Here is a 72,089-nt window from a genome sequence, read left to right as displayed (position 1 = left end):
TGGGTCTTGCTGCTGCTTTATTTTGACACATGTAAGGCTGCAAATCAAATCTAATGTGTCTACTTCTTGATAAGGATCTAAAACAAACGGGTTCTGAGACACTTGAAAGGAAACAGAGTGGGATTTCAGGAATATATCTCTGAAAAAACCTAATTGTTCAATTAAAATTCACTCTTAAAAATGACTTAAAAAGAAGGCTCTTTAGCATTTGACACATTCAAATATAATTGCAAACACTGTATTTTTCTTCCCCTCCCTCTCATTTTCCAAAGTGCTACTCAATATAGCAATTTAATGAAAATTAAATTTGAGTATTCCTTGTGCCAATCTAAAGAATGCAGATTAAAATCTATCCAACAGCTATCTGGATGACTGATTATTTTTACACAAATGCAATGACAGGGAAGCTGTTATTAACAGAAGATGTTACACGGTGAAAGGTGGTTCATATTTCCATTTAAGACATTACACAAAAAAAGAGAACATAGCAAGAATGTATCACAAAAAAAGAAAATAGCAAGAACTACACAAAACCAGTAACTATCAAATAAAGAAAGAACCGAGCATCCACCTTTTAAAAAATTAAGTCATATAATCTCTTTACCATAATTCCTAGATTAATTTTCATGTATCACTGAATCAGGCCCCCAGATATATACATAAATTAAGACCTTGATTTTTGAAGGCATTTAAGATAAAACCTGTATGTCAGTTCTTTGAAGAATCAAGGCCTAGAAACTGAAGTAAAACTTCAGGAAAAATTTGAGTAAGCTTCTTCAAATGAAAGAACTAGCATTTTAAGAAGTTGAAATGAATGATCCAGAATTAAACAGTTGCTTCAGATTGTTTGCTTTGGATTTGGCAATTGTCAAGACTAACTGATAAGAGTTGTAAATCTGTATGAGACTGTATGTGACCAGACAAACTGAAAGTGGTGTATAATGAAGGGACAGGTGGCTGAGGCATATCTAATTATTATAATTTGGACTGAGTCATTGCAAAATCTTATGGGAACATGGTGATGTTAGGTCATAGGCCGGACTTGATGATCTCAGAAGTCTTTTCCAGCCTCAATAATTCTGTAAACATTAAAACCAGCTTGGGTCCAAGTGTTAGAATTCCATTATGAAGCGAAACAGCTCAAGATCAAGGTGGTTGTTTTCAGAACATCTCTTTGTATGTGTTGTTCCTGGCTATTCCTGCTTCTACAGTGACAGACACTGGTTCATGTGGAAGTGACAGATTAAGTTCTATAGGTGATGACCATCGCTAATGCTTTACCATGCAGGCATAAAAAACCACCTCTGCCACATGCAGGGGTGCATAACTAAACTAAGCCACCAAGGCTTAACTGGGCATGCCTTTTGGAGCAGGCTGGGGGGAAGAGGCTACGACACAGGTTCTGGGTTCCTAAAGAAACCCCTGACCACTCTTCCCTAAACTGAAAACCCGTCAGCAGCAGGACCTTTACCAACTGCAACAGTCAAATATGGGACTGACATTCATCTCCTGAATTCACATCAGGTTCATTGCCAAGAAGCAAAAATAGTGGCTGCTTTGTTTAATCTGAGTTCAACCTTAGTCAGCATCTTCTGGAAGGCAAAGTCTTACTTGGTGGATAAGAAACACTTCCACAATGAATTCAAGATCCATTTTCCACTTTCAGTCAAACCTCATCAGTATCCTGACTGAAGCAGTTTATGACATCACAAATGGCTATTAAAAAAGAGACAGCTGGAGGAGGTTATCTTTAAATTACAGCCACTGATACTGTGCAGATAGGAACAAATTCAGACTGTTTTGAATCCTGCACCCCAAAGTGGTCCCTTTCCTACTCTCCCTTTCTCTTCCTGCCCAAATTCACTCTGTGAGTGGCAAAACACACCACTTGCTTCCTATGGCAGCAGGCATGCTGCCCTCTCTGAGGTAGTATGATTGCTACCTGCTTTGCATCATCACAGTACAATCAATGTGAAGGTGCCTGATTTGTTGCTACACATTTAAAATATGTTTACAGAACCTGGTTGATGAAGTTTCTCACTTTGCATGACCAAAGAATCATTGCATGATTCTTGTCAACACTAGAATAATTAGAAGGCTGTTTTCTAAGCTAACCCTTTTCATAAGCACACACAATTACATTTTAAGCAGTTGGGCAAAAGAAATACCAAGTGTAGATTAGTTTCTCACATTACTACTCATCCTTATCTTCCACCCTTGAGATGCTTCATAAACATTAATGAATGCCTGTCAAACTGTAACTTCTACAAATGTGATGATTTAATAGGACTGAAGGCAGATTACAATCAATGTTATTGCAAGCACTTGATGTGATAGAAAGATGGACAGCAGAATGTTTCTGAACAAGTTTTGCAGTACATCAGTGCACTCATGTTACACTATGATTTATCAAAATACCTTAAATAGCTTGTTTTCCTTTCTAGGACCCAAGCTAGAGACTCCTAGAATAGGAAGGAAAATGGCTTGTCTTCAAAGTGGTACTTTTTCTGAGGGCAAGACTATAGGAAGCTAATGGTTATTTAGCTTTTCTTAAAGATATATATATATAAAATAAGTAAATAAATAGATAGATTTGAGGCAGGTTCAGTTAAGTATAGAGGCCTGAAAAGCTGCTGAGTTTAGCCAACTTTAGCTCTGGGCCTACAACTCATTGTGCAATTGTTTCTGTCCACCTTCCCCAAGTTGGTCTGTGATGAAGAGCAAAGCAGGCACTCAAGCCACATCAGACAGATCCTTGTGTGCAAACCACTTGCCTGGACACTGCTTCCAAAGATAGCAGAAGGAAAAACAGAAGCTTCACTCTCTACCAAAACTATGGTGGCAGGGAATTTTTCAGGGAAATTTTGGGAGTGCCTGAGAGCAGCAGCATCACAGTACACCATGAATAGGAATGCACCTGGAAAGCTCTAGGTTGTCAGTTTTTTCCCCTCTACCATGTAAGAAAAAGGTCTCTATAATCACATCCACAATTTGCAGAAAACTAGCTCTGCTGTCAGCACCTGTCCCTTTCCCCCCCACCTTACTTACTGTCACTACTTCCAGTAAATACACTGTGCTGCACCAGAAGAGCAGTTCTAAAAAGGAATTTAAAGATTTTAAATTTTAATGAAATTCTGTTGGTTTCAGCTTCATAAAAAAACATTAAGCAACAGCTTAATGAGGGTGTGCAAGATTGCAGGTACTGCTTTATCAGCAGGAAGAGAAACACTCCTCTAGCTCCCATGCTGCGCAGCATTGCACTGCTAAAGACCTTGGGTAGGAAAAACTGCCACTAATTATCGTGGTTTGCAAATCACTTTTTTCAGTAATTACTTTGGAATTTAAGAAATTCTGTGTGTCCTCATTTTGATCTTTGGTAGAACTAACACAAGCAAAAGCAGCACAGCTCAAGGATAACACTGATTTGGGGCAATTTTGGTCATGTCTTTTAAGTTCTGTGACCCCCAAAAAACAGATTTATAAACAGTTGCTCAGAGTATACACATCTCAATAAAGTTTTCCCTTGAATTAGCTCTAATTTGGTCCCTCAGACAGCAAGGTATCAGTGGTTGAAGTGTATCAGGAGCACTTCTGAAGTTTGAGTTTCATCCAAAAGGAATTCAATGAGGTGTTCAGAGCACTCTGCAATAAAAACTAAAGGAAGGCAAGTGGGGATGATGGAGACTTCTGCTTCAAAAGTGACCTGATCCAAACTAACTGACTTGGATGCATTTACTTTGTCAGCTTAAAAAATAAACATCTGCACCTGGACTCCTCAGGAGACAAGACAGTTCAACTCTTCTGGCTTTATCAGCCCAGAAACAGCACATGGTGATGCAAAGATGAGCGTTATGCACCATGTGGAGCTCTAACAGGAGCTGGATGGAGGATCTTTGTTGTTTCTCCCAGTGCCAGTCTCAGGGTGTCACATTTTTTCCAGTGACCAAAGACACAGGGAAAACTAAATTGCCTTTGCTGTGTCATCTCTTTTGGTTAGTGGGATACTAAAATGTAGATAGGGACTAAGATAGTAAAGATACAAGAAAATAGCCAACTTCAGGTTTTTTGGCCTTTTGTTTATTTATTTATTTTAAGCTGTGCAGAGTAATGAATTGCACTGTTGCAACAAGGTGAAAAAATTGGATCCAAATGTGCTAGTTTTCTAGTTTGATGAGAGCAATTCATGTAATATTTTTAGAACAATACATAATTCAGGTTTGTAATTGTTTATACGTTTAGCAAGGAAGCCAAACAAACAAAACCTCAGAAAAGAGGTTAAAGAAAAAGAACATTCCGTTGATTGAAAATATCTGTGCAACAAAATGGCAAAAGATTGTAGACATGTAACGAAAGAAATTGGTCTTTTACAGCTCAAGTACTGCAAGCCAGAAGCCAACTTGACAAGACTCCTTTTTAAAAGCAAGTTCATTAAGCCTGGGAAGAACACAAAACGGGACAGGGGCACACTATGGGAAAAACTGTTTGAATTGTATTATAGTTTGCTGGAAAACAAGAAAAATTGATCACAAGTTTGAGAAACTGGGCATAGATATTTTCAGAAAAATTTAATTATTCTGAAAGTAGATGCCTCAGTACAGTAATTTCTAAACAAGTTAGACCTAAGTAAAAGCAGACTTGTGCTTTACATAGCATCTGTGCTGATACCCTCATTATTTCTTTTAAATCATGATGATCCGACAAGGCTGATTTGTAGTTTACTTAGATTTAACAACAGTAGTAGCAAACTGATAAAGCTTAAGAGTAAAGTAGCTTATTAGCACTGGCAGCTTAGCTGGCAAACATCATAAAAAGGATTTAAACCAGAAACTGAATCCCCACCTCTTTCTTTTTAGCTGGTAACAGTGGACAATACAGGATACCAACGAATCATAGAATCCTAGGGGTTGGAAGGGACCTCGAAAGATCATCTAGTCCAACCCCCCTGCCAGAGCAGGATCACCCAGAGCACATCACACAGGAACGTGTCCAGGCGGGTTTTGAATGAAAGGAGACTCCACAACCTCTCTGGGCAGCCTGTCCCAGTGCTCTGTCACTCTCACAGTAAAGAAGTTTTTTTCTGAAGCAATCGCATCAGTCATCAACTCTGCTAAAACTGACAAGAAGCAAGAGTAGTACAGACTTAACATCTGTCAATTCTGCCATCTGTATCACCTTTTAGTTGAGGTCACACATTTTGTAGGTAAGAGAGAGCTCAGTATCAAACTTGAAAAGCTGAACATACACCACTTCTCATGACAGAGTTTACTAAGCATCTGATGCCTCAACAACTGCCATACTCTTCCCCAAACTATTTAAAGAAGGGTGCAAATCAAAGAACAGCAAGCTGAAAAGAATAACCCTCTCCCTGGAGAGGAAGTGGGACACCCGATGTACCTGCATTTTGTCCCTCAGAGATGATGCTAAGGAGAAAACCACACACTGCAGAGGGTGAGGAACATTCCTTCTTGGCAGAGAGCAAATGGGAGGGGCACGACCGAGTTTTCAGAAAAGCTTCTCATGTCACAGGGTTGGCTGGCAACCTTTGTGCCTCAGCAGCTTGAGCTTTAGCGATTCCTTGATTTCTTCCACATCCACCTGCCCAAAGGATCCGCTGCAATTCTCTAACACAGTGTTCTGTCCCATGCTTTATTCATCATTACAGTTGTGCCCGAAGGCACTTCAGCGTGAAACCACCAGACATTCCTTAAAGGCAAAGGTGATATTATATTAATATTAAATGCATTAATAAGATACTGCTTTTGCCATCCTGAACATGAGAGGTCATTTGTTCAGAAACAACCTTTATTCTAGCACCTGAAGAACACTGAGTAGTTGGGCTTTTTTCAAAAAAACGTTAGGTAGAGTGTGCTATGTGCTTACCAAATAAGCTAAACATGGTACAGGGAGTTTGATCTTTGATTTTGTACAGGAAAAGCAGCTGAGCGAGGTGGAGAGCAGCTGCATTTCAAAGTGAAACTCTGAGCTAGCCTCCCTACAGGAACAAAGGCAGGCAACCTGAGCTCAAGCTTGCTAATATGAAGCAACTGCAAGATGAAAGACAAAGCCCTTGTTGCATGTGAAAAAGGTGGTGCATATTTTATCTTTCATATATCAATTGCATTAAATGGAGGCATCAAACAGTGGATTCTCAAATGCTCACGTGGAAGCAGCTTTAAAAAGAACAATTAAACATTAAAATAGGAATTTAAATCAGTTTAACAACGAAATCTGACCTTCACATGGCAGCAACAGGTTGCAGACTAAATGCTACAACATACTAATAAAGCTCATACACCGTTAAAAGGGATGCAGTGTAAGCCCAGACTAGAAGTATCTCATCACCCTAGCATGAAAGTTCAAATTCCAACAGGGCTGACTCAGTCCTTCCGCCTTCCAAAGTACATAAATCTAATTCCATGCAGTTTTACTGTGAAAGGAATTCTTAAAAGCAGGGGTCCTCCTCCCTGCTGTGCTGAGGCCGAGGGTCCCCTGCATGATGATACTTGCCGTTGTTTCCTGCCATTCTCCGCTGGAGAAGGGACTGGCAGGCTCTGTCAGCTCCAGCGATTGCTCGGTTACTTCTTGATAATAAACATGTATGTTCCTTTGAGAGTCCAATATTAAGTTACAGAAATACAAATGACTTGCAGCAATTTACAGTTAGTGCAATATAGTTTCAAATACCGGTCACACAAAAATCCCTGAACTGCATTTTAAGATACTTCACCTAAAACATCTTAAGAGTGGCCTCAAATCTAAAATTAAAAGCTATTGTTTGCTTGCTTACAAATAATTTATTAAGTATTCTAGTCTGCTAGCAATCTTCAGGACACACCAAATTTGCAGGCAATTTACTGTCTGAGTTGTTTGGTTGATGACATTCACTTTGAATACTTACTGTAACTGTTCTGCCTTCAGCGGGTGTGGGGAAAGCCAATCATCTTCATTAACATCACTAAAAGCAAGGCAACATCACAAGAAAAACCCCACCTAGCCCAGCAGAAGATACTTATGTTAAATTATTTCATTATTCTTTTCCCATTGCTGAATTCTTAATTACAATGAACGCACTGATGCAACTGTTAGCTCACATTGAGCAGATCCAGTTCTCCTTACGTCCTTTGCAGAGTTTTTGTCTCCAGCAAGGAAGGGAGTCCGTGGATTTAGAGGGATGATCATTTCAGAGCCAGAAACAGAAGTAGAGATAATTACAATCTCAGTTGAAGCATTCCAGCCTGTGAAGAGAGAGAGAAAAAAAAGTGTATCTGGTACAAAATAAACAGGCATAAGTGTTTCTTAGAGAAGAGCCTGTGATGATAAAGAAATGAGTCATCATCCATCACAATGAATATACTCTGAAGTGAAATCATTTGATGTGGTAACTTAAAACCACATTCAGTTTTAGATTCTATTCTAAATCTACATCAAAAGAGGAGGAACTTCCAATAACTCTCATTAAGCACCACAGAGTTACACAGGTGCTCCAGTACCTACTCTCGGAATTTTTCTCAGTAGTTCAGGAGAGCTTTGTGAAGTAGCTCAACAAAAAAGGAAAGAGGTGATGGTATGACTTTGGGGAAAGACACATACAGGGCACAATAACCCCCCTGAGATTACCCAGCAGGCCACATCACAAATGGACAACCAAAAAGCTTTTTAAAAGCCCTGCCAAACACTGTAAATCAGACCACACCACTTAATTAGGTACCATTATTAAAGCAATGCAAACAATAACAACTGCAAAGTAAAGACCTGTGCAGCACTACAATGAAATAATGTATTTATTGACTTAAATGGTGTATAGGCACAAAAATTTCCATACCAGTTCAGATTGACTAGTGGTGTTTTTATACTACTATTCAGCCTTCAAAACCAAAATGCTTCGGGGGAAGGTGCAAGAAATTCCAAGGGAAAAGTCTGTTTCTAGTATGAATATACATATGGCTTGAGATTAAAAGTTTTTCTCCTGCGAGTGTACATGCTCCTTTCCACATCTTCCAGGCAGTACAAACCACCATTTCAGGAGGAATCCAGGGCAGAGTAATAACATCCACCAGAAAGAGTTACTGACAGCTTCTTTGTGAACATTATATACTCGTATCTTCCTGCTTCTAGAAAGTGAGTAGATCCACTGAAGTTGTAAGCATTCGATGTATGAGAGTAAAGATAACTTTGAGATTACAACTCCAATAGTTTTGAAAAAGTATAATTAATCATGGCAATGGTAATTTTTGCATTTTAAAAGTCGACATGAATGAATGAAATTAACTAGGACTGTGCCTCTACTGCATGAATGTGGGAAGTAAATGCATTGAGGTGGCATAATCACTTACATGCTCAAAAAACCCATCACTTGATTTGAAAATTTGGGCTGTGCCTCAGCTTAGGTTTGGTATCTTTTAAAGAATTAACCCTGTAAGGATTTTCAAGTTGAAGGCCTAGAAAGAGGTTGACTGCTTAAAGGTCTAATGTTAGGTTTCTCCTTTAAAGGTCAGCATTGCAAGAGTTAAGGGCTTTACAGCAACATCAGCTCAACCATGCTGAAAAGATAAGCATCCTTTCCTGTCCTTGATGAACGCGGTTAGACTTCAGGTCCATTAAAAAGCTGCTAGTGACCATTTCATTCAGCAGTGGCTTTTTTCTGCAACTGCTTGCTGTGCCAATGCCAATTCTTATCTAATTAAGATTAAATTTGCTGAATTTTAACAAACGTTTTTCTTCTCCAGCTGTTCCTTTCTAGCTACAAAGTTAATGCTACTCTGTGGAATCTAAAACCCTTTCCCTAACATACTTAGACAAAACATAGAACACAATATTTTACATAAATTTAACATGAAAAACATCACATTCCTCTTTGGCACTTAACTAACAAGCTGAAAATATATTAAAGACTTGAAAGCATTCTCTGAGAAACACCAGATACATTTTCAAGTAATGTGTATGTTTGTTCAATGGCCTACAAACTTATTTTCTAGACCTTCCACAAACCAGAGCTATTGTTCACCCACAATACAAGTTTCTTACATGCTTTACCCTAGGTATCAGATAGAAAGCTGTGCAGAGCTGGCTAACAGGAAAAGCTGATCAGAGGCCTCAGTCTTCAGAAACTTCTAGTATCCACAACAATACATACAAGCAGACCTGCCTAACCAGGGTATGGGATTTAGTATTTTCTATACAAAAATCTTGATGTTTTCAAATCCTTGAAACTACTGACAAAGGGCTGATTTTTAATGGAAGGAACCCACTTGTGCATAACCTACCAAAAGTAACACTTGTGTAGGAAAACAGAAGACAATTGATCAGTTCACACACCCAGCATTAATACAGTCACAGAGCTTCATGAGAAACCCAGGAAAAAGCACTTCTTCCAAGCACCTCAGGTTGGTTGCACTGGAGAGAGGGAACACAACACAAGGGTTTTGGGCACATGCAGTGCAACTGCATTTCTGAGAGGATCCAATCCTTCTGGTACACACTAGACTGTGTCCTGAGATCTGCTCAATGTTGTGCTTATGTTTGTCTCAAGCCCAGTTTTAGGTATACACATCTTATCTGGTATGCTGGTTTTTGCAAACTAGTTATCTTAAAATTGATCCGCCTTATTACATGTGAATTTTAAAATACCACCTTAAAATAAGTTCTATTTTTTTCTGTTACAAAATTATGTCATTTGCAGCAAGAGATTGTATGTTAACACTTATCTGTGTTACCTGAAGAAATCTCTTGTCTACTTGTGGAGGGTGAGTAGGCAGGGCACAGATAAAAATTGATAGAAAGAAATAGTTACTTCTTTTTAATTTATTTGCAGTATGGTAACTTGAAAATTGGTGCACATAGTATTAGAATTCTTCAAATTATGTTTACATTCCAATATTATTGAGGAGTTTCTTATGTTTGTATTCTGAAATGCTAATCCAAATCAATTCAGATACACAAAACATTATGTGTAACTTATTTTAAACATTTGCTTCAAATTGCAATAATGTTAAATACAAAGTACTTAATATTTTTTTCCAGTTTAAGTCACAGGATTGCTCTAATATATTTTTATCTTCTTCACATAAAGTATTTTTAAAACCCATAGTGAACAATATGTGGGATCTTCAACATCTCAAAGGGTTCAGCTAAGTAATGTCTGCATCTCTGGATTACAAACCTGTTTTTTCTTTGTTACAAAAGACTTTTTTTTTATCAGGTTTGCTAAAGGATAATAGAAGAAAAACACTTTATTTTTATCCACTATGTCATTATTTAACCTTTACCATACTGCTTTGTGAAACACATTAATGAGCTGTTAAAACATATAAAAGGCAAATCTCAGTCCTACTTATTTATCAAATAAAAACTGGGTTAACATTACATAGTGAAGAGGGATGGTAAAAGAAGGTATACAGTAAAATATATACAGAAAACTATTCAGTGGTACTACCTCAGCAGAACCTGAACCATATTCTGTAGATACCAAATAAACTCAAAACCAGGCTTCTTGCATAACATCTTCATCAGAAGGTTGTCACCAAATTGTGCTAAACAGAAATACAGTGAATTGTCCAAAACATTCATAGAATCATAGAATGGTTTGGGTTGGAAGGGACCTTAAAGATCACGTAGATCTGCATAGGCAGGGACACCTCCCACTAGACCAAGTTGCTCAAAGCTCCATCCAACCTGCCCTTGAACACTTCCAGGGAGGGGGCATCATCAGCCTCCCTGAACAACCTGTTCCAGTGTTTCACCACCCTCACGCTAATGAATTTCTTCCTAATGTCTAACCTCAATCTCCCCTCTTCCAGCTTAAAACCATTACCCCTTGTCCTATCACTACACACCCTGGTAAAAAGCCCCTCCCCAGCTTCCCTGTAGCCCCTTCAGTTACTAGAAGGCTGCTATGAGGTCTCCTTGGAGCCTTCTCTTTTCCAGGCTGAAAAACCCCAACTCTCTCAGCCTGTCTCCATACCAGGGGTGCTCCAGCCCTCAGATCATCTTAGTGGCCCTCCTCAGGACTTGCTCCGAGAGCTCTATGTCCTTCCTATGCTGAGGACTCCAGAACTGGACACAGTTCTCCAGGTGAGGAAAAAAAAGTGGAATTAAAGTAGCAAACCAGAGAAACCGTAACAACTCAAATACAAAACCTTTTTTTTAAATCATATTACATTCAGCATTTTTCTTCTTTCTTCACAAAAAGTTTTTCAGGCTGGTGACACTGTCAATTACCTTGCTTTAATTTATCTTAGGAGCTTCCAAAGCCATTTAAATACAACAAAGTACAAAGAAACAGGCAACAAGGTACAGTTCTTGCAAAGTGCATTCTGCATCAGTGTGAAGTCAGCAGACTGCAGAAATATGTCTAAATAGCGGGGAGACTGAGTGGCAAGAACAGGAGGGGCCAGGTGAAACAAAACTTAAAGCAAGCATACCACAGAGACTGGCCTCATTAAAGAAAATCCTATTAAAAGCATTACCAACTTAAAGCTAGGCAAAGAAAACATCTTCTGCTAACAGCATTACTGCCGTGACCCACTATTAGATGCCTGCCACATGCCGGTGTCCTGGCCCCAAAGTTTTCCTCACCTGGTAACACTCTTTTCAGAAGGAAGAAGGGCAGGTAGTAAAAGTAACACCTGAGAACTATGCATTTGCAAAGTATTTGTGTCTCAAAAAGTAACCGTGATACTACGGGGACCTGTAATTTCAACTTAGGGCACATCATTATGTTGACAACCAAGTATTACTTCTGGCTTTCAAAAATTGATTTTACTTCAGAAAATGATTTTGCTACAAGATTTGTTTGCAAACTGAACTATGAGTTTTCTACACAGTTGGAAAAAAAAAGGGCAATTTTTCCTGCCAGATGCATCTGACATGTATTTGGGAATGCTTGCTATTGCACTGTAAGAACACTGGTGGTGGAAAACTGCATTTTACATTGCCTTTCTTATATCACATCTTCTTCAACAGGGACTTCTAACCGAAGTGAACTTAGTCATTAATTTGCTTTTTGTCCTGCATGAAAGTTCCCTGTCAGGAAGTGCTCTCTGTGTTTATTTCCATAAGATAACTGCCACTGTTTGAAGAGACCAGAAGGCAAAAAAAAACCCACAGAAAGGTGGAATCCTAACATTAGAATTCTGTGTTTGTCTGTTTTTGTAATATACGTGATTCATTTCCTGAAACTACTCCAGTGGCATTACCCAAACAAACAAATCTCAGACATTTAGTTTGAGAAATATTTCATCAGAAGATAAAATGAAAGATTGGGTATCTTTATAGGATGAGGACAGTTCAAGGGCATTAGTCTTTCTCCTAAAAAGGAAAACACAAACAAACAAACCCCAACAAACCTCAACCCCTAACCAGAAAAAAGGAGCTTCACAGCTATGTTCCTACAGCATAGCTCCAGCATTTCTTCCAAAGAAAATTTATAGTGCAAACAGAGATCTCCTCCTACTTTTTATAATAGTAAAAAAACTTGTGCTGTTTCTTTTAGGGTAATTCTTAGGAAATTTATTAATTTAGAGCTCCCAAACCAAAGTAATATATTTAAAATAACTTCTGAATAAACAGCTCAGAAAATCCAGACTACAGACAGCATCCAAACAAATTATTTTGGTTCTCCAACACAGGAACAGTGGATCTCCATTAAACTATTTCACAACTTTTACTAAAGAGCTAGTATCACCTTTCAGCAGTCATCTTCTTCCTCCAATGCTCCCAAGGGCAATTACATGCAACTTCTAAAAGCAAGCAGTTCAATATTGCCAAGGAAGTGATGATTGTCACAATGCAAATGAATACTAAGGCCAGTGAGTAATAACTGAGTATTTATAAATAACACTAATTTCTATTAAAGCCTGCTTTTCCAAATAAAATCAGAACAAAAGCACAACAATTCTGTAGTGTACCAAGTGTATATTTCAATTTACTGTATGCAGTCTAACAACAAATTTGGTCATAATTTACCAGATATACATAAATGATTTAAGTAGTAAAAGAAGATTCAGTTCCAAAAGAGTAAGTTCATAATTTGAGAAAAAAAACAACAACAAAAAAACAAACAAACAAAAAAATAAAATAAAAGAAAAATACATTAAAAATGTGGAGCCAGGTCCAGTTTCTAAGCATTAAGTGAGCAGTATTCTAATAAAGCAGATTTAGGTGAATTTCAGATATATATATATTTATATATATAGACAGATCTACCAATTGTAAACTATGGTTTTAAAGGGGATAAATGGGATGGAGAACTTTATGCTATACTTACATATTCACAAAGCAGAACATTACTTTAACGTTTAAAATACTTTTTCATTCATATCATCTTTGCCCAACTAATTTCTACTTTGGACCCCACCAGAATTACACATTACTCATTTCAGTCTAGAACAATAAGATGTATTCTTCAGCGTAAAATAAAATAAAAAAAAGGCGCCCCACCCTCCCCACCCGCCCCAAAAAAACTAAGTCTGTCAGGTTTACAATGATGTGGAAACTACCAATGAAACAAGTGGATGATAAAAAAAGCATTTTAATTCCCATATAACTGTAGTTCAAACTTTTCTCAGCTTCCAACAGCAAAAACAATGTCTTAACATTATGTTACTGTTCTACTGATGTAAAGGACAACAGTAAAGCTTGTCTCTTTAAATACATACCAACTTTGATCAGATGGAGCACCATTAAGATTCTGTTCGTCAAAGCATAGTTTAAAGTTACCCACACAACTAGCATAATTTAGTTACCTGATATAAAATAGGAAAAAATATACTCATTTTAAAATTAAACAAAGCTGAAAAATATGGTGACCCCCACTTGTTTTTTTATACAGTACTGTCACACTGGCCTAGCTATGTGTCATGATAAATGCTCTGCATATTTACTTGAGACATAATAGTACATTAGATGTATTGTTCCAATAATTGCCTGAATTCATCTGTCTTAGGCTAGACAACACAGCAGAGTTTAAGATGAAGGTGTAATGCCCTCCCCTCCCTATGCAAGAGGCCTGAAATCATTGGTACAATATTACAAGCTTAGGAAAAAATCCACATGGCTACAAGAATTCAAGTTTCAATGCCTCCTAGAAAATTTTAAATAGAGAGTGCAGGGAGCATATAATCCTGAAAAGTAGACAACTCAAAGAGCATTATTTTGCTTTGGACTTTTTCTTTAAAAAAAAAAATAATCCAGCAAATTAAGTCAACAAGACAAATGTAATTGGTTTGTAATAAACACTAGAAACAAGCCATTAAGTACAAAAGAATACAAAATAGTCTGTGTTCATTTTAATGACGAACGATGGGCGCAACAGCCTAGTGTCCAATTCACATCACATTAACTAGCCAAAACCTCATATGACACTTTCTCCATTCCTTGTATTTTTATTCTGTGGGACTGAGGTATGCACCAGGGAAGTAAAAATGTTTGAGAGGAGAGGGGCCTTAAAGGAGGAAGGAAACATCAGATACTTTTTAGCGTGACTATCTCTTTTGACTAAGTGATCAGTCTGTTGTTTTCATTATTGGTCATTTCTTCAGCAAGATCATTTTGGAACTAATGAATCAATAACAACCGTATTGAGAATTCAAAACTGTGAAGAAACAGACACTAAATTAATGCCATTATTAACTTCTCCAGAGCTTATCACTTATTCCACCTGCCAGCACAGAGCCAGAAGTTTTAAAATCACATTTCAATATGGTGTTGTCATTATCTGTGATGCATATTTAAATGATTGGCTTTCACCTATCAGAGTACGGGAAAGGTAAGATTTCCTTGGCAAAGACATGCTTGTGGAAATAAGAACCATTGGCCCAAATTAGCTTCACTGGTTCACTGACAAAATACAAGTGGATTTGGGAAAGCTCTCTTTGTATTTCCATACTAAGTTTCAATCTTCTTCATTCATGTTAACAGATACATGAATGTGTAACATAAGTACAGTTACTACTATGTCTGAATAGGACCCAAGTAGCTATATCCTATAAATAATAAAAAATACATTTTTCTTTTGATAACTGACTGTAGATGTGAGGACTCTGTATAATTCAACCAAATGGTTGTATGCTGTACAGTCCTGTGCAAATATAATAAAAAATTAATAATCCTTTTTTGCTATAAGGCTTTGACCCTACACTTTTCACAGCAACGTAACTACCATCCAGCCTGTACCATATTTCTCAAGCCTTCAGTCCAAAAACTCCAAGAGTCAATCTGTGCAGTGTCCACTTGTGGCACCCTGAAGTCTATGCTCTTCAGTCATCTAAAGGCATACAAACTTCCCCAGATTCATCCCATCGAGACTGGTCATTCTGTTCTTCTACATCGTCACCAAGCTCCTCATCACCTTCTCCCACTTCATTCTCCTCGTATTCTTCATCCCTAGGGAAATCTGTGTCCTGCACCTGGTCTGCTCCCTCTTGCCCTCCAGGCTGAGATTTATCTGCACAGTCTACACAAACTCCATAGCGTCGTGATCCATGTCTTATTCCAACGCTGGCTGCTAGCATGAAAATCTTCTTACACACCATACATTTATACTTTTTATCCTTTTTATGCACCTATGGAAAAGAAATATTAACAGCTGAAAAGATCAGACCGCATTTGCATACAGTACTAAAAGACTATTATAATTGCTAGTACAAAAAATAATTTTTGAACACTTCCAAAACACTGTTCAGAGAAAGAGAAGTACTACTAGAGATGAATTTTGACTGCATAAGATATTGCCCATAATGAAACTACCTGCTTACTGTTCAGCAGGTACCAGAGTAGTTGCCTGTTCTGTAAGTGGGTGAGTGTTTTTTCCCCAGCCTCTAGACTTATTACAGTACTTCACAGAAAGCAGATGTTTATGGGGTTTGTTAAATGGAGGGGGGGAAAAAAAAAAAAAAAAAAAAGGAAAAAAGATCCATCAGGGAGAATATACTCCGGTTAAAGCACAGAGCTGGGCTGAGCTCACTCTATAGCTATTTACACCCTGTCTGACTTTATCTCCTTTCCTGGGGTGGGGGTAAATCTTCAGCTACAAGACCTGCTCAGATGCTGCAGGGCTGAAACCTGATGTGCCACTCTATTCTTCCTGGTAGACTGCCCACTGCTGCTATCTTTTCTGGTGAGCCACAGAGGAAGAAGTAGAGCAGCTGCTGGGACATGTTACACAGTACCACCACCAATAAGGTGGTAAAGATCTAACCTCCTCTGCACAGTCACAGAGGTTCCCCATGCCACCACCACCTCTGCCACTGCAGTCACCTATACAATATAGAACAAGATGTCCTTCAGACTCAGCAACATCATAGGTACTCCTGTCCCTCCAGGCATCTAAGCCCTCACCAGGTGGTATGGAAGAAAGGCAGCAGTAGCAGGGTGGAAAGATGTGTATGTAAGATAAGTCCAGTGGAATGTAAGAAAGATGCTGGCTCTAAAATCTACATAGGAGCTACTAACATATACTTTTACTACCTGTAGACCAGTTTAAAGAATACTTAAAATTACTACAATGGTCTTATAAATATCTTTGAGAATTATATCCTGATATGACCCAGGTTATTAGTTCTTTTTAATAATATGTCTGGCTAATGGGAAGTCCATTTCCTGATAGAACAAGCTAGAAAAGAAAGTTATGAAAACTTACACCAAGAGCTTTTTTTCTTGCGTCCACATTAAAACTTGGAATCTCATAACCACTTTTTCTACTCCCCGAGGAACAAAAAGACAACTGTGAGTATGCATGAGGGAGCAAGGTGGTCCACTGGTTTGGAGAAGTGCAATTTACTCCATTCCCTGTACTAACCTATTCTGAATATCTGCAAAACATGCTGCAAAATGAGTTTTTGAAAATCACAGCTTGGAGAAATGTTACTACCTTCTCACCACTACTTATGTTCTTTCTTTTATTACTCCCCTAAAACACACCTTTGATTTTATACAGTAAACATAAGGAAGTCTCAATTTCCCTACAGACTAAATACAAAGTACCTGCAAAAATACTCAAGACAGATAATACTCTCTCTGGATCCTCAGATAAACAGTACTCAAGACAAATCCTGAGTTACGCAACATGCACAGGGCAGGGGAAGCTCAACTGCTGATTATGGTATTGGTATAACTTAAGTCAGAAGGACACTTACTTTCTCCATCTTGGATATCTGTCATTCTTTCCTAAATCTTAAAGCAGATACTATACTACAACTTTCCCTAGTTGTGAAATATTTCAGAACTACTCCCAGACATTGTGCCATTGCTGATTAACAGGGTGACATCAGAAAAAATGGTGATGCAGCATTATAGAACAAACAGATGTGCTATTCCATTGCATTAACACTAAGCCAAAATACCCTTTAATTATCTACAGAATATTTACATATACTGCACCTCTTTATCACATCACTTAAAATAATCTTGAAATTATCAGTGTTTTTTCCAATTACCAAAACATCTGAAAAAAAGCATAAAAACCCACTAGCATATGTGCATACATATTCACACACACACTTACGGTTACCTACCAAGGAATGTCTCTTTACATGCTCTCTTCGAGTAAACAGCTTCCCACAAATGTCACAACTGAAAGATCTCACGCCTGTGTGAATGAGCAAGTGTCTCTTTAGTGTTCTTCTGTATTTGGCTACATAATTACAGTGTGGACACTTCAGCTTGTTCATGATTAAAGCAGAAGAATCGCCTACAAGAAAATAAGCCATCAGGAGAAAATACGATGAAACAAACAAACGAACAAAACCAAAACACCAACCTATTTCAATATATTCTGCTTGGTGCACAAAAATAAACTGGTGCAACAACAATAAGGCACTCAAGTTGATTTTCATCAGGCAAATCAGGACAATGCCTGCTTGCAAAACCTACAAATACTGGTATGTTATGCAGGTAAGATCTTGCTTGAAAAATACCTACTTGTAACAAAGGAATTTTTACTACAGAAGTACAAATCAATTATTTGAAGTCTTAGTTCATGAATCAGGATAAGTTAGCTACAAGTTAGCAGGATTCCATTTTCTAGATGTCACTTATACTAGAAAACAGACTATTCCAGAATAGAAGCCTCTAGCTCTGTGGTATGCATTTACAATCTTCTCTCCCAGTATTTTATTTAAAATTGTGTGCAGGAACTGCCTGACAAGTTCTACAAATAAATAAAAAAAAGGAAGTTTAACTAAACAAGAACGAATATTGACAAAAGGAGTAGGATAGTAAGAGGTGGCATAATTCTGAAATAGCTAAGAAGGAAAGTTATCGGTTCAGAACTTAACTGTTCTCTACTCAAGTTCTGTTTTGGTCCAACAGTAGAAAAAATAGATAAAGCAGGAAAAAAGCCTGGAAGTAGGAATATCCCACTTCTTCCTTATGATGGAAGAAAACTTTACATATCCTTGGACCAAGGATAACATAGCTTGTTCAAAGGCTATGTACAAAAGAGGTTTACTACAGCTGGCTATTACTGCATGAAACAGATTGCTGGCAGGAAGAAAGCAAAAGTAACTCTGCCTGCACACCTCTAAGATGCCAGCTTCAAAATCCATCATAACCTTGGAGCTAAACTTCACTAATATTCAAAAGTCTATCAGAGAAAGCTGCATGTCAACATAAGGTTGCATAATGGCTTATATGAACAAAAATAAATTAAAAAACCCCCGCATTTTAAATTGCAGTCTCATATCCATCAATAGGGGTATGACAGACAGGCACACATCAGGGCTGTAAAATCATGGAATAGTTTGAGTTGGAAGAGACCTTAAAGATCATACAGTTCCAGCTCCCCTGCATGGGCAGGGACACCTCCTACTAGATCAAGTTGCTCAGAGCCCCATCCAACCTAGCCTTGAATGCTTCCAAGGATGGGGCTTCCACAACTTCCCTGGGCAACCTGTGCCAGTGTCTCATCACCCTCACACTACAGAATTTCTTCCAAATGTCTAACCTAATTCTGTCCTCTTCCAGTTTTGATCCATTATCTCTTGTCCTCTCACTACAAGCCCTTGTAAAAAGTCCCTCCCCAGTTTTCCTGCAGACCCCCCTCAGGTACTGAGAGAACACTGTAAGATCCTCCCAGAGCTCTCTCTTCTCCAGGCTGAACAGCCCAAACTCTCTCAGCCTGTCCGCATAGCAGAGGTGCTCCAGCCCTTTGATCATCTTTGTGGCCCTTCTCTGGACTTTCTCCAGGAGCTCCATGTCCTTCTCATACTGGGGGCTCCAGAATTGGACACAGGTGGGCTGTCATGAGAGCCGAGTAAGATATATGGAAATTTACTGGCTTAAGAACAGGCAGATCTCCTAAAACCCTAGTTGTAATACCTCGTCTGCTAGTGAATTTCACCTTCTGATGACTCAATTTCTTCCACTGTAAAACCCAAAATATTTAAAGTAACTATAAACCACATCCCAGTAATAGCTCAAAGTATTACAGGGAACAGGTAGGCATTACTATCACCCAGTTCTTAAGATCCTCTTTTTTCTGAAGACTTTATGTATTTTAAGAGTCTACAAAGAATTATTTTAGATGTGGTGGCTTTTTTGGTATATTTTCAGTCTGAAAAATAATTACAGATAATTGCTTGCCTGAACTATTAAGAAAGCCACATAAGCTGTGAAAGGGTAGGCTATATAACACAGGTTTGACTGAAGAGGCCTTTAGTTGTGGCTGCACTGAATTCAAACCCATTACTGCAATGAAGGTTTTGTTTTTAACAGTGAGAATTATACTCCGAGGTCCACTTTTAGAATTATATTTAACTCTGTTATCTTCATCATCCAAGTATTCAATTTCAAAGTCCACTTATCTTTAGTTAGTTTACTAAAGGAAGAAAAAAAAGCAATTAGATCACTAAAGACCTCCAGTATCTTCATATTCAGGCACTATACAAGCGCTGACACAATTTTCCACTTTTTCTTTTCCATACATTTGAATTCCTTCTTCTCCCTCCAAGAAAGTGGTCCCATTTGCATTACCCAGAAAGGCAAATTATCTGGAAAAAAATTATGCGAGCACCTAACCTTATTAATCTGTAGACAAATTGATCAAATTGATCATCAGTGACACAGAAGATAAAAAACTGCTATCAGAGGCAAAAAAAACAACCTCCTTTTCCATCAGATATACTTGCCATTTTCCCAAGCTTCCTTTGGCCAAGATTCTGGCAGCAGCCCGTACTTGAAGTCATTTGAAGTGCCCGGCAGCAGTCCATACTTGAAGTCACTTGAAGCACCCGGCAGCAGTCCATATTTGAAGTCACTTGAAGTACCCGGCAGCAGTCCATATTTGAAGTCACTTGAAGTACCTATTACAGACACAGTCTAACTTTAGCTTCCTGGGTTCTAATCAGTCATGTTCTTTAGCAAAATATTGTTTTTAAAACTGTGACAAAAGAAGTTTCAAATCTTAGTATTTTTTCAGTACTGAAATGAAGAACTAACTGCATTCCTAATTTTAATGAAATTAAGACCTTTGAACTAATCTCCATGGCACAGTTTCTTTTCACCATCCTGAGAAAAATTCAAAGCCTTTTTCATTCTACAATAACTTCTATTGTAAGGATATTTATTCCCTCACTATCATTATGACAGGGCTAAAAAGTTTTCCACCGGACTCTCTTTACAACTGCCTTCTGCAGTGACTTCATCTGGTCTACCACAGGCAATCTAGTTGGTACAAAAGTAAACATTTTCTACTGGAGGTGTAATTTTCTTTATTGACTTAAAATATCTCAGTGGTATATAAAGTGCTTTAAATACCTTTATTTATATAAAGTATCCTACAGCTATGTCTAAATCCTTTTTTGAATAATCACCTCCATTACTCTATAACCACATCAATTCAAGATACCATAATTACTTGGAATATTACTTGGAATATACCAGCTTAGGAGACTAGTTGGCATATTTACACTTGGTCTCTGGACAAGCTCTTCAGGCAGTTGGCGTGTTCTTTGTAGCTTTTTTCCTCTTTAAAAGAACAAATTCAAAATTGCACAGTGCCTTAAAAATAAAAAGATCCTTGCCTGTTTAATTCTGTATTTTTTATCAAGTAAGAATTGCATGAGTGAACTGCACGTTATTACACAGTACAAAGAACTATAAACAGTACACCAGAAAGCTGCACTAGGCATTTGACAAAATCACACTTGTGGGGCAAACACTATTCTGGCAAGAGTGCAACTCCATCTTCCCCCCCAAACCTCAAGGCAGGAGTCTGTTGGAAAACAAAAAGTCATAAATCCATTACTTTCCTCACAGGCACACAGTTGTTGAATAAACAAACTGCATGCAGTGGAAACTGGCAGATTTCCTTTTATTTGTCTGGATGTTGTTCAGGTCTTCACACTGAATTCCTTATGTCACTGTTACAAAAAGTCTGAGAAGGGCTTCATAGCAAATAGACATTTTTAATTTCAAGTCTGAGACTACACATTTTAATAGTCTAAAGACTCTGTTCCTGTAGTGCTCATTCTAAGGACTTTTCCAGGAAAGAAAATTCTCTTAATGTAAACTAGAATTTCATTGAACTAGTGGTAAGCTGCATACTGAAACACTCATAACCTACAGTTTTACTGGAGAAAAAGTATAGACTACAAATCCTCACAGCATTAGACATACACAGTAGCTTCATTTACAGCTCAGGCAGTATTACAGTTGGCAGCAATAGTTTCACCTGTAAATAAGACAATGGTTTGTAAGGAAATTAATTAACCACCAGGAAGCTTATAATTCTATCCTATCAATTAGACAATGGCAAATGAAAAGCAAACCTGGATCATTGCTGCCAAACTAGGTATTCCATCGGAGCTTTTAAAAAAGCAGAGCTTGAGTGGATGAAGGAAGAGAAAACGCAGTGTTTTAGCCCATCCACCTAGCTATTTTGGTATAGAAAGAAGGAGGAAGAGAGGGAATAAATCTCCCACTCCTTTAAGAAACAAGGTAGCGAGGAAAATAGTTTTTCTTTAATTTTTTTTTTTTTAATTCCTGACTCTAATAGCTGTTGTTACCTCCAAAAGAGGCCAGAACTCCTTATACTAATTTGGAGCTATGGACTCCAGCAATGGCATCTCACAACAGCTCAAGGAATAGAACACAGATACTCTATAGACATGCCAGCTACACATTCTTTTGAGGTGAGGAGTAAAACTTTCTTCTGCAATAGACAAGAAAGGATTAGTAAGGAAGCAATGTTGTACAGTTCTGGGCAACAGCAAAGATGACTTGACCTCAAGTCTAAGAGGCTCCAAATTAAAGTAGGCTTCAGAATCTAGAGGAAAAAACAAAACAACTTTTATAATCTAAAATATTACAAGTTTTTATTTATAGTTTTTTCCCCTCTAGTAGAACTGTCCTATCTCCAGTTGACCATTGGAAGATCAGTGATCAAAGTATTTTAATAAACTTTTCCCCTCTTTTGGGAGAAACATGTGTAAGATGAACAGAACAAGCCTATACTGCTCACAGACCTAATGTACATGCTGTGTATAGGCAGTATTACATAGCTTCCTTCAAAGTAAGCACACATCAAAGACTGTACCGTGCTGAGCACATTTATAACCCTGTCACTTTGACAGTTCTTATGCATCTAAGAGAACACAAACTGAATTTCATTAGGAACAGTGATGCTCGCAGCTGGTATTGAAGTTTGAGGGACGTCAGGAGCTCAAATGCCTGTATAGGTCTAGATCCTAGCATAAGACTTGGCACAGAGCCAAACACACTTAAAAGCTGTAGTCTAGTATAAATAATAGCTACTAAATCTTTCCACCTCCAATCTGAAGACCTGCTATAACATGAAAGAACACTGACACGGATACCACAGGAGATGAAGAGTGTGCTACAGACACTTCAGTCTGTGCACAGTACAGGACTAAGTAAATCACAATTAAACCTAATGCTTACTCTTAGACTAATCTGTTGACCTAGAAAATCTGTTTTCTAGATTAAGTACAGATAAAATGTGTTCAATACAAGAAAAAAGCATATTTTTTATGTCTAATGGCTCCCCCACACAGGAAAGACACCAACTACATACAGACTTGGAACTGGAAGTATACCTAGCCCCTGCTAGTTTCCCCAGGTGGACATCTAGCCTGCAGTCAGATAGGCTTCTGACTCTAACTGAGCCAAGTGTAAGATGTTACAGACCTCTGTGGCTTCTAATGTCTTCTCCCAATTCCTCCTCTCACCCAGGCTACTGCCCCTGAAACCTGCTTGCAAAACCACAAATACAGTCATCATCTAACCTGTTCCTGTCAACTTAAACCCAGATGATTTTGACCAGAAACTGAAAGCAACTACATATGCAGTTGTACTGCTAGACAGGGGTGGAGTGCAAAGGGGTAAATACAGACTGTAGTGGGAAAGATATAAAAAAGAGAAAGGGGGGGGGAAGAAAAAGAGTGCAACTAGAAGCAGTAATGTTCTGTATCTCCAGAACAGGCCATCTGACCCCTAGCTTTCCTCTGATCGAAGGACATATTTTTGCAGTTTAGTTGATTCCTACAAGAGGCATAAGTTACTAATTCAAATGTCAATTAGCCTCCAACATCTACCCATTCTTCTACCCTGCATGGAAAAGTTTTCTATCGGTAAACTATTTTTTTTTTTCCAGACAAAACAAACCCAAGATAATAAAACAGACCACAATTAAACCGATTAACTATCAGCACTAAAATTCTCAAGAAGTCAATTTGAAAAGAGATAAAGACAGTCCAAAATACAATGAAATGGTCGTGTAGGCTTTTACACAACTAACAAAAACTTCATGAAAGGATTTTATGTTCTGCTGTGTTTGTTCTCAGGAAAAAAGGATAACCAGAAGTCAGACACACTGATTTTTTCAGTTTTGAAGGCAAGAGCTACAGGTGTATCACCAGAAAGAGAGCAGAAATATCCCTAGCATAACAAGTTTTGCTCCTTTTCTGTAACCAGATACAAGCTGTTATTTTTGGAAAAAAAAGGAGACTTTACAGAGTAGGAGATGATCAAGGAGATTAATGAGAAGATCAACGACAGAAACCACTGAAACAGGTCATTATAGAAAGGGATATGGAAGTAGGGTGCACAAGGGGAGAAGATACTAAACTTTGCAGTAGATACAGTTGTCTGTAATGAACTTGTTTTCTTTATGCATATTACTACTAAAAACAGTGCCAAAAAGAGGAGAAACAGGAATACTATTTTTCAACCAACACTGGCTGTTCATTTAAATACATTTTAAAATGACAGAAACGAGACAGGATAAGCAACTTGTCTGTAGCTTTCAAGGATTGTAAAAAGAATGGTGGTAGTCTACTGATACAATCTGGATTGCTATTGGGAGCTGTATTTTTTGCTTATGTTTGGTAATGACAGAAAAAAAAAGTACCACCAAGACTGACATACTAGGTAGGGAGGGGAAAGAAAAGATACTGTACTCCGTTTGTTTCCAGAGTATTACATCTTTCACCTTGCTTCTGAAAAGGGGTCAAAGCATATTCCTTCTCATCCGCCTCTTACAACAGAAGGCTCAAACTTAAGATATTTTGCCAATGCAATCTTACTTATGCTCTATGTACTGCTCCCAATTAATGTTACTGTTTTGCATTCATGAAAAAATGGTTTATTGCCTTGACTATGGAGTCAGATCTATCACCAACTAACCCTGCCAGACAACCATCAATTAATGCCAAATATATAATCCACTTGCTTTTCAACTGGCTTATCATATATTCCCTGAAAAACTCCTCCCAGATAAAGGGGTGCCATTCACATTAGAAAGCTATTTTTATGATCTGTGTCCAAAAAGGCTACCTCAGTGAAATATGAGATAGTAAGCGCTTTTCTCATCCAGATCATTTATTTGTGGGGGAGCTGTTATTCTCAGGGACTATAATAGACTCAAACAAAAATGTAGGTCTGAAGGGACCTCTGAAGGTCACCTAGTTGAATCTCCTGCTAACTTCAAAGCTGGACTGTACACTGTGTTGAACCTTGCAAAGTTTTAAGTATCTACAAGCATGAGAGCTTCCATAAACCCTCTAAACAATCTGTTCGACATAACCACTCCCATGGTCAACAGCTTTCTTCATTTACAACTGGAATTCCCTCAGCTGCAACTTGTGACAACTAACTCTTGCCCTTACACTGTGCACCTCTGAAGAACATCTGCGTTCATTTTCTCTATAATCCCTTTAATGTGATCAGAGATGGCAGGTAGATCCCACAGCCTTTGCCATACTAAATAAATTCAGTTTCTCAGCCTCTCCTTTATCAACATGCTCTCCAACCCCCTAATCACCTTAGTGCCTCCTCCAGTGAACTCTCTCTAGCTTGCTGGCATCTTTCTTGTCCTGGGCTGTCCTAAACTGGGCACAGTATTTCTACAGGGGTATTCTCATCACTTCCCTCAGCCTGCTGGCTGTATTCTTACTAAAAACACCATGATGAGGCTAGCCTTCATTGCTCCCAAGATGCACTACTGACTTATGTTCAGCTTGCTGTCCACAAGGATGCCAAGTATCCAATTAAAAAAAAAAGGGAAAATTAAGTTTATTCCCATCCTAGCCCTAATACAAGAGTAAACACAGTAAAGCCATAAGGTTCTTTCTGTATCAACACCAGAGACCTGCTATTGCTACTGTTTTATCAGTTCCATATTGTATGTAGCCTGTAAACATATTTTCTTAAAGGAAGAATTAAATGCCAGCTTCAGGGACAGGAAATAGAAGAATCACCATACTTCATGATCAAAGACCACTTGATGTCACTGTAGTAGATAAAAACACACCAAGAACTGGTATATATACATAAGAATATATACATAAGACATAAGCATAGATACCATTGCTTTGTAAAGACTGTTTTGGGTCTGAACAACTTCTTATGCTACAACAGTTGAAAGGAAATACTAAGGAGATCTCCATGTTAGATTGTCTAACTGCTGACAGTTTTAGAAGACGGAAACACTTGTTGTTGAAATGGTACCTCAGTATCATCCATTCCAGACTTATTTTTTCCAAAGCCTAACCTGGTTCAGAAAGTTACTGAGGAATTTTGTCTTTACACTGGGCTTTGAAGAAAAGTACGGTATGAGACAGAGACACAAATCTGTAAAAATAAAAATGTTAAAACAAAGAAAAAGAAAGAAAAAGAAAACCCAACCAAGTTCAGATACTTCCTTGAGAACTCTGCATAACTAGATCTGGGAGTTCATGACAAACTAAGCTTTCCAAATCAGGGTGATGCTCTCCTTAAAAAGTAACATGCAACACTACACTCTAAAAAAGGGAATCAACTCAAGTCACAAGGAAGCAAATGTGTAAAAAATTGGGACTTTTACGTAGCTCATACTCTTCACATGCATGACCTGACCACGAAAGACAACTGCTGCTTAACAAAGCAGGATTTTTTCCAGCTTTAAAGATCATGTCCCCTCAAACAGCTCCCAGCCTTGGCAATACCAGAAGTGAATACATTTCTGCAATTGTGGCTACATTTATACAGTAAAAATGGCAGCTCTGATCATGCTAAGTCCCCTCTGCATTGTTCCCAGTATGACAGGATGAAGTTTATAACTAACAAAGCTGTACCAATGAAGGCTAGGGGTGAAAGTGAAGTTGTCAGCTAAAGCTCTACTCCTACCAATGCATGTCTACTGCAGGTATTAGAATGAGCTTTAGGCTACAAGTTGTATAAACTTTCTACACTGGGAACACATTTCTGCTTGGATCTATTTATTGATACCTGCCTGAAACTGGCACAACTATGAAATGCTGCCTGCCTCTCTTTTCCACCCCAAAAAGCGACTTCAAGTTCTGCACACAAGAATTCCAGAATGTACACAGAGAAGAAATGGTTGGGCATCAAGCAGAACAACTCAGCACAGGAGAACTTGGAAAAGAGAAGGTGAAGAAATTATCTTCTAATCAAGTTACGTGTCACCTAAAACCTATCTCACTTGGCTACCAACACTGAGGATGACCTATCACTTCCCTCAAATTTAAAAAACCAAAAACATCCCAAAACCACACAATACATGAAGAACTGCAAGCTCAGGGTAACTGAACAGCAATAGATCAATTTATACTTTGATAAACTCTTACATGACAAAGTCCCTCCAGCATAACAGTGGCCTCAGAGGGAGTTAAGGTGGTATAACTGAACTGAATAAGCCTGCCAACAGAAAATCCACAGGTTAAACAAGAAAACACTGGTTTTCTGTTCTCCATGTCAGTGTTGGCATAAAGGGTATGTAAAAAAAAATAATAATCTTTCAGTGGTCTTTTAATTTCAGAAATAGAATATGGGAATGGATATGAATGTGAAGGCAAGCATGTGGGAGATAAGGGATCTGCGTTTATAAACAAGATTTTCCAGAGTAATTACTACCTGGAAAAAAAGCTTTTTAAAGAAAGTTGCATTCTAATCTTCATGATAGTTTAAAAAAAAACCCCACACCACTCTGAAAACCAGATACAATCCAAATGAATCTGAAACATCTAGAGTAAAAAGACTTTCACTGCTCAGCATGTCATAAAATTAATTAGGCTTGACTTACTGAGCTACATCTTTAAGATGCAGGAGGGCACCTAGCTGACGAAACAGCATAGCTAACATCTGTGGCTGGAGTTATGCCCCCTCAAAGGAAGATACTTCATTTGTGTATCAAGAAGATACACACCTCCTGGTTTTATTTATTTAAGGAGTTGGTGCCATTATCTTTAGTATCTAAAAAGAGGCAGCAGAAAAATCAGCAATTCAGATTTGTAATTTTTTAAAACTGAATGTATTGCTTTAAACAAAAGCTTTTCAGGCAGAAAGATCTATAGATATCACATAACCTTCCTACTCAACACATCAGGGTTTTTTGTTTGTTGTTGTGTTTTTTTTTTTACACACTAATACACAGAACCTTACTTAAAAGTTGTGAAGTCAGTGGCTGATCATACCATGATAACATGAGGATATACTTGTCTTTAGAATCATGCCCAGGAGAGGTAAATTTAACAAATGGGTAAGAGTCCAATCCCCAGATGTTGTACTCTCTTTAGATTACTTCTACCAAAAAAAATATAAAAATCTATGGGGCCTTCAATATCAGATTACACATTACAATGGAACAGCAGAAAAAACCTTAATTTTCTTAAACTAATTTTTTCTCTTTGTAACTCAGTCAAGTGGGGTTTATCCCTACAAAAAATATATACATGTCCAAGCAAGTTCAGCAATCTCAACTTCTTCAAATACAAAGTTGCCTGTCTTTACAATTAAGTCCAGAATCAACACAGTCAGCTCTGGAAAGCATAAGCAATACTTCACAGTTCTGTTCTGTCACTTGTAGTCCAAAAAAACAGGCCCAAATGAAAAACAAATTCAGGAAATTATTAAAAAAATATTAAAAACTATGAACAGACAATAATATTATTAGTCACTGAGCTTTGATGAACTTGAAACTAAGAGATGTTGACTGACTGCACTGTTATTTTCACAATGGTTAAAGGGTTAATTAGCATGCACAACAGTTTTAAACAGTAAAGACATTTTTAGCAGATTATCAACTAGAAGGGAAAATAGTGAGACAGTAACATTCAGTGTGAAGAAACACAACTGTTTTAATTAATATAGCTAAAACTGGAGAAGGCTTGAAAGCTTCAGTAAGAGTAGATAAATGCAGTAAGATGGTACATGCAATTTAAAATCCATCTCAACTTCGAAAAGTTTTTTTGAAGCACAATGAAGTGCTACTTTTACAGAAAAAGTCTTAAATACAAACTCACTGGCAATGTGGGATAAGAGGAAGGAGAAGCTGACATATCCTTATGGAAATATGTGGAAAAACTCACATTGAGCAAGGACCGGTTTAACATGTTTTCTTTGCTAGAACATGAGGGGTAGCAGATAGTTCAGAAAGCTTTAAATGTTGATTATCTAATACTTGGCCAGCAGTACCCAACTGCAAAGCCCACGGAATTCAAGGTAGTGGGGCTCTTGGGGTAAATCTTTGTAGTCAGTGTTCTTAAGTAGGCTTCCTCTCCATCTTATCTATGGCATTTTTTTGCCTCACAAAAACATCAGACAACCAAAAACCATAGTCAAAGACACAGCAACTCACTTTGCATATAACTGGACACCTCATAACCACAGGTGGTGATGGTGGTTATCCCCATCAGCACATGACAAAGTGTAACACTAAAAGCTCATTCTTTCCCTTTGAGCAATAAAAGAGACAGAGCACTCCTTAGCTTTCATCGTAAGAATTCACTATTATTTTTCTTCTCACAGCATTGTCATATATCTATTCCTATAGACATTTTCTAATGTATTTTTAACTCCCAGTGCCTATTACTTTTTGTAGGTTTTCATCTCCAGAAGAAACTTAATCCACAACTAAAAAGTTACCATATAACCTGCAGGTTACTCTACAACTCATTCTTGTCATTCTTCCAATTCCCCACTCCACCCTCTTCCAGCTTTTCTTGGCCACAGAGGGAGCAATCGAAATAAGAGAGTTTAAGAGTGGAATCTACCTGCAGAGCAAAGAAAAAGCTAGCCAGCAGTAGAGGAGAAAGAACACAGAATGCTAAAGCACAGACAATGGGTGAAAGTAAGCTATATCAAGCCCTACTTAAAGAGTATATCTTCTTGTTTCAAACAAGGTGCATGCATGTAAGAACTTTGTAACAGTAAAGGTCATCTTATAAAAATATTAGTTATAGCTTCCAAAATAGTTTTAACACTGACAGAAAAATGTAATTATTTACTTGGCGCCACTTATGTTGTGCTCTGAAAGTACTAAGGAGATTAGCTGACACTATTTTACTGTTCAATAAAATAAACTTCCCACTGCAATCACAGAACTTTCAATGGTTTTGGACAGACACCATAGCACAAGTTTAGTGCCTCTAACACAGCTCTTTTCATCAAGATGTTGCATGGATTTACTTTGTAACTGAATTCTTTATCAAAAAGAGTTACTGAAAAACTTGGTGCTTCTTTCCAGAAAAACCAAACAAGGACTACGCTTGTTTATTACTGCACTGCTCATATCCCCCATTATTTCTTCAGGACAGCTCCGCAGCACGTATTAGAATCTGCAGAATGCAAAGAAGTATTTATTCTTGTTGCTGAGCACACTACTTAGTAGACATATTTTCTGTGTTATTTCCAACAATAAAAGAGGTTGAATATCTACTCCATATAAATCAGAAATAGAAATCACATGCTAAATTGTGTCAGACATTTTATGTTTGTGCAATTAATACACAGGTCCTCAACTCCTGCTCCAGCTCCCCTGCTGCCCTTTTTCATGCCGCTCCAACTACATGTGAATTAGCAAGTAGTATGGCCCAGTACAAGCAGATTTCTTTAGTGGGTGCTGAGGACTCAACACATCAAAAGGTGCTTTACTTAAGGCTAGATCTAAACTGCTGCTGTGGTCCTGAGGCCTGCTCACATGCAACAGCCATGTGTCTGTTACACAGCTTCTGTTTCATTTCAGTCAGAAGAAACCCTGCGCAGTCTCAGGAAGCTTTGACAGTAAAAGAGTATCAGGAAATACCACTTTACAAGTGCACACTCCCAAACTGAACTGCAAAGCTAAAGTAGACCTACCCACCAAGTTCAGAGATTAAGACTAGAGATAAGTGAACCCCCTGAAGTATTTACAGAATGAATATTAGCTCCTCAGCACAGCTGCTTCTCCAGAGCTGCTCCTGTTGTGCCACACTACTTATTAACTATACGGACATCTCTAGTGCTGGCTGCTCACATGCCAGACGCACATATCCACAGCTCCAGCCTGCATTACTCTATATTGTCATGTGTTCATGTGGTGCTCATGCATACATACTGGCGTGGTACAGCAGAGTGTCTTCACATGCCCTCTTGCTGGACTGCTGTTCACCTACTGCCTCTGTGCACTGCAGCATCTGCCCGCCAAACAGGTAAGCATCCACAATGATGCAGGCAGATGCACTTCAGGGCCCCAGGAGAAATGGCCTGTCCCTAACAATACTAAAAGGATTTATTTCAGTCTTGTTTTTAAACAAGTCTGGAGGTTCAGGAAGAAACCAAGGCCATCCTTCCTTCCACCAAAATAAATATAGGTCCCTAGACCCCCTCCAAGAGGGTTGCTTTCAACTTTGTCACTGGAATACCAACATATCTGGAAATATTCTATACCCACAGGTGTAAGTGCTGATTTTTAATTTTATTTTTTTTTTTTTCTTTCCTTCCTAATTCTACTCTTTGAACCTGGGAAGCAGAGGATATCCACAGGCCCTTGATGTCTGAAGGGAGCATACACTGTAAAATGCTTTAGAAACACAAATCTAAAGAACCTTGTTCCAGTTATGTCTCAAATCAACCTTTAATTTGACTCCTAAACAGGGTAAGTCTTCAAAACTGCTAATTCATCTAAAAGTGATAAAGGTAAATGACAGTACTTCAACTACATACTTCAACCATTCATACAGTACAACAATAATTTTAAAAATAAAAACCTGAACTTAATTGCATTCTCCCAAATCCCACTTACACTATGAACAGTCTGCTTACAATCCTTCATATGACTATATTTGTTTAGCAAACAGATATTTAATCTTATTCTAGCATTTACAGTAGCTATGGATCCTTAAGGAAAATAATCCTATTAATTCAGCCTCTTTCAGGATTTGTTTAAAGAACAGCTCAACAAAAAGATATTCCCTCTACTATATGTCATTGTGGCATCTCTTCCCAATCTGCTTCACAAATCTGCTTCAAGTGTTTCTACTTTACTAGTCAGGATTGCTCCATGTTGTAGCTTTGTGCAGATAATCCTACAAGGAACAGTAGTGAAAAGTTGACTTCTCTCTCTAGGTGACACTCATGTGAGGGTGATTACCAGAAACATCTTTTCCTAGTGTAGGGAAACATAAAAGCCCTTTCCCTCTGTGCAACCAACTAACATAATGAGCCACCAGTTATCACTCCTTGATTTTGTGCCCAATAGTGGCTACAGTGTAAATGTAAGAATTTTAGTTTCTACAAGCTGTTAATGATTCCCAACTCATGCCAAATGCAACCAGCACATCATATACCACATCAAAGCATTATCATTCCCTTCTCTGACAGAAGATGTAATGCTGTGCTCTACGGTAGAGTACCAGATCACTGATTTAGTCACCTGACTGGCGTGCTGACTCTACTAAAAGATCCTATTCAACGTACCTTTATAAAAGTTATTGTCATGCACTTTATTCTACTATTTGTTTTTCAAACTACATGATTGACAACAAACAATATTTACCTGCTTCTTCTTTAATAAATGACAAATCTTCTTCTGGATATGGGACCGATGGTTGCAATACTGAGCAATCTTCTGAGTTCTCTTCAGTATTAGGTGGTATATTATAAATAAATCTCTTTGCAGTTTGATTTTTCCTTCTTGCTTTCCCAGGTTCTTGAACTGATTGTCCTTGTGCACCCATGTCATTCCAGACAAAAACTTTTCCCTCACCTTGAGATTCATTTTCAGCCATTTCAGGAGAGCTGTCCTGGACCCAACTGCAGTCATTCATTTGGTAGCTTTCCATTTGGCCCTCATCGATAGAGTAAGCATCATTCTCAGTTTTTATGCTACTTGCCAAGTTGGTAAGGTTTCGTGTTGCCCAGAAGCTGGCAACCTTCTGATCCCTTGGAGACAAACCATCCCTACTAACGGATCTCCTGTTGTAATCCACCACAACGGTCTCTGGAGCTTCTGATTTTATACTTATGTTTAAGGCATCTTTAATGAAGTTGCGGCAGGACTGGACAACCTCCGTCATCTGAAGGTAGCTGGCCACCGACATCACTTCAATGGCATTCTGGCTCGTAAGCACAAGGTTACCAGAATATAAGAAGTCCAAGATGACAGAAAAACCTTGAACGGCAACAACATCTAAATAGGTAACAGTGGTTTGGTTACGGCTTTCTTTGTTTGTAAAGCAATACAGAGTTTTAAAGAAGCGGCTGCCTGCAACCAGGATATTCTTGTGAGCTCTGAAGACCCTCCCACTCACCACAATATTAACATCACAAAGAATGCCTTTCTTCCTCTGCTCGTTGAGCTCTTGCAGGAGCTGATAGCAGTAAGAGTTCTCATTTGGCCTGCTGTTAAAATCACAGTATCCTTCATTATTCAGTTCTGATGGTAATTCTGACTCCTGCAATTAAAAAAAACCACAACCATAATTAGCTCTTAATGAATACTCTCCTTAGTCCTCCAACACTATAATACGGATATGAAAACAAACTTAAGAAGATAATGTTATTCAAACGATTAAAAAAAATTATCTTTGTGATCATGAAGGCAGGTAGGAATACACAATTAAAAAAATACTTCTGAAAACTAAGAATCACTATTGCATTCTGCACCCTCCGATCCCCATTTTGAAACAAAACCAGAACTAGCAGAATTGCCTTGTGGGCAAAGGAAATGAAATTTCAGCCACAAGTATGTAGAGATTTAGTTGAGCGTGGAGTACTTGTTTTTCTTAACACAAATACATGCAAGATTCAGGAGTCCCTCTTTCAAAAGATTTAACTAGATGGTTTTCACATATACAACCCCCTGTCCTCACCTAGAAATCTCCATTTAAACAAATAAGTGGAATCTTGATAACTGATAACAACATTTTCTCATCCTGAGAGATGACTACAAAAAGATTAGGTACGCGTCTCCCAATGCGTTTGCCTTGTATGTTTTAAAGAAAATTTATTACTGAAGTAGTTATAATAGCAGTTATATTTCTTATGCAGTTCTACAAATTAGGCAGTTGTTCTGTATTTTTTAATTGTGGCAGACTTAGGATTACATAGCAGTATTATATGACAAATGGACAGTGATCAAACAAAATTTAAGCCTCTATTATGTTACTGAGGTAAGATTCTGAAACCAAGCCTCACTGAAACTTTTTAAAGATGTGATCTCAAATATGGCTTGAAAATTTTGCTAGAAGTAGTATCAGATAGTCCAACACCAAATTAGTTGTTTTTAAAGATTAGTTCAGACAGTGAGAGGCTGGTAAGTAACAAGCAATCTGAACTGGATTTTACAGCATGTAGAAGACTGATGTTTAGACAACCACGGTTCAGAGCTGCTACAAAGCAGCAGCTAGAAGAAAGCAGAAAATAACAGACTGACATATTTTGAGACCATACTTATATTGATGGACATGTACTGCCACCAAGATCAGCAATGATGACAAGAATGTTTTATACTGGATCTCTAAGATTCTCTCTTCTTCCCTAACAAATATGGACAAAACTGGCTGGCTCAAATCTTGTTTAGGATGAGAAGGTAAGATTTTGCACATGGTATAATTATTTTCTCCTCTCTAAAGCAACCTACAAATTTGGGGACTAGCGGTATTGTTAAAGCTGAACTGCTTCAACATTACAGGTCAAAATCAGTATTAACAGGGTAATGTTAATGCTGTAATGAGCCATAATCTACAGTGGGACTAAAATATATCGCAGAAAAGTACTACCTTTAATTTGGGACTATGGCAGAAACTATTTATATAAATATTTATATATCATATATTATAAATATATATATATTTATATAAATAAAGTCACTTTCTACCACGCAGCAATTGGTGCATTAAATCAGTACTCACCTCAAGTTATAACCCCAGCATGGATCACCGGGATGACAACTGAGGCTGTAACTACATCCTCCAAAATTCTTACATCTATAAGTCACAAATTAATGCCCAGCATAACCAAAATAGAAACTGGACTATTTCAGCATCTCCTGCAGAGAAATTTCAGTTTGCTGTCACATTCAAGTTGCTTCTACATATGTACCCCTCAATGAAAAGATGAGGTAGAATAAAAGTCTTTTATGTGAAAACAAGCCACAGATCTTTGTCCAACCTTGGCTTAATTTTTTCTGTGTACTCTCTGACATACCCAAGTACTCCCTCAGATCAGAGCTCTGAAACAGAAAGCATGTCCCAAACGTGTGACAGCTAAGTCTGTCATTCTTTCTCAGCGGATTTCGGATCTGGACTGGCTTCCTGTCACTCCAGCAACGCAGCACTGTGTAGTTTCAAAACACCAATTACATTGAGTTTGGATCAGATTAAAACAAAAATTATCATACCCTGAAGTGTTCTCACTCTAGTCAAAGTCAATCATCAGTGAATTGCACCTCACCCAGGTGTTAAGTAGACATCAGGATAACTGACAATTTTTAGAGAACATGTTTAACACCACAGAAAATTTAAAAAAAATCTGCAGGGGTTCTGTTCTTTTTATAAATCTCTGATTAAAGTATGAAAATAGAGTACCTTTTAACTGAGCATGTGTATGTATCCAATCAAGTTGATAAAAAATAAAAATTGATATTTACAATATATTTTTTTGTTTTCCTAAGAAAATTACATGCCAGCATGGTATAAAGGAGCTGCAGATCAAAAATGTGCTACAGAAACACAAGATTGAAGTCTTCCTTATGAGAAGACACAAAGGCTGAGTGAAAATAAGATGCATAAAGTAACTAATGTCCAAGCTATAGGCATGTGCTGGGGGGGAAAAAAGGGATCAGTATTACAGCTTTACATAAATAGATGTGTAAAGATTTTTAAAACTAACCATAATATTGGAAACAACTATTCAACTGTTGATGTGGAAGTAGCTAACCCTAATGTCATACCTCAAATCAAATTAACACCCTGACATCTGAACAGTAAATATATGTACACGAAGTGCCAGAGGTAGCATTAACATTTACTGTGAGAAAAACAATCAAACAAAAATATTAATATCCATCAGGGAGTTTTAAACATCTCACCTTTGAACTGTACTTTTTCCATAGAACAGGAGATAGGGTGCAGAAAATAATTAGGCTAAATCAAATAAGTATATTTTCAAGCTTCTGTTACTTACGTTGTGCTCATGGCACATTATAGTAAGGGTAGTGTTTCTCTGATGAGAACCACAAACTAATTATATTTGCTTACATGTCAATTATATTTTCATAATACAGACCAAATATTCCCATCACTCAAGTTATCTCAACCCCAAACCACCTCATCCTTTAATAAACACTGATAAGAAATCTGGAATAAAAATCAGGACTATTTCAGTTTTATTTGTAGCATTTATTTGCATCAGCATTCTTAATCTGAAAAGTTTCTCTCTGTAGGTGAGATTAAGAAGCAGTCTAACAGAACAGGCACCGTTTAGAGAAACTAATATTGTGCTCAGTTTCAATTAGACTCATTTGTATACACCCACAGAAAAATGACTTTCATATGTATAATTCACTAATTAAACTTGCCTAAAAGCTAACAGAAGCAGAAACAGATGACCCAAATCCGCTACTAGAAACCTGCTTTTCTTTATCCTCCTGTGCCATCAGCATACTCCTCTAGCCAGAATGGGGGAAGGAAAAAAAAACTAAACAAAACCAAAACAAATCTAACCATAGATTCCATCTCAGCTGTATGTATATGAAAAGTAGTTATTGCCGCATTTTGCTAATCCCTTCCCCATTACCACACCTTAAGCTACAGCAGCTTCCTATGACCCCAAGTTGATTCTTGTCCTGAAAAATGGTTCCTCTAACAGAAGGGAGTTATCAGGAACTTCTTAAGTACGTGCAGCTACAGAAGAAAATTATTTCAAAATATGGTCCTATCAGTTGCACACATGATGCTCCGTTGCTGTCTGACATGCCATAGTGTCACTCACAGAAAACTCTGACATTTTAAACTGTTCCATTAAGTACCTAATATCCAATCAAGTAGTTTGAAATCTGGTAAAAATGCTACATAGAAATACAGTAAATTATAGCCCTTACTCTGAGGGCCTGGCTTACCCATCAACTTCTTTACTCTGCTAAGAATAATTCAAGAAGTTAACTTAGCAGAATATAATGTAACTTCTACATCTGAAGCACAACTTCTATTCATCACTGCTCACATAAAGCAAACAATTACGGTTCACATGGAAAAAATAACACATCAAAGGCCTTCCTCCTTTTGGAGAGCTTCTGCTTTTAAAGCAACATGCCTGTTAGGTTGGAGAAAGCTTTTCTGGCAGCATTTCCAAAGCTCAGCTTCAAATTATGTCCAGAGAGAAAATGCTTTAAGAAGCTGCTTTAAGGGGAAGAACCCCTAGCAACCAATAAATCTGCATCTTATGGATGTAAATTCATCACAGAATTAAAATATTGTCCTAGGTAAGTGTCTACTTCTTAATACTTTTGCAATAAAATAGTCCTTTTATTAAAAAAAACAACAGTAGTTTCAAGCTGACTATATCTTTCCTTAAGCTTCAATATGGAGACAGATTATTAAAAAAACTAAAGAGTCAAGATTTTTGATTCAGAAAGAAGCACCAACTGATAGCTCAATACATTACAGCAGCTGCAACCACTTGTGATGTATTTTGGCATTCCAAATTAAATGTATCCCAAAAATAAACCAAAATCATCACTCATTTCCAATATCCAACAGACGTATAGAAATTTCCAGTGCTCTACTGTCTTAACACCTTCAATTTCCTTTTTGCACTTGAACAGTGGCACTGTGCCATATGTTTATTAACAGCTGCTAAACATGCCCTGCAGTTGAAGCTTGTCAAGTAAAGAATGCATGTGTGTTGTTTCTAAGACAAAGGCTGAAAGATCTCTCCCCAGTTTCATTAAATCTAAACGGCTTCACTGCCTCATTATGGTATGTTTGGAAATATGGTCAGGGTACAAATTACCTATTTTGGTTCAAAGCATCCGGTATTACGGCATTAAAGAAAAAATGGGGCTACTGTTTTGGTATCAGCTTAAACATATGTACCAAGAGAAATTCAAGTGCTATTAAAAGTATGAAAGGATATAGAAATTAAACATAAAAGCGGAAAGAAAACAGATTCTTAATCAGTTTTTTGATAAAGCAAGGCTAACCTGAAAGTGCACCACAAATACAACAACACTGACTCTTGAAAAACTGCAGTTCCTTCCCCTAAGAAGTGAAATGTACAAGTGAAATGCACAAGGATGCATCCAGCACTGTTTTCCACTTGAAAACACCAGTTACAGAAGCTTACTTTGTCCACACCTTATCTGGTATAAAAGAACCAATGACACACCTATCCTACGGTTTCATTGATTGTAATGGTTACTACAAATACTTTTTTCTTGGACTAACAGTGGTATAAAAGCAGAAACTTGTTTTTTACAAAGATTCCCCTGACAATGAAAGGTTATCTTCAAATAATTACTTACATAAACATTTAGGCTACTGTGACACACAAGCCAATATTCTGTCCCTCTCTTCCACCCTCCCAGTATTCAACAGTCTTAGAACATTTTGGGGTAGGAAGACAAAGAAAAAACCTCACAAGTTTAGTAGAAAAAAACTGCTTGGAAGGGGTCTTATTTACGCTTAGCTTCATTGAAGTGACAGAAACTTCTGAATATGACATGAATTAGCAACATCTACTGACACAAGAGGCTACACAGTGACCAAACACACCTTTGCAGGTAATCATTCACAACTCAAAGCTAGAAACTAGGATGATACTAAGGAACATACTGCAATAAGAACATTATAACAAAAAAGAACATTTTCAAAGATATAAGGAGGTAAAATAACTTAAGAATAAAAGTTTCAAAATTAGAAACAAGTTATTCAAAGCTAGTTAGGCTAACACACGGGACAGTGAATAGCAAACCCCTGATTGGAGGAAACTGCTAAGACGACCTACTGCCATGAAATGTCTGTAACAATAGCTGTCCTAGAAATACAGTCACTGAAAAGGTAGTATTTCTCATCCTGAAGGTGAATGTCGCATTTGTAAACCAAACATATTTTGGATAAGTGATATTTGTGCACTATAAGGTTTTCCTTGCAGTCCTGCAGTAGTTTCACGTAAAAAGCTCAAAGAAAACCTACATTCATCTCACGTTTTATCTGTCATCCTGATACCCTACCCAAACACTAGAATAGCAGCTCTTGTCCAAGGTACCCTGAGCTCCTTAAAGTGCTCGATCAGTAAGCTCAATTAACTCACATTACGATTCACACTCCAGAAACACCTGTACTGTGTTGGTATTTTCATCAAAACTGAGCTCTAAATATTGAAAAACAAAATGATCGGGGGTTAACTCCGGTTAGGAGCTCAACTTCAGCAGTTCGAGTACTAGCCCGACCTGAAACACATCAGCTTGCGCCCGCTGGCAAGTTTTAACACTGAACAGGCGATCCGAGTGAACTTCTGCAGCGCACACATCCTGAGGAGGAAGAAAGGCTACAGGCAGGCTGGTGACTCCACACGAGGATATTCCTAAATTTTTCTTCCACATACGTTCTAGGGTTAGCCCTGTCTTACCCGTCAGAGCAGCCCAGAAAAACAATAATTTAAAGTTCAGCGGGGAACATGGAGAGTTTCACTAGTCCTAAAGCATTAGAGAGCTAGCATATGAACATGGCTCTCAGGAAACCACATGTTTATCTCAAACATACACCAAGCAATTGCAGACTTCTTGCTCAGAAACTCAAGCTAAGGCAACACAATCGCGAAAAAGATTTAAACGAGAAGGTCTTGACAACACAGAGCTAACCGATGAGCGCACACGGACCGCACCGCTAAGAACGGCAGAGTAATTCCAATTTCACGTTGGCAAGGACCAGTTTCATACGCAGTCGTTAGCCGGACACTACCCTCCCTCCTCCGGTACCGCAGGAGGAAGTCGTAACGAGTGTTTTTAAATCAGTGCTGCAACAGTGGTATTCGTACGCAACTTTTTCCCACACTGCCGGTTTATCTTCACCAGATAAAGTAATGAAAACGGCACCCGCTACCTCCGACCAGGCAACGTTAACCAGGTGCAGCCATAGAGAGCAGCCCGTGCCAAAGCTGCCGGGCTGCCCACCGCAGCGCTAGCAGCGCTCTGCCTGCCCGAATCCAGCGGTCACCCCAAATCGGAAAGCGGACTCGCCTCCTACTGCCGACCAGCAAAAGCAGCGCGGCGTGCTCAGCCCCGCCGGGCAACAACAAACACTGGAAGCCATTTAAAGAAGTTAACGCACGTGGGCTTCAAACAACCCCGCACGCCAAGCGGGAGGCCGGCCTCTCCCCCACGCCCCCCGGCCCCAGCCCAGCGGCCGCCCCGCCGCCTCCCTTACCTGCTCGGCGCTGACGGGCTCGTTGAGGCGATGCTCGGCGGAGAGGTGGTGCCGCAGGAGCAGGGCCCGCTTGTAATTGCGGGTGCCCTTGCAGAGCTCGTCGTGCCCCCCGGGCAGGGCCCCGCCGGCCATGATCAGCTCGGGAGGGGCGGCGGCGGCCGCAGCGGCCGTGCACCAGGCGCAGGACATGAGGCCGGTCTCCTGGCAGTAGTAAAGCCATGGGAACTCCTTGAGCCAGGAGCCCTGGAAGGAGATGTGCAGCTTCTGTAGCAGCGACTTCGGCCTGGCTAGCGGGAAATGCTTGATGCTCTCCCCCTCCCCCGCGCCCACGCTGCTGCCCTCCGCCTCGTCCCCTCCGTCTCCCCCGGACCGCCTGCTGCTGCTGCAGCTGCCGCCTTCGGCGCCGCTGCCGTCGCCCAGGCTGCCCCCTTCTCCGTCCTCCTCGTCGTCGCTGCTGTCACTCAGGGAGCCGCCGTCCTGGACCAGCTCCTTCCCCTCCAGCAGGCCCTCCGGCTCCAGGCCCTCCGCGCCCTCCAGCTCCATCTCCTCGTCCGCCCCCCGCCCATTGAAGTGCTTCCGTGGCCAGGCCGGGGCCTCGCAGCCATTGTTCGCGGCGGAGGGGGCGGCGAGGAGCCCCCCGCCGCCCCGAAAGGCCAGTGTCCGGCGGTTTCTCTCGGCGAACATGGGGCCGGCGGCGGGGGGCGAGACCGCGTCCTGCGGCAGCAGCAGCTCCTCCTTCTCGTCGCCGGCAGCCTCCAGCTCCTCGGTCTCCAGCCCCTCCAGCTCCACTTCCTCGTCCGCCCCGCGCCCGTTCAGCGGCTCGGGGTCCTGCCGGTCCCAGGCCTCGGCCGCCCCGCCGGCCCCACCGCCGGCCGCCGCCGCCGCCGCCGCCGCCGTGACCAGGCCGCCGCCCCGGAACGCCAGCGTCCGCCGGTTCATCTCCGCGAACATGGCGCGCGCGCCCCCCGCCCGCCGCCGCCGCCTCGCGCCCCTGGCCCGCCGCTCCCCGCCCGGCCGAGGGCTGCGCCCGCGGGAAGGGGGAAGGAGGCGCCGGCTGCCGTGCGGGAAGGGCGGGGGTGGCAGCCGAGAGAAACGGAGCCCAGCCGCTCTCCCCCCACCCCCGGCTCCGGCCTAGATCCGCGCCGCGGGCTCCCCACAATGGATCCGGCTCGGCGGCGCTTCCGTCCCAACAGGCCCCGGATCAGGTCGAATGGCAAATGAACAACGGACTGCTCCCACAATGCACCGGGGGCCCCGCAGGGGAGGGGGAGCGCGAGCGGGGGGCGGGCGGCCGGGGGGGCGGCGGGGCGGGCGCCGCAGCCGGGGCGTCACGCGACCCTGCGCCGCCCGCGCGCCCGCCCGCCCCGCCGCGCGCCCCGCCCCGCCGGGGTGACGGGGGGGAGGGGGGGGGGGCAGCGACCCCCGCTCCCCGCGCCCGGGGGGCCGCGGCTGCCGCGGGGCCGCTCCCCCCTTCGCAGGCGCAGGCGGGGCCCGCGAGTGGCGGGGGATGCGCGGCGCGGGCGCGGCCGGGCGGGAGCTGCGCGCGGCGGGGCCGCGGTACCGTTAGGCGCGTTCCCGCGCAGCGCAGGCGCGGGCCGCCCGGCGGCGCGTGCGGCATGCGCGTTGCCCGCACGTGCCGGCGGGGCGGGTCCCCTCCGCGCGGCGAGGGCTCGAGGCGCGGCGCGGGGGGCGGCGCGGGGCCTGCGGGGCAGGCGGGCGCGGGGTGAGCCCCGCACGCCAGGCGCGGGAGAGGCCGGGGGAGCAGCTGGTGGCCGGGCAGCCGCTCTGCGCCTCCCGTGGGCCGAGCGGCGCCCGGGGGTTCGCTTCCCGCAGCCCTCGTGTGCCGTGGGGAGCGCGGTGCTGTGCGGCACGGAGGGGCTCCTCGGCTGGTGCCGCTGGTGGTGCCACTGCTGCGGGCAGAGGAAGCGTGAGAAGAGCCCCCGGTGCGGTGCGGTGCGGTGCGGTGCAAGCACCGTTGAGCCGTCACAGATCTAAAGCACAGCCCCACGTGAAGAACCTCCTCTCAGCCAGACCCAGTGGAGCAAAAGGTGTCAGCGAGGGAGGGACACCAGGTCTTCCGGGTGAAGAAGTGCGGTGTTGCCACCCTTGGGTGATGCAGCCGCGTAGATCCAGGCGTCTGCCTGGAAACACGCGCGGGTCTGGGAGAGCTGACGTGGGCTTAAACTCTGGAGAAGACTGTAAGTGCTGTAAATGATGTTGTAACCAGTGCTTTCCTTCTTCCAAAGGGTTACTTGGGAAATGAGACCTTCAATTGAAAATTCTTACTCTGGAAAGATAAAGAAAATCTTTCTAGAATTCTGGGAGGGAGAGGAGAGTTTGGTCATGGAGAAACAGAGGAGCTGGAAGAGGCAGTATCTGGTTTCCAGGAGGTGAGCAAAGATGGTCCACATTTAGGCAAGGAGGCAGAGCAGTGGTGGGAGATGCAAGAAGGTTGAGATTTGCTGTGCCTCGCTGGGGCACAGGGTGGAGACAGCGATTCAGGGCTGGGTCCATCGAAGCCAAGGATTCCCAGGGTACAGCCTCGGTAAAAACGCAAACCAGACACGTATTTCAGGAAGCCTTAGGCTTTGTGATGGTTTTGGGTTTCTCTGGTGCTTGATCCCTGCCTGTCAGTGTTTGTCAGCCGACCAGCGCCTCAGCAAGTACCTGCATTAGCATTTCTTACCGTTTTTGGTTTTGTTTGTAAATAAGTGTTTGGCTTTGTAGTTATTTCTCAGTGTATGTTTAGACTAATGCAGATTGTAGTGAGTGTATGCAGGAAGTTCCCATTAAGAATCCCTGCTGGGATTCACGTTTTGTGGAGCAGATTGCGTGGGATCTCGGGGAACATAAGCTGCACCCAGTGCTGGTATGTTTAAAACCTTCCCATGGACATCCAGGAGTAAGCTGGGATAAGATACACAGGAGGGAAAGTAGGATAATGTGTCCCTATTTTGGAGTGCAAAGAAGTGTAACTCGATTGCAGCAGGTAATCTAGAGTGTTAACAGATCGATACAGAATCATAAAATAATTTAGATTGGAGGAAGCCTCCAGAGTTCACTCAGTTCAAAGCAGGGCCAGCCTCGGAGTTACAGTAGGTTGTTCAAGGACAACGGCTCAGACTCTCCTGGACTGTTTGCTGGGAACACCTTTGGTAATAGCTCCTCCCAAATCACCTCATCACGCTCTTGCTTCCTCAGCTTGCTACAAGGGATTCCCCTGCCGTGCAGCGCACTCAGGAAAGGGAACTTAACCATGTCATTGTGGCTAATTTAGCTGGTCTGTGATGGCTCCGTCACACCAGAATTGAGGTTGTGTTGGTCTGTTTGATAACTCCGTTTTACTGAGTGTCTGCCAGGACACAGGTCTCCCCAGGTAGTCTTCACTTTCACAGACACTTTTTTGTCACTCATTAATTTGCAAAAATCTTCAAGCCGCTTAGTGTTCACTGCAGAAAATGTTTTCAGACTGCTTTGTCGCAAATATTCATGATGGGACTAAAGAGTTCAAAAAGCATTCTGAGATGCTGTAGCAAAAATGTATTTTGTAGAAACATTGACTTGTTTCGTCATAAACTGGTTCCCCTGTCAAAACCACATGCTACTAAGGCTCATAATTAAAAAATAATCATTGATGTATGCCTCGTGGTAGTTTTTTAACATCCTTTTTTCACCCATAGTCTCTTGAGAGTCAGTAGTGTTTACTGCTGAAGTTCAAAGATTTAGACAACAGTTGGAATCTCTTTCCCATTCTTTGGTGGGACAGTATAGGAAAGAAGTCTTCTCTGGCTAACCATCCTAGAGTCCTGTAATCACTGCATGCCGTTTTATTAAATCTGAAATCTAATTCTGCAGACACAACATGCAGCTTTCTTAGATCTCTGATAATCTTCTGATACTTTCTACTTCTTTCTCCCATGTTGCAGAAGAACATACAGATCTCCCACTGTTCATTTGGAAAAAATAATAAACTGATTTGACTTCTTGCAGATGAACAGCTAGTGCCTCACACAAGAGGGCGGGGCTGATAATTGGTACGTCATGATACACACACTGCTACCATGTGGCATTTTGCTCCAAATCTGGAATAACCCAAATCTAAACTATGCAGTTGCCAGTAACTGATGGTACTTTGTGAAGGGAACACAACCTAGGAAGGCATCACTTATTACTCATTTTTGTTTTCCGGGATCTAAAAGTCCAATATTTGAAAATAATGGTTTGAGGAGAATGGTTTATAACACTCCTTGTGGGTGAGTATCATCACTAATCAATTTCATATTTAATGCTACTTAAAGCCCATTTTACCAAAACACTTAAATGTGTTTTTGTATATTCTGCTGACTTAGGGTTTTAATGAACAAATTGCAAGCTCCTACACAAGGAATAGGACCTTTGCTTTTAGATGATAAAATACCTTGTGCAAGACAGAGGATTGAAATCTCATATTTGTGTGATGCCTGATGTAGAGTATGCTGTTGCTTAGGGGCAGTGTGTTATCCACAGGGATAGTGAACTTGGTACATACATCCATTGTCTCCCATTCTTGCAGCGGAGGGGAGTATTTGAAATCTGATCTGTTAAAGAAATGGGCAAGAAGTAGATCGTGCCATGAGAGACATTGTGCAATTCCAGTGTATACCAATTATGGCATTTTCAGCAAAATACTACTGATGCTAACAGCACGTTACATCTGGACAGATTTGTGTCCCAAAATTTCTACTGTCACCTAAGAAACACCTTCATGATGAGGCTGACTCTTCTAAGACCACTCTTGAAACCAATTAGTTGTCCTGTCCCTAGAGCACATCTCTGTGATGGATGTCTGTACAGTAAGGAAGTTTCAAGTTTTTTCAAAGGCAGTTTCACTGACATGGTTTTTATGTTACTGGAAATCTATATTCCTGGGCATGTGAAAGTTTCTGTTCAAATACTCCTGCTTATTGAGAGACTAGAAGTTATCTTGTAGGAGAAGAGGCTCTGCTGTCTCTCAAGCAAAAGCATTTTTCTGCAGAGTAGCCTGATTTGCTGTGGGGATTACACAGGAAAGTGAGTGTCTTGGAACTGGAGTGTTATTACTGGGACAGGAACAAGCACACATTTGTCCCGATACACCAAAAGTGGAAAAATAGATCATAGCAGAAAGTAAATTGTATGAGTTGTCACTTCGTAGTATGAACTGTGCTGCTCCACAGAACAAGTACCAGGAAGAGAATACAGTGATAAAAGCTTATGAGGAAGGACTCAGAAACCTCAATGCCATCGCTAGTCTGAGGTTATGTTTACATTGCATGCTCAGGTGTAGCTGAAGTAGACGAAGGGGATTTTGGTGCCATGGGTTCAGCTGCCTAGGGAGCACTGAATGCCTGGGGAAGGCTTGTGTGCTGGGGTTTCATTGCTGTCCAGCCTGGCACAGGTACATCTGTTCATATCACAGCCCTTGTTTCCAGATCACAATTGAAAGACTTTAGAAAGTGCCATTCCCAGTAATAGGAGCTCTCACATTTGTGAAGTTTCAGCAGAATATTTGGACTACAATCAGAAGCTCTTCCTGTAGTAAACCAAATTGAGTTTGTGCAGTCGCTACTCTTGGAATACCTTGTATGTGGTATTTGGAAAGGTAAACTTTTATCAGGTCAATTACCTAATTTTGCACAATTGCACCTTGTGACCTTAGGTTAGTAAGGTATCATGAATTAAAACTTGTCATCCGTCATCCGTTAGCTGTTCCCTTGTATGCTTTTAGCACAGGGTGAGCAAGATAACGTGCCTTAACCTAGCCCATGGGGGAAGGATTTTTAGCATAATTGCCTTAACTTTGTATTTGCTGCCCAGAAAAATACACATGTGGACGGATGGTGTGTATGTAAGATGCTACAGCTTGTGCGTACTTGTGAAGCTGTGGACAGACAGTGTGTGCCAGGTCTGACTGTGCCATTTGAAGATTTTGCCAGTTTGCACCTACATGCTTCCCCCTTTGATGCTGCAGTTACTGCTGCCTTAGCTCTGCTGGTGAAAGGGTTTGCTTAAAGGCGCTTTCATTTGCTTCAGGCAAAGTGAACAGGTTAAACTCTCTTTGTTGACTAATCCATCTGACTTGTTGGATGCACACGAGGGAGTGCTCATTTAATTCCTTCTGCCAACAGAGCTGCGGGGGTGGAAGTTCTCTGCAGAGGAGTGGTAAGAAACAACTGGAAGAAGGATAATGTCACCGACCGGCACACCTGTCTGCGAGCTGAGTGCCAGCGCATGACTTAGCCCTGCATGCACTGTGGGTATTACAGCTCTTCCAAACATGTCCCTGCCTTTTCTTTTCTGTTGCACATTAGGGGCTTCATTCTCTTACATGCTAAGTACTTTTATATTGCTCTGACAATACAAAATTTGAAAGTATCCAGAGATGTTAAAACCTTCTTATTCGGCAAAATTATGTGAAAAGGTCCAACAGGTGAATATCATTGCCTAGTCTTGCAGAATTAAATCTGTAATTTTCTTACCCAGAACCTGAGCTAATCCTTTAAAGGGTGCCAGATGCATGGGAAGCCCTGGATGCGGGGTGTCACCCCCTCAGCTGAGGGACAGTTCACTTCAGGGCTGTGTCACCCTGATTTTACACTACTGGGGGAGATTCACACTGAGTGCAGTCCAGCCTTCATTTCCAGTTTGCACACTTTCTTGTGGTCACTTTGTGTGACTCTCTTTTCTACTAAACCTGGAGAGGTGCAGTTGCACACAGGCTTCTGGGAAGAGTTTTGTCTACCTGGCTGCGGCTGGATGTCCTTGTCACGCTGTTTTCAGGTGTGTCCTTCTTGTTGTAAAGCCTGCTTCTCTGCCTGAAAGGCCCATGCGTAGTGGTTTTCCTCTGTTCACAGGTTGCTTTACTGTCTTTCGCGAACTGTTGCTGTGTGGCAGATTCATTGCAGAGCCTACATTCTACTTGTATTTTTTTTTGGGGGGGAGGGCTTGGTGTTGTTTTTTTCAGACTGGGGCTTCTAGACATCCTAACTTAGAGATTGTGCTTTATCCACTGCTGTTGTTGCTGTTACAACTACTTGCTTCTTTTGGAAGGTTCTGCTTTGTCCGATCCTCTTAATGTAGTAGCTTTGCACAGTTGTTTTTTGTTGTTTCTTTTGTTTCCTTTTTTTCTTCTACAAATGGACTACACTGCTATTTGTTTTACTCAGTCACCTGCAGCCTAACTGAAAAATACTGTTGTTTTTCCAGCAAAGCACTTGAGCATGTGTTTACCTCTAGATACATGTGTTTTCATGTGCTTCCATGTTCCCCACAGAAGGACACAGAGTTTGCTAAAGAGATGGGGGTTGGAGATGGAGATGGAAATCTGCTCACTGCTTGGGGTGAAGTGCTGAGGATATGGAGGGATTTTCATCTGTATTCTGTGTACTACAGCTATCGCCAGTTTAGCCTTAACAAATGCAAGGTATTTCCTCTTAGTTCTACCCCTCTTTTAAAGTAACATAGCCTATTTCTACCTAAGATTTATTAGTTTTTCTTATTCACCTCTTTCTGATTTTTTGGTCTGTCTTTGGGTTAGTTGTCTACTCTGAATGGAGGTCAGCTCTAAAAGCTGTTGTATTTGAACCTTTACCTGGCTGAAACAATAGTACATTCTTGGTACTTCACATCTTTTTTTGTCTTTGATGGTACTCCACAGTAGTACCGTGTTTCCTGTGTTTTTCAGTCTGCAGCTAGGGCAGATGTGCTTTATCAGAGGGTGAACGAGCTGTGCAAGATACACTCTAATCAGGAAGGGAATGAAACTCCTCTTACGAGTACTTAACTGCACTTTCGCTGTGACTTGGATCAGTGCCTGTTCTGTCAGGTTACAGCCTCCTCCTAATGCTCTGACTGCTGACCAGGTAATCCAATTTACTCCTCTCTTTTTAGCCTACTTTTCATCTCTTGTTTTTCTAGATGATCTTTTACATTTTTCATGTTTCTTAGTCTGCCACTGGGCTGATGGTACTGTCTTTGTCTTAAGTTACCAAAGTTCTTAGAAAGCGTCTATCTCCATTAAACTTTCCTCAGTTACCAAGCAGTAATCACAGTCATCATGGGCTGCAGAATCTCAGTTGAGCAGCGTTAGTCCACACAGTGGTGTGAAACTTGAAAATTTTCCTTATTAAAATGTCATCCTTGTAGGACAATGTCTGTGAATCCCTGTCTTGGGAGGAGATAAGGAAACAACACAAACTGGTTTATTGTGGCACACTTTGTTAATCCTGCAATTCATATACATAATAGGCATAATTATACCTATATTTTTTGAAAGGAATTCAAGTTATTCCTAAAAAATGCATTTACAGAATATCTTTAGTCACTTGAAAATAAAATTTAAAGCAAAATTCCTTAAATTGAGTTAAATCTGTCAGTACAGATACTAATGTCGGGTCAGTATGAACAGGTTTAGCTCTCTCAGAAGTTATTGCTGAATGTACTCCTTAAGAGGATGTTGCAGTTTCTGCCGTTGCTAATGCCAGACATGGTCATACAGACCTTTCCTGCTGGCAGGCTTTGGCAGGCAATGCACAGGCATGGCTGCGGTGTGTAACTTGGGCAGGGGCCAAGGGGAAGAGACTCAACTTCAGAGCATGTTCCAAGGGAAGGAGGGGCAGCCCTGGCCAAAGCCTCCCTGCATTGCATTTGGAAAGAGCTTTCCCCAAGGTCACCAGCTTCACTGTCTCTAAGTTGGCCCTGAGCCCAGGCAGCCAAACCCCCAGGATGATGGGAGTGGGCTCAGGGCCCTGACACTCCGTTTTGTTCTTACTAAATTCTCATGCCCACTTCACCAGCCATTCCCAGACCCAATGCTCTCTTTTCTTTCTTTTCCCAAAGCAGGGTAGTGCAAACAAGGGAAGGAGTCTGCAGCAGCACTGACTGCCTTTGCACTGCCTTCATGCCATCCCTCTCCCTAATGCACATTTCCCCAAGCCATCAAAGCCCTCAGCTATGCCAACATGCTGCTCTCCACACAGAATGCTGCATGGGTTCCCACATCCATTGTTGATGACCTTATGCCTGTTGCCTTTGCCTATCCACGTTATAATAATAGTAGGAATACCCATGGCCATCTTGGATGCCCTGTTAAGCGCTGGGAAAGTGTAACCTAAACATGGGTGACCATTGCCTTCACCACGGGATGGGCCTGGAGCATGTCTCAGAAGCATCAGCACCTCCGCTGCCTGTCTGAAGTATCCTTGCTCATCACCCTTTATTTGCCTCCTTTTCCTCCTCTTTGTGGTATGGACAGGCTGTTGTCCTAATCTACTGAATCTTAACAGCCTTATGTTGCTCTAGGAAATGTTGCTGTTGCCAAATGGGTGTTTCAGGAAGGCATGTCTGTTTCCACTATGAAAAAAAAAACAACCCCGTTTTTATAATATTGGTAAAATGGAAACTCTAATGCTTTGTAAAATCCTGGTTTAGTCAAGAAAACTTCAGGCTTACCTTGGGGTAACTACTCAAGCTTTTCTGGGAGTTGTAAATGACCTGTTAAACACTTAATTGTTTTTCTGTGTGAGAGAATGGATGAAGGTATAGTACTATTGGCACTAAATCACAGTGCTTACTTGACTTTCTGTAAGTGTATTCTGTAAGCGTTCTTAGAAATTAGGCATGTTTTATAATTGAGCTAATTATGTCAAAGTAGAGTAAACAAAAGCCCTACAGACACATCTATGCACATGGATTTTAAAAATTATGGTTGGCACCTTTATAATATTTTTATTTAACCTAGAGAGGCTACATTTTCAAAACCAGAGGCTACCATTTCCAAAATGCTAAAGCACTTAGCACCAGTCACCCCACTACATCAACACACTAATTTCAGAAGTTCAGTTGACTTTTTGAGGACATGACATAACAGTATCAGCTCTTGGGTCAGAGATCTCAGCAAGACAGAAGAGCTGATCAGGGGAATTTTTTTGAAGAATTTATGTGTCCATTGTAGTTTCCTTTGTGCAGATGCACAGTCCGTTAAGTCCACAGTTTGGGAGCAATTCTGGGTTTCTTGCTGCTAGAGAAAGGGCTCATGAAACTGGCAATATTTAATAATCTCTGGCCAGGAGGCTCCTGTTGCACCCTATCCTCATACTCCTTCCAACTCTGGGTTAGCCAGCAACTACACACTTTTTCCGTAGGAGATTCTTGGTGCCAGGGAAATCTGTGCAGCACGGGAAGGTTGTAGCAACTCTCAAAACCAGGAGCACTCCTTTCAAGTGGACAGATATTTTGGGGGTTTTTTGAATTGATTTATGAGTACTGATTGAAACTCAGGATCTCAGTCTGTGTTGTTAAGGTGCAGTATCATCAGGGAACTACTGTTTAGAACAGTGTTCTCCAGATGTTTTGCTAGTGTATCCGTATCACTAAAAAAATTTTAATCATGCACTCCCAAGAAATGTATTTTTTATTTATAAATTATATATGTGTATTACTGTCCTAATATATTCTATACATTATAATAGACATTAAATAGAAAAATACAAATTTAAAAAGGGTAAGCTAAAGATAAAATGAACACCTTTATTTAAAAAAAAAATTCTTTATCAACAGTACAACATTTCTTCCTGCACCTCACACACCTCACTTTCAAAACCAGTGATCTAGTGATCTAGAAGAATGGGCTAAAGCTCAAGGCAAAAAAACCCCAAAACAAAAAAACCCCAACCAGACAAAAAAATAAAGAAAAAGGTATTTACTCTTTGGCCTCTATCTACTCTGTGCAGGAGGTTAAAGACTTTCAAAGTCTGGTCCAAGATGATGGAATGAATTCCCTCAGGAGCTAAGAATATCACAGACATCATCATCCAAATGTAAACAAGATTTCTTTAACCTGCCTTTATGACATAAATACATTGCAACATACACATTAAAGAAAAGCACCCAAATTATCAAAGCAAATCATTCTACAAACCTCTACCCTGAGGCAGAGGAAGGGAGAACAAAGGACGTGTTGCTTAATGCACTACTGGAGGCAACTGAGTATTGCTGCAGTGGGGGAGAACATGAAGACTAACCTGTGACAGAAAAACGGGTTTGTTACTGTTTCTACTCAATTAAAAAGCTACACCAATGTGAATGAAGTGTTCATTTCAGGTCAGCAAGCATTATATATTCATTTTTTTAATTGGATACTACTTGTTTAGGATTCTTCTGTTGTTTTCTTCCTCCACAGTTGCACCCTGACTGTGAAACTGGGAGTAAATTACTATCCATCATTGTCTCTAGCTGTGTCTGGCTGTAAAATAAAATTATTTCTTGAACTCACTTCAGAAGGCTTTCTTGGGTCATATTTCAGTAAAGCTGGATTGCTTTGTTTTCACAACTCTAAATATGGATCGACCTTTAAACTACTTGCTTCCAAATTTGTTTCAAAGAAGTATTCTGAGTCAGAAATACGGTTAATATGCAGCACAGTGAATTCCATCCTTCCTGAAGGTACTCTACTATCTGAAGGGTGCAGTTTGTTTCATTCTTGGAGCCTGGCTGACTCTCCTAGTCATTGCATGAGTTCAGACAAACCTGGAGTCAAGACTTTCACCACTCCTGTGTCCTTTGTACAAGGCAAAGCATTAGAAAGACAGACTGCCCACTCACACCTTGTTTATAGCAAGTCCTACATCCAGGATGTAGTTTCCAGATGCATGTAGGAGTCAGAGGAGGCTACCTTCATACTTCATTTACTGCTTTCCTGATTATGACAAGAAAGGAGCCTAGGTTTTAGATGGCTAGAAACTTGTGTTTTACACTGGAAAATGTACTTTCTGAAAAAACAAAATCTGGCATTTTTTTGGCAATTTTTAAAATTTTGTCAAGATATCTCTGGCTGATGTTCCTGGAAAATTACATATCTCACTGAAGTACAGTGCTTTCCCTCAGACTACCCTGGCTGGTATGTTAGGGAAGATGTATTTTGACCAGCTTGCCATGCATGTGGGAAATAATGGAACATCTTCACTTGAAACACTAAGCTCTTTCAAGCTGTGGAGCTATGCCACACATTTAACATTGAGATAACTGGAAGCAAAGATTTTTTGCCTTGTTTCGGTGTGAGTCTGTACCATGATATTTGCTAAATAAAAGGTTTAGATTTGTTTTCTGTGCTTCTCCAGGATGTACCTTGAAATAATACCTTTAAGCAGTCAAATGCAGCTATTGATGTCTTTGAGTGTTGGAAAGTTACCATTTGTGAAGAATACAAGCAACTTGGTTGACTAGTATAACAACAAATAAAACTGCAGCAGAATTTACATCCATTCATAGATTCAGAGAATCACAGAATGGTTTGAGTTAGAAGGGACCTTCAAGATCATCTAGTCCAACCCCTCCTGCAATGAGTAGTGACATCTTCAACTAGATCAGGTTGCATGAAGCCCCATCCAGCCTGACCTTGAGCACTAGCAATGATGGGGCATCTACAACTCCTTTGGGCAGCCTATTCCAGTGCTCCAGCACCCTCATTGTAAAAAATGGATTCCTTATATCTAATCTAAATCTACCCTCTTTCATTTTTAAAATGTCGCCCTTTGTCCTGTCACTTTCAGGTCCTGGTAAAAAGTCTCTCTCCAACCTTTCCTATAAGCCCCATTCAGGTATTGAAAAGCCACAATAAGGTCTCCCCAGAGTCTTCTCTTCTCCAGGCTGTACAACTCCAACTCTCTCAGCTTTCCTTCATAGGAGAGGTGCTCTAGACTTTGGATCATCTGTGGCTCCTACTCTGGACCTGCTTTAACATGTTCATGTGTTGCCTGTTGCTGAAGTCTGATTCTTGGCAATGACCAAGTGCTGCTTTCATGTAAGAAATGTTGAAATGACAACTTTCTTTGGGATGACAAAACAGATATTGACACTTTTTAATTTCTCAGGGGAAGAGGATTCTGAATTTAGCTTGATGTAAAACAAGATCTTAATTGGAGAGTTTTGTATAAACGTATCATTTAACTTTTCTCAGGTATTAAATGCTTCTTATGAAGCTGATTTGACTATGAAGTAGGGCATTTTAGTAACATTTCCATGACATTTTGTGTAACAGCTCAATAATTATACTTGGAACTTGCCTCTTGTCCAGTCTTTCATAAATAACACATTCTTTGTATCAAAGCCCATCTTTTAAATTTACAACAGACATAGGAGTCACAAAAAACGTTCATGTGGGAAAACAAAAATGCAGGATTAATTCTGTTAGTATGAACTATTTGAATCTTGAATATACTAAACCTTTTTTCTCAACAACTGTTAACTGTGAAAGTAAAAGGTTAAAATAAAAAGTAAGCTGTGGTGTGATGACAAGTAGACTGAATGATTTGTAACTAAAAGAAATATGACTTCCTAGTATTTCTAGAAGTGTGTCTGAAGAAATTAGTGAATATTATTGAGAGTTACCATATTGCTCAAATGGCTTTACAGAAACATGTCTTGCTTCTTCTGAAATTCTTGGACAAAACTTTACCATCAGCCTTCTTTTGTTATAATTCTCAATTAACAAATGCCCTTGATGGATTTTTCTACTCTTTTGAGTGACTTAATTCACACTTGTGCAATGTTTCCAAGATTCAACTGCTACCTACTGTGAACTGCAGTAACCCATGACTGCTCCTGAAAATCTAATAAAAATTATATTTGATGTAACTTTGTAAATGACACTCAATAGTGGTAGGATTTTATACAGTGTAAATTTTGCTTTAGGTTTCTGGAAAAGAATAATTGCTGAATGTTACTGAAATCTAGTATAATTGGTTCTATCCTCATCTTAAAAAAATTCATATTTTCAAGTTATAAGGGAAATTAAAAACATACAAGGTTTCCTACTCTTATTCCCTCACCTACCAGCAAAGGTGGTTTCACACTTATTACCAGAAGGCTTTTGGCCTTTTTGCAATAAACAGATGCAGACTCAGTCCTTTGAACTGAGGCTAAATGCAGCTGCTGTCAGAGCTGAAAGCACAAGCACAATAATGTTCTGGTACTACTTGGCCTGGAGTGCATGTTAAACCAGGTAGTGCTAACGGGGAGAAAAGGACTACAGACCTTTTAGCTACTCCCTGCTCCCTTTCCCCAAATACACCTATACCTGGACATGATTCTTGTTGATAATGATGATGATTATGATGATAATAAATAATGTTCTTATTAGGAACGTATAATTGTACTCAGGAAAAATAAAATTGCAAATTTGAGTGTCCTGTTCCAGTTATACATTCAATGGCATGAAGTATTGGCAGATGATCATGGTACTGCTAAGATATAAACTGGCACCTTCATCACTTAGTATGTAGACTCACAAAGTTACTGTTCTTACTCAATATCCCAGTCTGTCTCTAGGATAAAGCTCATATGCTGCTGTTTACATAGTTAACTTTTTTTTTTTCAGGTCTGTACTTTAAAAAGTGACCATGCTATTCCACCATAGTACCTATAGTTGACTTGCCAACACTGGGCTGGTTAGCCAACAAGCTGTGGTTAGTCAGCTCAGCAACCTTCCAGGCAGCAGCTTCAACCTGCCTCTGAGTTAAGAGGATGTTCCTCCTCATAACATGTTCTGGTGTTGGATAATTGGGTTACCTGCTTCACCAGTCAGTTCTGGAGATGCTGTTAACTCTTCCAAGGTCTCGGAACAGTGGGATTGCAGTTCTCTGAGCTTATGACTCTGCACCAAAGTTGAGAATTAGCACCGACAGCAGTCTCAGAGCCTGCATCAGATGTTTTCAGTTTGTCACATCACCAACAGACCCCTATGACTGCATCACAAAAGCCTGCCTTCAGAGATCATGCATCATTGCTTCATGTCCTGTATGTCTGAATTAAAGCCTTGTAACAGGGTACCTGAATGCAGGAACTTGTCTGCTTCGTATTCTGGATCTATATGGGGCAACAGGGAGAAGAGAGGTTGTGATGAGCCTGCAGAGTATGTCAGCAAACAGTGGTGGACTAAGATCTTGCTGCCCTGGTTTCAGCAAGGGTAGAGGAGCTTTCTCACAATGCCTAAGATGCACTAGCTTAGTGGTAGATGTTTTCTCCGGAAGTCCCAGAAGATAGCGTAACTTGCAGCAGACACTGGCTGCTGTGCAGTTCAGTTAGGGTAGATGCTTGTTAGCCTGTCCTGGTGAACTGCAAAGAAAAAGCTCAGTCACATCTGTTTCAGAGAAGAGTGGAAAAGAGGAATTCTGTGTAGGAAGAGGGCAGGAGCTCAGCTGGAAAGAAAATCTCTTCCCCACTCCTTCCTATTTTTCACTGTAGGCTCTTGCAAAGGATCTTTAGAGAAGTCAATATGTTATTTTTCTCTGTGACTTTTGGCTTATGGTCTGCACTAGGGGCATATGGCCTGCAGGCCTGCACAAACAAAATGCCATATCTCTTCAAGAAGAGGTTTAGCCATTGAAACAGACCCTTTTTGGTTCAGCTCCTTTTAGGTGACACCATGTACTGGAAAACTTCTGTATGAAATACTCCATCAATCAATCATTGTCATAACATTTCCTGCAAACAACGTGGTGATCTAGGGTGGGGAGTGTTTCCCCTGAGCTGGTTTTGAACTTTGTCTGCCTTACCACTGTGATTCTTTGTCTTCACTCTTCTTGTTTCACATTCTGGCATCTCTGGCACTCCTTATCATTGACTGGTTTCTGCTTTTTATCTTGCTCACACCTTCAGCTATTGAATGGAGCTGGAGAAAGTCCAGACTTCTCTCAAGTGCCTAATTCTTCAAATCAAATCCATCTTTTGCAGGTTTGGTTTTGGCTTTTATTTTTGACTAATGAAGACAGTGATAGCAACATTGCTAACAGAGATACTTGTTATCTTTGCAAGAATTTTTCTACCTTTCTTCCACTCTTTTCCAAGGTCTTTCTTTTTTTTCCAGTCTCCTATTGTGCAGATGCATTTTTCTGCATTTTTAACTGTTAGTCATCCTTCACTGTCTGCTGTCATGTCCTGTTTAAAGCCTATGCCATAGGATTTGTCCTTTGTGTTTTACTGGGTTGTCCTGGTCCCATATCCAAAATTAATGCATTAATAAAGTCATAATAAAACAGGTACATTGCTTAAGAAATACTTATAATAAAGTCTTCAGCAGGCAGAGTCAGCATAACCGTCTTGGTAACTTTCTGCTCCTTGCAAAGGATCCAGGCACAAAGACCTTTGTCAGGAATGGGTTCCTGTGTTGCAGCTGCCAAAAATCTCTCAGCTACTTGAGAGACTCCCCAGACACCTTGGTTTTGTAGAAAGCTCAGTACAAATGCAAAGATGAACCTGGCCATGTGTCCTCTGTCAGCTGTTTTTTTTTTTTTCCTCCATGAAAGCAAATGCTTACATGCTTTTCCTTTTTTTCCTGAGTCTTGCCCTTTATAAAATTTAAACTTTATTTTGTATCTGCCTCTGTATATTTTCTGCCCTGTCTTTATCTTCATCACAGAGTGGGATGATGTGCTCTTCCATTCTCCAAGAATCTGTCATAGACTGAACAATCATTGACTAATCTTCCTTCCTTCTCAGGTTAGAGGCTTCACAGTTTTCAGTCTTTCTTCTGTGACATTTCCTCCTGAAGATGCCCTTGAGCAAGACTTTCTCTCAAAACATTTTGCAGAAGATGTGATTGTGTCTCCTTTACTGTTCTTAAATAAATTTCCTTTCTCATTTACTCATATCCTTCGCAATCTTTCAGCTGCTACCATCTGTCATGGGTTGCTTGTGCCCACCTTTTCCCTATCTGGATAATCACCTCTTTTTTAATCAATCCCATCTTACGTTTCTGATGAGTCCTTCTGAATTGCCTGCACTGGCAAAGTTTTCTCTGTGTGGTTATGTTCCCTCTCTTTTCCTCCCTTCACACACATTCCTTTGGTATAACTCACTCCAGATTTTCCTTAGGCTATTTTATAGGCTGCTGGCACTTGAGTATTCCTTTCTTTTCTATAATTCACATAAGCTCTTCTATATCTTTTTAGTTATTTTTCATAAAATATCTGGCTTCCCTGAAGTCTGCATGCTATGGTGTCCCTAGATGATTAGCTGTTATAGCAGCACTATAGGCAATACATTTCTTCTGTGACTATCCTCCACTTGAAGTAAAAAATTTGAATTATTTACAAAGACTTTGATTTTTAAACTTGTAACAATCTAGTTTAGCTTCATTGTCTACCACTGCTATTATCAATCTGCTATTTCTGACAAATGCCTTGACTATGATATTGATTATACGCTCATCAGCTGTGTCATATATTTCTGTCTCTAATCACTTAGATACAGTGTGTAGTCCTTTTCTGTCTAACAGATGGCACCTTTGCAGATTGTATGATCCAAGCCCCTGCTAAAGGCCAGGTCAGCTAGAGTGGGTTGCTCAGGACCCCTGGGCTACACCCCCAGTGACCAGCCTCCAGCTGGGATTTGGGCTTCCCATCACAGCCCTTTGAGCCCAGGTTGTCGCCCAGGGACAAATCTGCATCCATCAATGCCAACATTTTTGTAGTACTTTAGTACGATGTTGTATTCTGGTCTTTGTGCTAACTTTTCCAAATAATACTTAGTAGCAACATTTTGTCTATTTGCTGTTCATCTACTTCTTGTGAATTTGAGGGGGGGGGTCCCCCATAATTTCTATACTTCTATTTATTGTGGTTTTTTTGTTCTGTCTGACTATTGTGAGTGCTCTGTTAATGACACTGAGGAGTCAGGGTTGTTTTGCTGGACACAGGTAGCTGGTACCCCAGAGTATCTTGACTGCCATGTGAGACATCTGCATACAGTGGTGGGTAAAACATGGGGCCTACAGGACATCCATGCCCTACTGGAGCAGTAGATAGGGTCAGACAGAACTCTCTAAGGCACCTTGAGGGCAGTAAATTATTTATTTATGTATATAGGCAACTTAATTGAATCCCTGCTGCTGAACCTATGTTTTTCAACCCTTCCCACTAGCTGAAATACCTACAAACATATATTTTTCCCCCCACTGTAAAAGGTATTACTAGTCTTTATTCAGCACACTTAGATTTTCTTGGCAATGTCTAGACTGTAACTGCAGATACCACATCAACCTGGCTGAAGTTTTGGCAGAAAACTTAAGAGTCTTGCAAATATAGCAGCTGTGGGGAGCTGGGTGCTCTTGATCTGAGCTTGCTTCCAGGCTGCAGGCACGTCTTAATCCTGCTTCTGGCAAAACAGTCTTCTTACCTTTTGAAGCCTCTCCCTAAGCTTTCACATTTGCTCTAGCTCTGTATGCTGTGGATGAGTTTGTGGTTTGCAAATCTAAACCGCTGTTTATCTCCTTTGTGCTCCAGAATTTGCTCTTGGTCTTTTGCCAGGCTGTAGAACACTATTCTTGAGTGGGTGGAAAATAATCCAAGTTTAAGTCAGGAACATTTTCTTTGTCTTAATTCTCTTCTTCCTTCTGTTACAGATGACATGGATCTTTTGAGGCCACCAAACCAAGAAGTAGCTCATCTGTAAATGACCTGGAAGTGTTTGCCTGGAAGTGTATGGGTTTAGGACTGGAGTATATTTGAGGGTATGTCATGTCAAGATCTTCTCTCCATGCAGCTGCATGTGGGGTCTATCCTTTCTTCTCACTATCTGTGATCAGAGAGAAGCTGGACTCTCTGGACTGGCCTACCCACTTCTGTCTCACGCTGGGGAATGGGTGGGAGTAGATGACCAGCCTGCAGCCTGACTGGGGAAAGACACTAAAAGCCCCTGCTAGCTTGGTCAAGCAAAAACAAACCAGCAAGTGTGGTAAGATGCAATGGCCTCTGGTCTCCCACTTTGAATTGCAGGTATCAGTCCCAAGGCGGAGCCCTGGCTGAGAGGAACGGAAAGTATCATGTGGGAAGTTACAGCAGCATTTTTCTGTGAAACATCTTTGCCAAGGAAATACAGCCTTGGTGGGCTAGCAAGAATAGCTTCAATAGGAATCAGTTAACATCAGCCTGAATCTAGAGCTGGGCTTTCAACATAAAGCAACTGATCTAGAAGCTTTTAGCGTATCTGTATTAGAAGGGCTCAGGTAGCCAAAAAGGGGGGGGGAAAAAAAAAAGAAGTGCTTGTGTGACAAGCTTACCCTTCTGTAAATAGAAGAGGTTACTACTCATATAATTAGAACTGAATGCAGGATATATGTTGGCATATGCAAAGCAAGACATCTAAGGGGAATAATATATATTTAGTCTAAATCTGGTTATGAGTGAGAGGTTTAAGCCACAGACTTCACAAGCTTTTCTTATTTGGAGTGAATGGTAACAGATTGATAGAACAGAAGGATTTCTTTACCAGTAGCCAAATATTCTTGTGTCCAAAATAGGTGTTGCCCAGCATTTGTGTAAATAAAGGAAGAGTTTCCTGATTTTTCTCACTGGAAGAGGCACTACATAAAGCTCTCGAGCCTGATTTTACCTTCCAGCCTCTATAACTGCAGAAGGAGGGAGGAGAGAGGCCAGGAACCAGTTACCCCCTTCCCTGTGCCACAGCCTCAGGTGTGACACTGTTTTGAAGAGAAATTTTGTCCAGTTAGTTTGTCTTGGTAGCAGCAGCCTTTTTGCTTCTCTGAGCTGTTTTAGTGAGCCGCAGTTTGAGGGCTGGTGTATCCAACTGCTGGCTGTGCTGCCCTCCTCTCGCCATGAAATACCCCATGATGCTGCTGCAGATGAAATGCTGGTCTTCTGTGCTCTTGCAGATTTTTAAGTAGAAATATGTGTTCTGGCTGAGATTTTGATCTAATCTTCAACTACAGTACCCTCCAGCACATTGCACCATTTAGTACCAGGTAGCTGACTGAGTATGTGGTTGTTACTGTGGCTGTATGAATGGTCTGTGTGTTGTAAAGGCAATGTAGGTCTATTGCTAATACCAGGAATTTGAGTCCTTTTCTTATGACTGACAGTTCTCTTAGAAAAAAATGGCAGTGACAATTGTGAAAGCTGGACAAAGCCACCCCAGAGGATTCCTGGTGGCAGCTGGCTCACCAGGCTGGTGCCACCGTGGCCAGCACAGTGACTCTCCAAATGTCCTGCTGCAGCCATGTACAGCCAGAGGACCCCAGCTTAAGCAGCGGATTTGGTGAAAAGGAGACATGAGGATATATATTATTACTTTGTTCATAAGATGCCAGTGGAGCCTGGAACATTTCAATTTCTCTTTCTGTATACAGGGCACGGGTGTGAGCTGCAGACAAAATGGTCTTTATAAGGCAACGATTCTCGTGTGGCCGCAGCAGCGCTGGCTGGGATGAGAAGCCTCACACTCCCCTTCACCCATTTCCCCCCTGGCTAATTAAAATAGGGTAGGGGGCTGGGAGAGGTGACTGTCATGGTGATGTGTAGATGCTGGAGCAAAGCCAGACTGTTGGAGTTGAGGGGGAGCTTGGCGTCCTGCAGATCAGTGTCTGGCACAAGGCACCAGGGCTGGATTGTGGCTGAGAGAGAAAAGGGGAAAAGTCGTGGGCAGCCTAAATTCTTGGCAGCAGCAGAGGCTGAATGCAATGGTCTCAGCATTGCTATGGAAGTGCTGCAGGGAAGCCAGGATCCCCCACCGCATTTGAAGTTAAATTCTGTCTTCTGTCCTTAGCCTGTGCTGTGGCTACTTATGTAGGGGGGCAGTATAGGGCACTGTTGGAGCCATTTTTGACACTTGACAGATTTGGATTGATCCCTGCAACCAAAGGCTATGGTCTTTTCTCAAATATATTTGGTGCCAGTCACCCTAAAAGATTGATGTCTGTGATGCGGGGGCATGGTTGCTCTGCATGCATCTGTTCTCTGGAACAGCCCCCCTCCTCTTGCATGTTCTGGTGGCTCCTGTCTGAGGTGAAGGGAGTCCAGAGCTACAGGCTACAGGTTTCTTCCCAGAAAATACTGCAAACCTTAAAAAGAAGTCTGCCTTACACCAAAGCAGAGACATTTTTACTGAACTTTGGGCTGGGCTGGAAGTCTACAAAATACATTAAAATGTTACAATTTTCTGTATTTTGAGAGGTAGTATATAGTACACATTAAAAAAACAAAACACAATATTCAAGGTCTACAAGCATTGGGAATCATGTATATGAGATTTACTTACTATGTTTCAGCTTTCTGAAGCAATGCAATATAGCTACAGCTACATCTGCCGCTTTACGTCTTCCTTGTGCTCAGAGTTTGAATGCATCATAATAGATTTCTGCCAAGCATGTTTTGGATGCTAAATAAAGGTGTCACATGAAACTTAGAAGGAGCCTGGAAGGTACAATGTGCAACAGGACTGCTTGAGTCCAGACAGCATGGTTATGTGGGCAGGGAGATGTTAGAGCTGGTGCTCACTGTCGCACAGAATCACAGAATCTTAGGGGTTGGAAGGGACCTCTAGAGATCATCGAGTCCAACCCCCCTGCCAGAGCAGGATCCCCTAGAGTACATTACACAGGAACACATCTTCTCTTGACCTACTAACCACACCCCTTCTAATTCACCCCAGGATGCCATTGGCCTTCTTGGCTACAAGGGCACACTGCTGGCTCACGGTCATCCTCCTGTCCACCAGGACCCCCAGGTCCCTTTCTCCTACACTGCTCTCCAGCAGGTCAGCCCCCAACCTGTACTGGTACATGGGGTTGTTCTTCCCCAGATGCAAGACTCTACACTTGCCCTTGTTGTATTGCATTAAGTTTCTCCCTGCCCAACTCTCCAGTCTGTCCAGGTCTCACTGAATGGCAGCACAGCCTTCTGGTGTGTCAGCCACTCATCCCAGTTTAGTGTCATCAGCAAATTTGCTGACAGTGTCCTCTATTCCCTCATCCAGGTCATTGATTAATATATTGAATAGTCCTGGTCCCATTACCAGTCCCTGAGGGACTCCACTAGATATAGGCCTCCAGCTAGACTCTGTCCCATTGACCACAACTCTCTGACTTCTTTCCTTCAAACAATTCACAATCCACCTCACTACCCAATCATCTAGACCACACTTCCTCAGTTTAGCTGCGGGGATGCTGTGGGAGACGGTGTCAAATGCTATACTGAAATCAAGATGAACCACATCTACTGCTCTACCATCATCTATCCACCTGGTTATGTCTTCATAAAAGGCTATCAGGTTGGTTAAATATGACTTCCCCTTGGTAAACCCATGTTGACTGCTCCTAATGACCCTCTTATCCTTGACATGCCTAGAGACAGCACCAAGGATAAGTTGTTCTATCAGCTTTCCAGGGATGGAGGTGAGGCTGACTGGTCGACAGTTAGCCGGGTTCTCCTTCTTACCCTTTTTGAAGACTGGAGTGATATTTGCTATTCTCCAGTCCTCAGGCACCTCTCCTGTTCCCCAAGACTTACCAAAGATGATGGAGAGTGGCCTAGCAATGACCTGCAGGTGCATCCCATCAGGACCCATGGATTTATGGATGTCCAGATTGCTTAACTGATCCCTAAGCCAGTCCTTATTAATCAAGGCAAACTCCCCCTTTTTACTGACTTCCTCTGGGGCCTCAGGGATCTGAGGCTCCTTAGGACAGTCTGCAGCAGTGACTTCAGTAGCTTTGCCTTCTTTGTATCCTCTGTCACCAGGGCACCCACCTCATTCAGCAGTGGGCCTATATTGCCTTCTTTGTACTGTCATGGACTTGCTGTTTGAAATAGTCACCATCATTCAGTAACAGTGGAGTAAAATAGACGCTGTAGAGATTAAGTGGCTGGATTTATTCAGAGGGCGGTCTTCATTGCTGGTAAAGGTTGTAAAAGCTTCTTGTTGAAAACTGTTTGTGCAGGGGAATAAAACACCAGGATTGGTGACCCAACTGTTCTCTGGGTGAGAAAATTAAACTCTTGACTTGGGAAACAGGTCAGATTTCAAGATGTTAGATCTGTTTGGGTTCCTGGAGGAGTGAAAGCACAAAACAGGTGTCTTTTGTCACAGGAGATTGTAAAGATGCTGAAAATGGCTAGAGAAAGTTCAGCTCTTATGAGAGTGGGTCTGGGCTGTTTCATTACTGGGAGGGTTTGATTCTGCATGTACTCAGCCCGGCTTCATTATTAACTTCAGGAGAGTTATTCCTGATCTACTCCCACACACTTGAGAGAAGAAGCAGATTTTTTTGCAAGTCCTGAGCCTAACGAGGTTCTTCTGAGCAGATTAATAGATATGAATTAATACTGAGGAACTAAGACTTGTTTTTATGATAGCAATGCTTCCCATTTGTCATCCTTATCTCATTACATGGGAAAGTAATTAGCATTCCCATTTTCCAGGTAAGAAAAGGGAGACAAAGAGATTCAGTGACCTACCAAAGTGAAGCTGAGACTTGTTGAAAGAGCTTGAAATAAGAGCTTATTTCTAAAGACTTCTGAGTTCTTTGGACATACAGACACTATCCCGGGACATGGCTCTGCTCTCATTAGAACAACGGATAAAGACCCAGTAACCATCCTCATGCCGGTCTGTTGTGAACTCACAGTGTTATTTCTGTTGAATTACCCAGAAGAGTAATGTTATTGCCATCTGAACCAGGACAGATTACACCTGATCAGAGAATAAAGAAGAGTCTTTAGGGATAAAACCCGCTTCTTCAAATTTCTTCTGCCACTTGAACTGGCAGAAAGATTTTGCACCACTTCAACACCTTTTGTCAGATGGCTGTGAGACACTTGAGCTGGCAGCAGGAGCCTTCCCAGTGGAATTAGCACCTCATGGGGTCACTGCTGGGTGTGACACCCCTGGAAGCAAAGGAGCAATCAAATGCCAAGCCTCTCTGATGTTGTTTCCCATCTGTTTCTCCATCAGCATGCAGCATGCAGCTCACCATCATTTCTAAGGAAATAAAACTGTCTGTGTGTCCCTCCCATTAACATCTTTCAGTCTACTGGAAGCTCTGGGCACATTTAAAACAAGAGTATATGTCTTGATATAAAACTATGTTCCTGTATTTCCAGTTTAAACAAGGTATCAGGAAGAGAAGAGAACTGAGTTTGACTGAGCACAAGATCCATCCCAGTGACTTCTGACCCCAACAACTGGGTCACACAGCTGAGCTTGGCAGAGAGCACATGGCTGGCAAATGTGTACCATGAACTGTGTTAAGCTTTTATCTGCACAAGGCAGCTAATGAAGAAACAAAAATTCTCAAGATAAAGGACTTCAGTAATTACACTACAAATGGAACCTGTTGGGGAACAAGTGAGATAATGAATGTGATCAACAGTGGGTGTTTGGTCCACTTTAAAAAAAAATAACGGGTTTTTTTTATAATATTATAATTAGTTTTTTACAAACTGCCTGGCTTTCCATACGTATTTGGTTTTAACCTGTAATATATCTCTCTCCTCCGATTTTGAGATAGGAAGGTCCTTAAAATGTCCAACTGGATGTACTTTATTGTAAGCCAAACTAACTAACCTATTTACTCAGGAAATAAGTTCTCAGGAATTTCTTTACTGATGAAAATCACTTATTGTTAACTGAATGTGTTTCTTCTCCAAGCATAAAGCATTGATTTTTTAAAAGTAGAACAAAGACATTCCAGCTGTATTTTGAAGAGAAAACACCTGAAGGTTGAGAGGTATTTTGGAGTACCTCCTTCATGCAGCACACATGCTGCACCCTGTTTTAGGGTTTCTGGAGATACTGGAGATACCAATCCTTCTCTCACTCTTCAGCTCCTAAGCAGAAAGCAGTGGATAGACTAACATCAAGTGGGCACGGCCTGTGGCCCCTGTACCTAAGTATTGTGTATGTCAGCAGCACCACATGCAGCAGCAGTTCCCTGACTTTGGCACAAGGGAGAAAGAGTATCAGGTCACACTTTACATTGACAATCTCAGTCTTAGGCAGGGGCTCTGCAAACTGGCCTTAGAGTGTATCTTTCCTTCTTGCTACTTGGTGTCAGTCTTGAATCTCAGTTCAATATAAAATATACAAGGATCAGAGCTCCAAATGCTGCTGATATTTCAGTGGGTGGTGCTCTGGCTGGGAAGGAAGGAAGGAAGGAAGGAAGGAAGGAAGGAAGAAAGGAAGGAAGGAAGGAAGGAAGGAAGGAAGGAAGGAAGGAAGGAAGGAAGGAAGGAAGGAAGGAAGGAAGGAAGGAAGGAAGGAAGGAAGGAAGGAAGGAAGGAAGGAAGGAAGGAAGGAAGGAAGGAAGGAAGGAAGGAAGGAAGGAAGGAAGGAAGGAAAGAAGGAAGGAAGGAAGGAAGGAAGGAAGGAAGGAAGGAAGGAAGGAAGGAAGGAAGGAAGGAAGGAAGGAAGGAAGGAAGGAAGGAAGGAAGGAAGGAAGGAAGGAAGGAAGGAAGGAAGGAAGGAAGGAAGGAAGAGAGAAAGGATGGGACTAGCAGAGGAAGGAGAAAGACTGCTTTACTGTTATTTAGGTTACAAAGGCAAGTGCTTAGTAGAGGAAATTACTTGACTGCTTGTGACATTGCAATTATTTCCCCTCCGTGTGTGCTTATGGTAGGGCTGATATTAATGTCAGAACCATAATTAAGCTCAGTAGGTCACGTACTCACTGACAGGACAGTACAAAATGAATTTTAAAGGGAACAAAACTGCAGTTGCACAGACCTAGTGCTTCCTAACTTATAAGTGCCTGAATTTGCCATCCAGACAACATTGTTTTTTTAAAAAATAGCTTGGGTTTTACCAAGTCAATGCAGCTTATAAAGCTCTCAGGATCAGCAAAAGGTAGAAGAGCCTCTCAAGTACAGTGCCAGGAAGCTTCACAGCCAAAGCAGTGACAACTGGAGTTGGGAACTTGAGGCTGCTTTCAGTTTTTAAAAGATAGATGCCTTTAGAGAATAGGGCATCATGTCACTGCCAGAAGAGAGACAATCTTCTATCCTATGCAGTCTGATGCAGAAATCAGCACCTGAACATAAATTTTGCTTTGCCATCAGCAAAGCAACCCAACTGCCAGGCTCTCATGAAGATGCCTCTGACCAGCTTTCTACTGGATCCTGCAGATTTCAGTTGCTGTCTGGCTTCCAAAGGTCAGCCACGGGCATGTTCACCCAGAGTGTCCTGCCGGGTGGTTAAAGCTGTATTCTGACATGGGATTCATTCTGTGAACAACACAGATACTTCAAAACACAGCCTCTAACTCCTAAACCTCAAAGGAGTACTGTATAAGCCCTAGTTGTGGTCTTTCTTGCCCCTGTCTTCAGAGGAGGCTCTGTGGCCAGGATGCCAAATGGATGAAGGGGCATAACTTTTTCCCCAGTTCCATATGTCGTTAGTGAAGGAGGTAAACAACACCCTTGAGCAGCTTGGATTGCTGCTGGGGTGCATATAGACGCTGTGGTATGTTGTCAGATGAGAGGGGGAAGTGTTTGGACTTCATTGCTCTCCAGTGATTGTATAAAGTGTCTGAGCAGTATGTCATACAGATTGGATTACTTCCCAGGGCAAGTGCTTAACTTTATGAAGTGTCATCTATATTCTACCTCTCGGTTTTTTCCTTCCCACAGAACCTTTTTTACAGGATTTGGCAAAAGGAGAAGGCAGTTTCTTTTTCTGTATTTAAAAGACATATGGGCTTCAGTGTGAGGAGGAAGAGAAAATGAGTTAAAACAGTGTCTTCTTATTCATCCTGTTGTCCTGAGATTTGATCCTGCAATGTGTTTACAAGGACAGTACTGCTGTCACAGAATCACAGAATCACAGAATCACAGAATTGCTGGAGTTGGAAGGGACCTCTAGAGATCATCTAGTCCAACTCTCCCTCTGAAGTAGGATAACCTAGAGCACATTACAGAGGGCTGCATCCAGGTAGGTTTTGAATATCTCCAGAGATGGAGACTCCACAGCCTCCCTGGCAGCCTGTTCCAGGGCTCTGTCACCCTCACTGTAAAGAAGTTTTTCCTCATATTTAAATGGAACTTCCTGTGTTCCAACTTGTGCTTGTTGCCCCTCGTTCTGACACTGGGAACTACTGAGAAGAGCCTGTCTCCATCCTCCTTGCACCCACCCTTTAGATACTTGTAGGCATTAATAAGGTCTCCCCTCAGCCTTCTCATCTCCAGGCTAAAGAATCCCAGCTCTCTCAGCCTTTCCTCATAAGAGAGATGCTCCAGTCCCCAGTCATTTTTGTCACCCTCCTCTGGACTCTCTCTAGTAGCTCCCTTGAACTGTCTCTTGAACTGTGGAGCCCAGAACTGGATGCAGTATTCCAGTTGTGGCCTCACCAGGGCACAGTAGAGTGGGAGAATGAAGCATCAAGCATTAATGCATCCCAGTAACTTTAAGGAGGGCAGTCCTTGAGCTCAAATGCCTGCTGGAGTTAGGGCCAGCATTTAGGAAATGGCCAAGTTCACACAGACAAGCAAACACATTGTGAGAAAAGGTTTTTGTGGTGTCGGGTGTCTTATCAATGCAGAGAAATCCCTGATGGGAGATTAAAAACAAAGACGTAATAATATGACATATAACATATCTAATAATCGCATAATATCATTATGACGTATTATATTATAGCATGACATAAGACTGTTTATTATAACAGACTGAATAAAAAATAATAGAGTCAGACTCTTCTGGGAGGTATCCAACAAAAGGGTAAGAGGAAATAGGCACAAATTAAAATATGAGAAATTCTGCTCAAATTTAAGAAATAACTTTTTTTCACTGTGAGGGTGATCAAACCCTGGCACAGGTTGCCCAGAGTGGTTGTGGAGTCTCCATCCTTGGTGATGTTCAAATCCCAAACAGTCACTCTCCTAGGCAACCAGTTCTAGATGACTGCTTTGAGCAGGGAGGTGGACTGGATGATCTCTGTGACTCAGTGGCACTGTGAAATCCATGTCCTAAACAGATGAAATGTGGCAGCCTTGACAGCACTGTCTCCAGAAACAGCCAAATCATCATCCCGAGAGTCTAGGAGCCACAGGTTGAATGCTGAAAGGCATCAGTGCACACTGGAAATCCTGCTTCAGTGGTGTGATGTAATGCTTTCATTAAATAATTAGTGAAGAATCATGGTAAACAACAGTCAAATATCTCTTCTGTCCCTGTACTGTAGGATTTGATCACAAGTAGGTAACACAGAAAAATAATAGGTCTCTGTACTGATCAAAACACCTGCCATACAACAGAAGTGGGTATCTGTGCCTTTGCCACTGTCCTGGGCTTTAGTATTTGTACACACAGCTACGTTTCTTGCTAAACATTGATGAAATACAAGCAGTGAAAATAGCAGAAACTGGTTTTTAAAAGAAGACTTTGCTATGGAATATTGTGCTTAAAATATTACGTGTATTGCCGTAGTGACTTCTTGGGTGCAGCTCAGTGGACGTTTTGCAGTGTTTCAGTGTCTGTAGTTCATGAGACAGAAACATCATTAGTTAAGGAACCGGGGACTTTTGGGGACGTTTTTAACAATGTACTTTGATGAATGTCATTTTAATGGAGCATAAATATATAAATAAAATCTGTGTATCCTCATTTTTCACACCATGTGTTCTCAGGTTGAGGATTCTCTTTCTTGTTATTTTTTCAATGAGGCTTAAATTCCTTTCTGTACTTTGTCTCACCTTTGCATCATTCCTTAGATACCACAGCATCCCATTAAATCTGATTCTGTTGGTTTCAATCTTTGACTGGGCAGATATGTACTGAATGGACAGGCAGCAACTACAAAGGCTGGGATCATAATGGCAAGACAAGAAGAGGCAGAGCATTGCAGATTTTTGCTGTTCTTTTATCCATTTCCTCCCCCCCCCCCAGGGAACACTAATACTTTTCACATTTAAAGCCTTAACTTTTGCATTATTTAGTTACTTGACATTGGAAGTGGAAGAGGGCCCACTTGCCACTCCTAGATAGCTATACAGCAGCATTAATAATAACATACTTGTTTATAATAGGAAACCTTTATTTGACAACAAACATCTTTATGTTGAACTGTATGGTGACTCTGTTCTAAATAAGTTTAGCTCAGTCTTTCCACTATTCTTGGATGTTGATCTAGAATAATTGTCAGATATTAACCATCATCTTAAAACATTACTGAGAGAAAGCCCATTAAAATAATCAGTGTTTGATCACAGAAAAAAGAAACTCCAGCATTAGAGTGTAGGGAGTCTGTACTCACCAAACAGAGTGACACTTAAATAGTATTATTAACATTTATGAACTATTCATGTTTGTTATATGCTGAAAGGGCCTATTTCTGTTCTGGTATTACTGCTAATTTGGAAGAACTCCAGTGAAACAAATAGCAATGGCATGGTAGAATCCATATGAGATCAAAGCCGTGGGAGGAGGAGGAGTCTGTGGTTAAGGCATTGGATTGGGATTTAGAGAATCAGAGATCAGTTTCCTACTTCACCATAGGTCTCCTGTGTAAATTCAATATACAGCCTGATCCAGAAAAGCAAAGAGGTGCCTAATGTGCAACGCAGGTAGAGTTTGCCAGTTTCTAATTGGCCTGGTCAGTTTTCCTGTTGGCAGAGACAACTTTCTTCACAGAAAGAGCGGTGAGGCATTGGAACAGGCTGCCCAGGGAGGTGGTGGAGGCACCCTCTCTAGAGATGTTAAAAAAAGTGGTAGACGTGGTGTTTCGGGAGATGGTTTAGTGGTCAGGCGTTGTAGAGTGGGTGGTTGGACTTGATGATCTTGAAGGTCTTTTCCAACCTTGGAAATTCTATCATTCTATGATTCTGTAACTGTTACTGGCTTTTTCAGCACTGAGTCTGATATTTGATATATCAGAGGTGCTTTATGCAGTAACTCCATGTCTGTGCAGCCAGTGCACACAGAGGAGACCTGCAGTCTTCTCCAGGGACAGATGTTTTTTACAGATTCCCCCAGAGTATCCCACTCATGATCCTGATGCTACATCTGCTCTGGAAACTGCTTTCAGAAACCTTTTCACCACAGATCCATATGACGGGACTCCAAGGAATATCCCTGTCAGACAACTTCAGCAATTACAGAGACATAAAGCCCAGAGGAGAATGTGCTATTTCAAATGCATGCATACATATTTATTTTCTAATTTGCTAACATTTAAGATTATGCAGATCTACAGAAGTGGTTTAGCCTGGAGTTAAGGCAGCCAAGTAGGGTGTGCAAATATAAAAGGGCATGTTGTTTTGGCTTCATTGTTTAGAAAAGTTATTAAGAGGGGGTTTTTAGTTGTTGCTTTTTCGTATTTCTCTTTATATTTTCCTTTTTTTTTCCTGAAATACATGCAGCAAGAAGGATAGGGACTGGCATGTTGCTATATAGAACTTATTTTAAATGGCTATTTGAGAAACTAGTACCCTCCCCTCACTGCCCTTGCTCAGTGTGTAGCTAGGGAACTGAGAGACAGGCATGGATGGAGAACCTGATGACTGTCACCCGTCATTGATGCGAAGTTAAATGGCCACTGGACCTTAGGAGAGAGAAAATGTTTCTGAACTGCCATGAATAGGAATGACACACACACTTCAGAAGTATGACTTATGATCTTATAAAAATTGTTTTATTTATTAACTGCAAATGCCCATGTACAACTACACCCTGTAGAGTAAGCCCATGTATTTGCACATGGCCTTAAGTTCTTCTAAATAGCAAATAACCCGGGGACAGACTGAGCATTTTATACCATCATAGGTAAAAAGGTAACCAATTAAATTATAATACTAAAAGCTTACATTTAATAGCCAAGCTTTCAGGTTTCATCAATAATTTCAAATTCTTTGGGAAAAGTGAGTTCTGCATCCTGACTTTAGCAGAGTTGGGAGGTTGTGAACTCCACCCACTGGTGACCTATATTTTGGCTCTCTAGTCAACCTCTTTGCAAGAACTACTTACCACAAAATGCGTCTAGCAAATTACTGAGCTTGCATCCAACACTCCTAACCACACACAAAACAGTTCAGTTAGGGAGCATCTTGCCAAAATAAGCACATCCTCACCCACATTGTACTGTCTGTCTGAAGACAGAGGCAGTTAAATATTTCTCTGGAACATTTTTTTTCTTGTGGGAAGGTAAAAGGTCCTTGTTTCCATGTTTCCATGTTGATGTACTTCCAAACTCTGTCAGTCCTCTTCATGTAGAAATCCCTGTTCTGCAATACACATTGAAAAGCTTGGCCTTTGGATCTGTTTTTTCCTTACTCAGAGCTAGGTGGAGTGAAGGCATCTTTGAAGGAATAGGGCTTGTGGAAAACCAAGTTCAGCAAGTCCGAATTCAAGCAAAACAAAGCCCAGGGCACTCCCTGCTTTGGATTTTGGTGTACCCTTCTTGCCCCTTGCCTGCAATGGACTTCACTCTTCCGTGAGGGCTTTGTCCACCACTGAGGAGGCAGCAGGTGTCAGAGTGAAGATGGCCAAAGCAGTTCACTTGGACCTGTTGCTTCAGCTGTCTGCAGAGGCAGGCTGTTGTCGCTTATCCAGCTGCTCAGTTCTGCACCACTCCACATGTGACATTTTACATTTTATATGGAATGAACTAATGTGCAGATTTGAAAATAACTTACATGAACATATGCCTCTGCTTGCAGTAAGCATGTCTTTTCGGAGCCATGGCAGGCAACTGGAGGCCCTAGATTATGAACTCTGGGGAAGCAGAGTGGGAATGGGTTCCAGTCAGGCATGCTGGATATTCTGCTTGAAAGGAGGATGTATGGGGGGTGTGTGTAGGTGCAGTATTTGGTATTTCTGTATTTTCTGTTTCTTGCCTAAGAGCTGGGTGAAGAATGTCTAGGATTTGCAGATAATATTGAGGGCACTCTCTGGCTGTAGGTGGAGTGTGTGAGTGGAAGTCCTGGTGCCTGGTGTTCTCAGGTAGATGTATGGATGGGCAAAGGGACATGCTGTTTTGGAGACAAGAGGTGAAATGTGCTGGAGGCTGGGACAGAGAGGCTGTAGCTGGCTTTCTCTGGAGGACAGAGATGTGGAATCAGCCTGGGATTATTTTAGAAGAACAAGACAGCTGAAGGACACTTTTCAGGGGAGGAGCCTGGGGTTCCTCTGATGAGAGGAGTCACACTCATGGCAGGT

The 72,089-nt window shown here is 41.0% G+C and overlaps 1 protein-coding gene across 1 annotated transcript; it reads right to left on the bottom strand.

The window, feature by feature from the left end:
- Window positions 1–12,892: 12,892 nt before the first annotated feature.
- ZBTB10 (zinc finger and BTB domain containing 10) lies at window positions 12,893–41,356 on the bottom strand. The gene is made up of 5 exons (XM_051611727.1): window positions 40,137–41,356; window positions 32,267–33,164; window positions 20,124–20,297; window positions 17,511–17,686; window positions 12,893–15,560 (listed from the first exon to the last, which is right to left on the bottom strand). The coding sequence occupies exons 1-5, from the start codon at window positions 41,085–41,087 to the stop codon at window positions 15,255–15,257; spliced, it is 2,505 nt and encodes an 834-aa protein (XP_051467687.1). The 5' UTR covers window positions 41,088–41,356; the 3' UTR covers window positions 12,893–15,254.
- Window positions 41,357–72,089: the final 30,733 nt, after the last annotated feature.

This window comes from Apus apus, chromosome 2, assembly GCF_020740795.1.
Source record: "Apus apus isolate bApuApu2 chromosome 2, bApuApu2.pri.cur, whole genome shotgun sequence".
In the NCBI taxonomy this organism is placed as follows: Eukaryota; Metazoa; Chordata; class Aves; order Apodiformes; family Apodidae; genus Apus; species Apus apus.
The sequence above is the reverse complement of the archived record's forward strand: the minus strand, read 5'-3'. Positions and strand labels throughout refer to the sequence as shown.

Bases quoted from the DNA above. Each gene is read 5' to 3' on its own strand.
- ZBTB10 (XM_051611727.1), bottom strand. From the start codon at position 41,087: ATGTTCGCGGAGATGAACCGGCGGACGCTGGCGTTCCGGGGCGGCGGC. The intron at 33,165-40,136 runs GTAAGGGAGGCG...TTTTAATTGCAG, and splicing joins AGCCCGTCAGCGCCGAGCAG to GAGTCAGAATTACCATCAGA. The intron at 15,561-17,510 runs GTAGGTAACCGT...TCTTTTCCATAG, and splicing joins ATGTAAAGAGACATTCCTTG to GTGCATAAAAAGGATAAAAA.